The 72,089-nt window shown below is 43.1% G+C and overlaps 1 protein-coding gene across 1 annotated transcript; it reads right to left on the reverse strand.

Annotated features, from left to right (window-relative positions):
- Positions 1–5,982: 5,982 nt before the first annotated feature.
- On the reverse strand, positions 5,983–31,567 carry LOC141108745 (cyclic nucleotide-gated channel alpha-2-like). The gene is made up of 7 exons (XM_073600649.1): positions 28,400–31,567; positions 27,146–27,256; positions 19,707–19,886; positions 16,122–16,232; positions 12,585–12,691; positions 8,604–9,367; positions 5,983–6,680 (listed from the first exon to the last, which is right to left on the reverse strand). The coding sequence occupies exons 1-7, from the start codon at positions 28,510–28,512 to the stop codon at positions 6,069–6,071; spliced, it is 1,998 nt and encodes a 665-aa protein (XP_073456750.1). The 5' UTR covers positions 28,513–31,567; the 3' UTR covers positions 5,983–6,068.
- Positions 31,568–72,089: the final 40,522 nt, after the last annotated feature.

Raw genomic sequence — 72,089 nt, forward strand, 5'->3', positions numbered from 1 at the left:
CCGGCGGAGCCCCCCTCACATCAGGAGTCCCCGGCGGACCCCCCTTCACATCAGGTGTCCCCAGCGGAGCCCCCCCTCACATCAGGTGTCCCCGGCGGAGCCCCCCTCACATCAGGTGTCCCCGGCGGAGCCCCCCCTCACATCAGGTGTCCCCAGTGGAGCCCCCCCTCACATCAGGTGTCCCCGGCGGAGCCCCCCTCACATCAGGAGTCCCCGGCGGACCCCCCTTCACATCAGGTGTCCCCAGCGGAGCCCCCCTCACATCAGGTGTCCCCGGCGGAGCCCCCCTCACATCAGGTGTCCCCGGCGGAGCCCCCCTCACATCAGGTGTCCCCGGCGGAGCCCCCCTCACATCAGGTGTCCCCGGCGGAGCCCCCTCACATCAGGTGTCCCCAGTGGAGCCTCCCCTCGCATTAGTTGTCCCCAGTGGAGCCCCCCCTCACATCTGGTGTCCCCAGTGGAGCCCCTCTTACATCAGATTTCCACAGCGGTGCGCCCCCCCACCTCAGGTGTCCTAGTGTAGTAGACAGTGTATACTGTCTCCCTCCGCCGGCCGCATGGCTAGAACCCCCGCCCCTTTGCATAACAGACTGGCAGCGGGACGGGGATAGGCGAGGCGGGGCAGGGCGGAGGGTGGGTGGCGCAGGAGCTCCGTCTAGCCTCCCCCAGCAGTCTTCCTGATCTTCTTTAAAATGACGGCCGGCGGAGACAATGTTTCCGCCGGCCGCGGACCTCTAGCGGCGGCGAAAATCCGTGAAGAACCGGATTTCTCGGGACATTTACCGGGACACAACAAATTCGGGAATGGAGTCTAAATCCCGGGAAAGTTGGCAAATATGCGAATGAGGGTGTCATAAAATGTCGTCTGTCTTTTATGACTATCATTTTGCCGCTGAGCAGTACGGGGTGTACCAAGATGGCTGTTGCCACTTTCTGACTGCAGCCTTGCTGATGGTTGGTTTTCAAATGAAAACAGTATCTCAGATGTTAAATACTGTATTACACTATATAAGCTGACTTTACTGCTAAAACGAGTGTGAAATTCCAGACTTGCCTGGGTGTAACAAGATGTCCGCTGCCGCCTTCATGTTCTATCAGAAGAAGAAACCTATTGGAACGAATAGCGGCCATGCTGGAACGCATTGCACATGCACAGTAAGCAATTTTTGTTGGTAACGTCACTTCTGTTACCAAATCGGACGGGTCGCCTAATGTGATGTGACAGAACACCGGTCTTGGGAGGCAACAGGGGGGAGCCATTATACTTACTGCGCATGCGCTATGCGTTCCAACATGCATTCCACGGCGCTATGCATTCTGTTCTATGAGAACACTGCTACCCATCAGACAATGCAACGGAAGTGACTTTGCGAACAAAAATGCTTATTGCACATGCGCCATGCGTTCCAACACGGCCGCTATGTGTTCCAATAGGTTTCCTAATCTGACAGAACACGAAGGCAGCAGCGGACATCTTGTTACACCAAGGCAACTCTTGTATTTCACACTTATTTTTAGCAGTAACTCGCCTTATATACTGAAATTTACTATTATACCGCGACTAAGTGAGGGTGTGGAAAAATGTCCCTCGGCGCCTCATGACTATCAGTTTGGCGCTTAGCAGTGCGGGGTGTACCAAGATGGCTGTCGCCACCTTCTGACTGCAGGGCTGGTTGGTGCTTTTCAAATTCAACATCAAAACCGTGTCACAGATTTAAAAATACTGTATTTCAGTATATAAGGTGAGTTTACTGCCAAAATAAGTGTGAGATACAAGACTTGGCCTGGGTGTAACAAGATGTCCACTGCTGCCTTCGTGTTCTGTCAGCCGCCTAGGGTGGCCACTGATGTTTCTACTCTCTACTCTCTGCAGCAAGCAACTAAGTCTCAGCATCAGTAGGCAGCCACCGCTCCGTTCGCACATAGTGTCAGAGGCGCAGCGGCGGCGGAAGACTGTGTCTGTGTCCTGACTCCCGAATGAATGGAAGCAAGCAAACATGACTTGATGGGTGCTGGAGAGGCTACATTTGATGGGCGCTGGTGAGGCTGCATTGATGGGCGCTGGTGTGACTGCATTTTATGGGCGCTTCATTAAAAAGGTGGGGTTTAAATGGGCAGGGAAAAGGGGGTGAAGTCAGGGGTGAAGCCGGGGGGGGGGGGGGGGGGGGGTGCGGCAAAATGAGATTTCGTCTAGGGTGTCAAAAATACGTGCACCAGCCTTGCGCATAGCGGCCATGTTGGAATGCATGGCACATGCGCAGAAAGTATTTTTTGGTTGCAACGTCACTTCCGTTACATTTTCTGATGGGTAGCGGTATTCTGATAGAACATGTTCCAAACACTTCATGATCTGACGGGTAGCGGTAATCTGATAGAACACCCATGCAGACATCTTACTACACCCAGTATTCCTTTAGTATTTTTCTTAGCATTTATAGTAACAATTTGAGCTATATCCAAAGCAAAACCCAACGGGAACTTGTAGGGCCATAATATTGTCTCTGTATTGTGTTTCTTAAATCATTTCTATTACATACAGTGGTGGGCAAGGTATTTCTTCCATTGGTTCAAACCCCGATGCGGTCCAGGCTCCACATATTGCTGCTGTGATCAAGTCTTCTCCAGAAGAGCTTCAGAATGGAGATGGAAATCACAGAAGGAAGAAGAGGGAACTGAGGTGCAGTATTGTGTGCAAGAGGTGAGTGAGATCCTCCGCACTATAACTCCTAGCTAAAAGAAATAAGAGGTTAAAGGAAACCGTCACCTTGCCCATAGACCATCTCAGCGAGGTATACTCACCTATCCATGCTCCAATGCTCCCCACTTTCCCCTGTCACTCAGACAAAGCGGGGCTTCTGGTATAGGAGAGCATTTGACCTTCCTCCCGGGCCAGGCCCAATTGCAAGGCCCAAAAATTATCACTTTTGTAAGAAATCTAATCCTCCTTGGTTAGTTCCACCGCCATCCGAGCTTACACAGGGTGGACTCCTACAGCAGGGAATGTAGATGAGTGAGTGCACCTTGCTTGGGGAGGTTGTACTATCAGGAGGATCCGTCCATAGATGGTTCAAATCCCGGCCAGTTCAGCAGGGACCAGCCAAGATTTAAACCATGTATGGCCAAGCTCTGCAAGATATCTACATTTCGTTAACAGCAAGCTTGGCTTAATCATCTCTGTCTTCTAGTGTCGTTATTTGTGTTTCCTGTGCCAGTTTAACCGCTTCAGCCCCGGAAGATTTTACCCCCTTCCTGACCAGAGCACTTTTTTGCGATTCGGCACTGCGCCGCTTTAACTGACAATTGCGCGGGTCGTGCGACGTTGTACCCAAACAAAATTGACGTCCTTTTTTTCCCCCACAAATAGAGATTTCTTTTGGTGGTATTTGATCGCCTCTGCGGTTTTTATTTTTTGCGCTATAAACAAAAAAAAAAGCGACAATTTTGAAAAAAAAAATACGCAATATTTTTTACTTTTTTTGCTATAATAAATATCCCCCTAAAATATATATAAAAAAATATTTTTTTCCTCAGTTTAGGCCAAAATATTTTCTTCTACATATTTTTGGTAAAAAAAAAAATCGCAATAAGCATATATTGATTGGTTTGCGCCAAAGTTATAGCGTCTACAAAATATGGCATATTTTTTTGGCATTTTTATTACTATTTTTTTTTTATTTGTAATGGCGGCGATCTGCGATTTTTATTGGGACTGCGACATTATGGCGGACACGTCGGACAATTTTGACACATTTTTGGGACCATTGGCATTTTTTACAGCGATCAGTACTATGAAAATGCATTGAATACTGTAAAAATGTCACTGGCACGGAAGGGGTTAACCACTAGGGGGCGATCAAGGGGTTAATGTGTTCCCTAGTGTGTGTTCTAACTGAACGGGGGAGGGGACTGTGTAGGGGAAGAGAGAGAGATCGCTGTTCATAGCCCTCGGAGAACCGGTTTTCCACGTGCCCCGAGCGATCGTGGGAGCCCAGCGGTGATCGCGACCGTCGGGCACTCGCATCGGCTCCGTGGTCGCGCAGGGGGCGCGCGCCCCCTAGTGGCCACAGGGCGAAGCGACGTTACATAACGTCGTTTCGCCCAGCTGTGCCATTCTCGGATGGTCGGCAAGTGGTTAAAATGTATATTTGAATTGCTCTCTGTATGTGTTTAACAGCATATTAGGTGGACTTCAGCTGAGTGCACAAAGCAAGGTCCATAAAGACATGGATGAGCGAGTTTGAGGTGGAGGAACTTGACTGGCCTGCACAGAGTCCTGACCTCAACCCGATAGAACACCTTTGGGATGAATTAGTGCAGACTGCGAGCCAGGTCTTCTCGTCCAACATCAGTGCCTGACCTCACAAATGCACTTCTGGAAGAATGGTCAAACATTCCCATAGACACACTCCTAAACCTTGTGGACGGCCTTCCCAGAAGAGTTGAAGCTGTTATAGCTGCAAAGGGTGGACCAACTCAACATTGAACCCTACGGACGAAGACTGGGTTGCATTAAAGTTTGTGTGCCTGTTAATACTTCAGGTGTCCCAATACTTTTGGTGATATAGTGTAGTTGCTGATGGGTCCATGGGAGGAATAGTGTTCCATTGTTTATATCAGTGGAAGGAATTATGTCCCATTGTTGGTGTCAGTTGAAGCAATAATGCCCCATCATTGGTTACAGTGGGAGGAATAGTGCCTCATCATTGATATCAGTGGAAGGAATAGTGCCCCATGTTTGGTGTCAGTGGGAGTAATAGTGTTCCAATTTTTTTTTTTATCAGTGAAGGAAACATGACCCATTGTTGATGTCAGTGGAAAGAATAACGCACCCATTGTTGGTGTCAGTGGGAGGAATTATGCTCCAATGTTAGTGGAGGAAATGGTACCCCATTGTTGGTGCCATAGGAGGGAATAGTGCCCTGTTATTGGTGTCAATGGAGGAATAATGCCCCATCTTTGGTGTCAGTAGGATGAATGGTGTTCCAACGATGGAAAAATTATGCCCCATCCTTGGTGCTGGTGTAAAAAATAGTGCCCAGTCATTGTTGTCTGTGGAAGAATGATGCCCCATCTTTGGTGTCAGTTGACGGAATGGTTCTCCATCATTGGTGTCAGTGGAAGGAATGGTTCTCCATCATTGGTGTCAATGGAAGGAATAGTGCCCCAACTTTGGTGTCAGTGGGAGGAATAGTACCCCATTTTTGGTGTCAGTTGAAGTAATGGTTCTCCATCATTGGTGTCAGTGGAAGGAATAGTGCCCCATCGTTGGTGTCAGTGGGAGGAATAGTACCCCATCTTTGGTGTCAGTTGACGGAATGGTTCTCCATCATTGGTGTCAGTGGTTGGAATAGTGCCTCAGTATTGGTTTCAGGGGGTATAATTAAGCCTCAAGGGCCAGGAAAGGGCTGCGTCTGGATCGCAGGCCGTAGTTTGGGGACCACTACTTTAGCAGACTCTAAGCAAGGCAAACATGAATCTGACGCCCCTAACAGATCTTGTTCTCTCAGTATACATGTATATAATATCTTATACACACAGCTCATGAATCATTCCGCTTTCAGAGGAATTTAGCAAGGGACATTTTTAAAATTCACATGACTTAATAAGGCTCTCGGGGAGAATAAGGCACACAGATTGCATGGTGACGGTTATATTACATTGTACAGAGCTAAAAAATAAAGTGGGTGTCAACAAATTTTGATATTTTCATAACTCCTCCCACGGCTTGCATCGGGGTTTGTGGCTCTTGAGCGGAGCACTGAGGCAGGGTGCTGGGATGTTTTCATGACTTTATGTACAGCATCCTGATGGCCCCTCCCACCATCAATATCTGCCTGCTTTGCATACAGAAGCACATAGACCAGGAGATGATATCACTGGGTCTAAAAAAAAAAAAAGTTTGAATAAAAACAGGTCTTGTCATTAGCCTGTTGATGAAGGGGTGTAGAGATGAACCCGGGAAGGCAACGTATAAGCAGATGAAACTTTATTATAGATTCAAAATAATTTTTACATAACAAAAACCTTTATGTAGCAGGAATATCATTTTATTAGTGGAGACTTTCCCTTTACATCTCATCCGAGGACACTTCTCGCCCCTGAAAGTCCTTTAATCTCCCCTCTAGGAGGGTGACCGTCTGCTTGAGGCTTTGCTGATCAGAACTGTATTCTCGAAGCAAACGAGCAAAGCGAGTGTGTAACAGGTCCACATTGGACTCCAGAAGTTCCATTTTTTCTTCTGGAGATTTACCCGCCATCGCATTTTTCTCCCTCGTCTCATCAAGCAGGCCTTCCTTGGTCAGTATTTCTCTTCCTCTCTCTTCCAAGATCCTCTTGGCATCTGGATACTCTACCAAAGCTTCCATCAGGTCGCCCTTCGAAAGGCAGAAAAGGTCCGAGTACCCAAGGCTCCGAATACTGGCCGTCCTTCGATTTCCCATCTTACTCCCTTCGATGTTGAGGATACTAATCTCACCGAAACAATTCCCTGAAGTGAGAACAGCGTACTGAGTAATCCCATCCTCTGCGACAACAGCAAGCTTCCCCTCCTTGATGATGTACATCTCTCTACCGATGTCCCCTTTACGGCAGATGTAATCGCCGGGGCTGAAAACCTGAGGACGGAGCTTCAAGACCAACTCAACCAAAAGACCAGCTTCACAGTTCTGGAAGATCCGAACCTGGGACATAAGCATAAGGGTGTAAATCAGAGATGCTAAAGAGTCAGAAACTTAAAAGGTATGGATTTTATTGCATGGTTACATTGGTCCAGCTTGGACTATTGTGTGTATGCATATTACATACCTGTGGGATCCCTGTGGAAGCTGGAATTTTATTTGCAGCTACTAGAGTGATTGCTGATGTCTTCTGGGTCCCATGCCTAGCTAATACAAGACTATCTCCTGTGCTCGGGAGCTTTAGTCAATGTGTAAGTGGTGTAGCCAACCCTTCGGATAAAATATGTGGAATGTCAACGGTCTTGCTGCCCTCCTCAGAACAATGGGTATCCTTAGAGCTGGAACATTTAGAAAGAGAAGGAGGGCGCACCAACCTTGTACATTACCAAAGATAAAATTTATTTAAATAGTAAAAACAAGAGTGATACTCACAAATGTTTAAAAAAGGCTCCAACAATTCAGAACCGTGTCTCTAGACACCTGCAACCTGGACCAGATGTTAGGAGCAACCAGATGGCATCACAGACGGCTTACGTGTTACGAGGGAGTACCCTCTTCATCAGCGATGGCGTAAGCCTTCTGTGATGCCATCTGGTTCCTCCTAACATCCGATCCAGGTTGCAGGTGTCTAGAGACACGGTTTCTGAATTGTTGGAGCACTGTTAAGCCTTTTTTAAACATTTGTTTGTGAGTATCACTCTTGTTTTTACTATTTAAATACATTTTATCTTTGGTAATGCACAAGGTCAGTGCGCCCTCCTTCTCTTTCTATATGTCCCATGCCTAAATGCCTGGCACAAAAGCTTGTATCACTTAAAGGTCTTTTTGAAAAGTATATTGGTTACCCAACGAGTTTCAGGGCAAAAGCCAAACCACTTCTGGGTTTAAGCAGTAGATGTTATTAGAATCATAATGGAATGCACTAAAGCAGTGGTCTCTAAACTGTCGCCCGGGGGCCAGATGTGGTCCTTTGCTTGCCCTTAATAGGCTCTTGGGACACTATTCCTTCCACTGATACAAGGCACTATTCCTTCTACACCAACAATGGGATATAATTCCTGTCACCAATACCAACAGTAGGGTACTATTCCTACCACAGACCCCAACAATGGGGCACTATTCTTCCCACTGACACCAATAATGGGATACTATTCCTCCCACTGACACCAGCTGCAGGGCCCTATTCTTCCCACTGACACAAATGATGGGGCACTATAGCTTCCCCGGATACCATCAATGGGACACTATTCCTACCAAGGACTCCAATGATGGGGAACTATTTCTTTTCCTGATACCAACAATGAGGCACTATTCCTCCCACTGACACCAATGATGAGGCGCTATTTCTTCCCCTGATAACAACAGTGGGGCACTATTCCTCCCAATGACACCGATGATGAGGCACTTTCCTTTCACATTCCTTTCCTTTCACATTCCTTTCCTTTCACATTCCTTTCCTAAAATCCAACAATGGGGCACTATTCTTCCCACTGATAACAATGGTGATGAACTATTACTTGCTGTGATGCTAACAATGGGGCATTGTTTCTCTCAATGACACCAATGATGGGGCATTATTTCTTTCCCAATACCAACAAGGGGGCAATATTCCTTCCACCAATAACAATGATGGGACATTCTTTGGGACATACTCCCACTGACGCTAGGGCAATTTATTTTCCCACTGGCCACAGTCCAGCCCCCTCAAAGTCTGAGGGACATTAAACTGGCCCTTTGTTCAAAAAGTTTGGAGACCCCTGTACTAGAGGACCTGTGTTAAGGCTTGATAAGGACTAGCATTTTCTAACAGCACTAAGAATGGCTGGCTGAGTTTCTCCTGAAACAAGTTGCCCAATATAAGTATTAATATCAAATATTCTCCGAAAACATATAAAAGTATTTAAGGGATTCTGAAAATTGACCCACCTTTTTTAAAGTTTCCAGATGAACATTTATGGCAATTTCGGCTCTCAGTTTGTCAGGGAGACTTTTCAACACCTCCTTTTCATCCACTGTCTTCTCGACTGTCCATAGGTAGTCAAACCATCTAATGACCCTGACCTCCAAATCCTTGCTTACTTTTCTAAACTGCATGTAATGCTTGACGGCATCTATTTTAGCCTGGAACTCAGTCCTCGTCGCATTCATGTTTGAGATCATGGAGCCCACATTACCAACAATGGTGGCGAAGATCAAAACTCCAACCAAAAAGTCAAAAATTACAAAAACATACTCTATATCGGTTTCGGGGGGAGGGGTATCCCCGATGGTGGTAAGAGTCAAAGTGGACCAGTACAGACAGTAGGCATATTCACGAGTAAGGGAACCATATTCAGGATCAGTAATATTTGGGTAGACCCATGAATCTGTTCCAAGACCAATGCCCTTAGATATAGCATAATAAATGCAGCCATTCCAATGTATAATAAGTATGATGTATAAAACTAGGGTAAAGATTCTAAAGATATTGGGGTAACTAGTCCGAGTCTCCGTCTGGCTGAAGCATTCAAACATGCGTGGAATGTGCAGAAGTCTGTTGAAGCGCAGCTCTGGATGATGTACTCCAAGTGCCAAGTAGCCGAGATCGGTTGGAAGTATCGAAAAAGCATCCAGTTTAAACTGCAAGGTTTGGACATAGTTGTCATTCAGCATTTTTGTATCTTTAACCAACATTCCCTGCTCCAAAAATCCTTGAAAAAAGAAGATAGAAGAGTAAAAGTTAAATATGGTCAATCTGAATTTTGGATGTTTACAAGATTATAGTGTTAGCTTTAGGAAACAAAATCTGACATAGGTTTAATGAAAAAAGTATTAATGTAGAAAATGTATCATGCCATAATCAGTATATGAGACATCAACAACAGTTTCTAGAAGCCCCAACTCCAGCCAATACTTTTCATTCGAACTTGGATCAAGTGGTGAAGGGTTAACGCTCCCATGAAGTTTTTACTGCCATTGGTTTCCCCATTGGAGGGATTCTCATCACTTCCCGTGATGGAAATCTCTCCAAACTCTAGAGATCACTACACAACTCCTTAAAGCTCAAATCCACTTTCACAGCTTTCTCTGTGCTACTCACCCCCTATCCAGTGCAGATTCACCGCTCTGCGATTCTCCCCTGCCCCGCACCATTCAACCAACTTTCTCTGAGTCTAGGCCAACCTTTCTCAACCTTTTAACTCCAGAGCAACTCTTGAAATAACGATCAGGTTCTAGGGAATCCTGCTAAGATTAGGTCATTGGAAAATGTCCCCCGCATTAGTGATCAGTGGGAAGAATGCCCCCCCCCCCCCTCCCCACCTTACAGTGGTGGTCAGAACACCACCCTTACAGTCAGCTAAACACATAATTGGTGACATAGTTCTGGGTCTGACAAGTGGTGTTGGCCCTAGAACTATGCAGGGACCATCAGATGAGGGGGGCAATTAGCCACAGCTCAAGGAACCCCAAGCAAACTCTAGGGGAACTCTAGGGTTCCATGGAATCCTGGTTGAGAATGGCTGGTCTAGGTTGTTACAGACACTCCCCTCTGAGGGGGCGTATCATCATGTCAGCCTGGGCTTGCAGCACTCATGGGCAGAATAGCCCTCACACAATATTACATCCTGCTGTCTAGGAGTCAGGGTTGCCCACAACTGTCTCTGGAGGAAAAGAGGGAAAACTTGTGAAGTCACTGGACCAACCTAAAAACTGTAGGAAAAAAAAAGGTATGCCTAATAGATTATATTTACAAAATTATGGAGGGTTCTTCAGGGAGGAGAGAGGCTCAAGTTAGAAAAATCTTAGCGTTGGTCTTTAGAACTTGAGTACCAACCTGAAATGGTCTGGAAACCCACATATTTAGAGTTACACATACACCACATGAGGACCATTCAGGATGGGACGTATTAAAAAGCATGACAATGGCTGGATGAAATACTTCTAACTTGGCCCTCTATGGGGATGGGTTTATGTGGATGGGTTTATGTGTGGCTGGCTGGAGGAGAACAGACATATTGGATCCCAACGAGGGACTCCGAAAGATAATCCACCCATCCTGCTCATACAGTCTAGTGGAAGGACATAATAAACATTACAGATTTTAACAGTATATGGTTGTCTAGAGTAGTGGTTCTCAACCTTATTCCTCTTTTAACCTTAACCACTTAAGGACCAGCTGCAGCAGTTGTACTGTCGCAAGTTGGCTCCCCATGCGCGAAACGCCATACTTTTACGTCGGCTCGCGCAGTTGCGGGTGGGCATGTGCCGGCGCGCCCTTGCTCCCGCTGCAGGCTGCAGGAGAATCCTTGCTGGTCGGGTGGACTTAATGTCTGCCGGCGACCCGTGATCGCCTAGTACAGAGGCAGAATGGGGATCTGCCTTTGTAAAGAAGGCGGATCCCCATTCTGACAGATGACATGACAGGGATCTACTGTTCCGAATCATCTGTAACAGTGGTCTCTGTCATGTCCCACCCCCCCTAGAGTTAGAACACACCTAGGGAACACAGTTAACCCCTTGATCGCACCCTAGTGTTAAACCCTTCCCTGCCAGTGTAATTTTTACATTGATCAGTGCATTTTTATAGCACTGATCAATGTAATAATGTCACTGATCCCCAAAAAGTGTCATTTGGGGTCAGATTTGTCCGCCACAATGTCGCAGTCCCACTCAAATTTGCAGATTGCCGCCATTACCAGTAAAAACAATAAAAAATAAATAAAAGTCCCTAAATCTGTCCCATAGTTTGTAGATGTGATAACTTTTGCGCAAACCAATCAATTTACGCCTAAAAATAGTTATATACACAATGAAAGTAAGGGAATACAGAAAATGAATTTAGAGGCTTGAAGGCTCTGGGTGGGGCTGGGTGTCACTGTTGGGGGTTCTGAAGAGGTTTAGGGAACCCTGCAGTAGACTTGGTGGCTCATTAGCTGATGGGAGCTTGGGGCTTTTCCAGGAGGCTGGGGACTTTGCAGGGGCATGTGAGAGAATGGAGGTTGCCTCAGGGGTTGGGAAGGTACTGTGGGAAGTAGGAAGACTGTGGGGTAGGTTGGGGGGTGGTGTGGGACACTGTTAAAAGTTGGGGGCACTATGGGGGGCTCGAGGCTCTGCAGTAGGCACTGTACGAAGTTGGAGAGTACTGTGTGAGGTTTAAGGGCGCTGTGTGAGCTGGGAAGCACTGCGGGAGGTTAGGGGATCTGCAATCCCATTAGGAGGAAGGCCACAGCCCAGCAGCAGACCACTAGCCTACATAGCTTGAGTACATTGGTTTCTTCCCATGCCCAAACAGTAAAAAAAAAGTTATATACACAATAAAAGTAAGGGAATACAGAAAATTAATTTAGAGGCTTGAAGGCTCTGGGTGGGACTGGGTGTCACTGTTGGGGGTTGGGGGTTCTGAAGAGGCTTAGGGAACCCTGCAGTAGACTTGGTGGCTCATTAGGTGATGGGGGCTTGGGGCTTTTCCAGGAAGCTGGAGACTTTGCAGGGGCATGTGAGAGAATGGAGGGTGCCTCAGGGGCTGGCGGGGTACTGTGGGAAGTTGAGGGCTGTGTTGTAGGTTGGGGGGGTGGTGTGGAATACTGTTAGAGGTTGGGGGCACTATGGGGGGCTCGAGGCCCTGCAGTAGGCACTGTACGAAGTTGGAGAGTACTGTGCGAGATTTAAGGGCGCTGTGTGAGCTGGGAAGCACTGCGGGAGCCGGGTGGTTAGGAGATCTGCAATCCCATTAGGAGGAAGGCCACAGCCCAGGAGCAGACCACTAGCCTACATAGCTTGAGTACATTGGTTTTTTATATACAGAGTTACAGGGAGCATTAATTGATGGCTAACACAGTACAATACTTAGCTACTGCTAGATATACCAGAAAAGGTTCACATGATTTATTCTGATAAGCTTATTTATTGGTAGCTGTCTAAACCCACCTGTACGGAATCGGATTATGATGTCAACGATGTATATGATGTCACAAACATAGTCCAGGGTAAGCCACACTATAATATAACTGGTTTGAAGGTCATCAAAGCAGGCCCTGCCAAAGAGCAAGAAAGAAAAAATATTTGGAGAAAAGCTATGACAGAAAAAGGCTGTATGTAAAATTAGGTGCATTTAATAAAAAATAACGTGTAGGAGGGCTAAATAGCATCTTTAGAAATAACACAGGAAGTGTGTACAGGACAGCTCTGAATTTCTGGCCAAATGCTAGCCTGCTGGTTGCAGTGTGGTATTCCCATGGAAAAAAGCCCATTTGGCCGTCAAAAAAAAAAAAAAAAGGAGCCCCTGCCAAAAGCTGCCCCGCCTGTCTTATACTCACCAGTCTCTGATCCAATGAGATATAGCTTATGAGGCCTCACAGCCATGAACCAAAATCCTTTGATCTTGGTCAGCACGGGCACTTTGCACTGTCCTATAGAGAATTTGTACTCTGTTGTTAGTTGCTCACCAGTCTTTTTCCACATCAACTAATCTTTAATAGGGGATTGCACTTCAGGGCCTTGGTGCAAATCCTAAGCTCTACCAACCCTATCCGCTACCACAGCAAGAAAATGCTGAAAGAGATAGTGTAGTAACCAGGAGGGAAAAAAAAATTAAAAAAGGCATATTGTTGTTTTATTTTTCATAGTTTTATTTATTTTTGTATATTGTTTTATACTATATTTACCTTTTATATTGATTTATATATATATATATATATATATATATATATATATATTTTTTTTTTTTTTTATATATATATATTTTTTGTGTTATGTATACATATTTTTTTACACTGATTTATATTGTAATTTTGTATTTATATTTTATAATATATACATTGATATACAGCATATTATAACTATATTATTTATATTTCATTATTTATTTGGTTTATTTATTTTAGTAGTTGGCACTTTTGCAAATTGCATTACTCTAGTAGTCAGGAATTTAAAAAAAAATATATTAGCCACATTGTTATTTTATTTGACATGGTTTTATTTATTTTTTATTATCTTTTTATATTATACTTTTTTTATTGATTTATATTTTAATTATATATATATAGATATAGATATAGATATATATATATATCTATAGATATATATATATCTATATCTATATATATATATAGATATAGATATATATATATACACAGTATATATATATATATATATATATATATATCTATATAGATATATATGTGTGTAGAAAAAAATGACAGGACACGTTCGCCAATGCAAAAATATATTTATATCAAATGCTCTTCAAGGCATAAAATGGTTACATGGTACATGTAGCATTTGATATAAATATATTTTGGCATTGGAGAACGTGTCCTGTCGTTTTTTCTATTGGATATTGGTGGAATATTGTGAGTCCACCCTGAAACTGATCTCTACCTAAAGAACTAGAGGAACAGTAGAGGTAACCCATCCAAATTTTTGATATATATATATATATATATATATATATATATATATATATATAAAAATGTTATTTATTTATTATAGTTGTTGGTGCTTCTGCACATTGTATTACTCTAGTAGTCAGGAATGAAGAAAATAAAAAAATCGATTCTTTTGTTTCTATTTTACATAGTTTTTTATATTTTTTATACTGTATTTATTTTTTTTAGATTGATTTATATTTTTATTATATCATTCAATATATATATAGGTATCTATAGATACCTCTATAGATATCTATATATAGATATATCTATATAGATATATCTATATCTATATAGATATCTATAGATATATATCTATAGATATATATATATCGATATATATATATCTATAGATATATAGATATATATCTATATATCTATAGATATATATATATGTATAGATAGACAGATAGATATACATATATATATATATATATATATATATATATATATATATATAATCTATGTATATATATATATATATTTTACTTATTTATTATAGTTGTTGGCGCTTCTGCACATTGCATTACTCTATAGCACAAGGCCCTGTTCATTTTAGGTGATTTGGAATCACAAGCAGAATCGCCGCAGTTTTGCCCACGATTCCAAATCGCAACAAACCGTGCAACATTATTTTTAATGGCACCCCAATCGTGGTGTGACTCCGTTGCTCCACAATCGCACCAATACCCGAGTTTAAAAGTTGCGCAAAGCTCGATGCCCAAAAAGGAGCAGGAGCTGGGTGACAAACGTCATGCACAGGACATCCTGTGAATGGACTGCCCCTATGCACAACACATTGAAACGTGTGTAAATTGCTCTTTTAAATTCCCAAGCGGGAACGCTGGTTCCCACAACGTGAAATCTGAACAAATCCTTCTTTAAATTGAGGATTTTTTTTTTTTTTTCAAAGCAGCAACTGTCAGATGCATTGTCTCACTGGGAGGTTTTTTTTTTTTTTTTTTTACAGCCTTAAACAAACTGTGTTAGGCAAGAAGCGCTAATTTCAGAGTACTAATTGGGCTGCAGAAGCTCTGAGGTCGGTAAATCCGCTCCCAGATGAGAAAGAGATCTTATCTGTAATGCTAAGACACCCAGCAGCTAAACCAATGCTGCTTGCTGCACAGAGAAAGCCAGGCAGAGCTGAGACTAGACGCACAACTTTTCCAAAGACCCCCCATTGTGTGTCTGATGGCAAGCTCTTCTAACCTGGAGACTTCACAGGGGTCAGAGAGGCAAAGTCAACTGCAACTGCGAAAAATACCGCACTGGATCTGTGTTATCTACATATGCAACAGCTTCCCAATTGGGGCCCCCCTTCCCCCCCCCCCCCCCCAGGGCCCCATAGCAGCTGATAGGGCTTCTATGGATATTTTGACACCATTGGAATGAATTGATGGTTTCCCTTTGACACCAAAATTAGTATTTTGCAATTCAGGATTTGTGTGTCAGTGTTAAAGACAACGAGGTGTGTAGATGAACTTGACATCAGCAAGGTATTTATATTCCGCTGAGGTTAGCAAGTGACCCTGGTCTGAAAAAAAATCTGCTGTATTTCACCCTTAAGCCTCGTACACACGGTACGATTGTCGGCCAACCGAGCGTCTGATTTTTGTCAAAAGGGCGTGTGCCAGGATGTTGTCTTGCATACTAACGTTACACAATTGTCGTGCCACAAACACGAACGTAGTGACGTACTACAAGGAATTTCAGCTCTTGAGCGCCACCCTTTGGGCCCCTTCTGCTAATTTCGTGTTTGGTGAGCATCGATTCCGAGCATTAGTTTTTGTATTTTTTCGAATTTTGTGTGACGGATTTGTGTACTGACCATACGAAAATCAGACGTCAAATCCTTGTCCGCCGAAAATTTACTAGCCTGTCATCCAACATTTGTCGGCGGCGGAAAATTGGGCAACAGTTGTCAAAAGGAGCGTACTAACGCTCAGGTTTTAGGACAACAGTCTGTCAACAGACAATCCCCTGCCAACAACCGTACCGTGTGTGTACGAGGCTTTAGATTGCAACCAAGACTTACCTCACTACTAATAGGAACCAGTTATACAGCACAGGCACAGCTATGACGATAAGCCACCGATAATACCATTTTCCTGCAGGGTCAATCACAAATCGTTCAGATAACTTCACCCTGTGATGAAAAGAAAAACACACGTTTGACCCTTGACGACTCATCCAGGAGGTCATAAAAGAAAGAACCCAGAACAACATCTAAAGAACTGCAGGCCTCACTTGCTTCAGGTAAGGTCAGTGTTCACGACCGGGCAAAAACGCCATCCATGGGAGAGTTCCAAGGCCAAAGCCAATGCTGACCAAAAAAAACACAAAGGCTCATCTCACATTTGCCGAAAATCATCTTGATAATCCTCAAGACTTTTGGGCAAATATTCTGTGGACTGATGAGACAAAAGTCTTGGAAGGTGTGCGTCCCGTTACATCCGGCATAAATCTAACCCAGCATTTCATAAAGAGAACATCATACCAACAGTCAGACATGGTGGTGGTAGTGTGATGGCCTGGGGCTGCTTTGCAGTTTCAGGACCCTATGGATTTGCCATAATTGGTGGAAACATACCAGAAAATGCTGAAGGAGAATGCCTGGCCATCAGTTCATGACCTCAAGCTCAAGCACACTTGGATTTTCCAAGAGGACAATGAGAAGCACACCAGTAAGTCCACCTCTTAATGGCTCAAACAAACCAAAATGAAGGCTTTGGAGTGGCCTAGTCAAAGTCTGGACTTAAATCCGATTGAGATGCTGTACCTTAAGCAGAACGTTCATGCTAGAAAACCCTCTAACGTGGCTGAATTAAAACGATTCTGCAAATAAGAGTGGGCCACATGTCCCCCACAACGAAGTGAAATGCCCCGTACACACGATCGGAAATTCCGCCAGCAAAAGTCCGATGTGAGCTTTTGGTCGGAAATTCCGACCGTGTGTATGCTCCATCGGACTTTTGCTGGTGGAATTTCCTCCAGCAAAAGATTGTGAGCAGGTTCTCTATTTTTCCGACGGAAAAAGGCCCTATCGGAAATTCCAATCGTCTGTAGCAATTCCGACGCGCAAACTCCCTACGCATGCTCGGAAGCGTTGAACTTCATTTTCTCGGCTCGTCGTAGTGTTGTACGTCACCGCGTTCTTGACGGTCGAAAGTTCAGAGAACTTTTGCGTGACCGCGTGTATGCATGGCAAGCTTGAGCGGAATTTCCGTCGGAAAAACCATCCAAGGTTTTTCTGAGTGAAATTCCGATCGTGTGTACGCGGCAAAAGACTCGTTTCCAGTCATCGCAAACGCTTGTTTGCAGTTGTTGCCGCCAACCAGTTATTAGGTTTAGGGGCAATTACTTTTTCACATAGGGCCAGGTAGATTTGGACAGCTTTTTTCCCCTTAATAAATTAACCACTTAAAGTGGAGTTCCACCCTAAAGTGGAACTTCCGCTCATCGGATTTCCCCCCCCCCTCCGGTGCCTCAATTGGCACCTTTCAGGGGGGAGGGGGGGTGCAGATACCTGTATAATACAGCTAGCAGCAAATGCCCGCCCACCCCCGTTGTGTTCTGGGAAACACACAGTTCCCAGAACACAACGGGGACCAGTGTAGACGCGCAACGCGACTCGCGCATGCGCAGTAGGGAACCGGGCAGTGAAGCCGCAACGCTTCACTTCCTGATTCCCTGACCGAGGATGGAGGCAGGGGCAGCCGAGAGACGAGCGATCGATCGGCTTCGGCTGCCGGCATCGCAGGACCCTGGGACAGGTAAGTGTCCGTTTATTAAAAGTCAGCAGCTGCAGTATTTGTAGCTGCTGGCTTTTAATATCTTTGTTTAAGGTGGAGCTCCGCTTTAAGGACCGAGCCTCTTTTTGAGATTTGTTGTCTACAAGTTAAAAACAGGTTATTTTGCTAGAAAATTACTTAGAACCCCCAAACATTATACATTTTTTTTTCTAACACCCTAGGGAATAAAATGGCGGTCGTTGCAATACTTTCTGTCACACCGTAATTGCGCAGTGGTCTTACAGGCGCACTTTTTTTTTGGGAAAAAATACACATTTTGAATTAAAAAAGACAACAGCAAAGTTAGCCCAATTTTTTTTTTTATATTGTGAAAGATAATGTTACGCCAAGCAAATTGATACCCAACATGTCGCGCTTCAAAATTGCGCCCGCTCGTGGAATGGCGACAAACTTTTACCTTTAAAAATCTCCATAGGCGACGTTTAAAACATTCTACAGGTTGGATGTTTTGAGTTACAAAGGAGGACTAGGGCTAGAATTATTTCTCTCGCTCTACCGATCGCGGCGATACCTCACATGTGTGGTTTGAACACCTTTATCATATGCGGGCGCCACTCACGTATGCGTTCGCTTCTGCACGCGAGCTCGGCGGCACTGGGCGCGTTTAAAATTTTTTTTTTTTATTTTACCTTTCATTTATTTTATTTTTTCACAATAAAGTTTATTGGATATAAAAGGGGTAATAAGTACATAGAAAGTGGGTATTATAAATACCCAAAATGTAAGAGATTTTAACATGGAATAAGAATATTACATCATAGATGTCAAACTGTTAACAGAAATGCAGTATAAGGCACAAATATAAAGATAAAAGGTAAATATGACAATAAAATATTGTACAGAGAAGAGATTAATAATTTTTGGGATTCTGTTTGGGATTCTATTTTATTTTTTATTTTTACACTGTTCTTCTAAGAAAAAAAAAATGTGTCACTTTTATTCCTATTACAAGGAATAAAGGAAACATCCTTTGTAATAGAAAAAAAGAAAGACAGGTCCTCTTAAATATGAGATGTGGGGTCAAAAAGTCCTCAGATCTTATTTACACTAAAATGCAATAAAAAAATGTTGTCATTTAAAAAAATGCAAAAAAAAAAAAAAAAAAAAAAGCAATAATAAAAAAAAATGTCATTTAAAAAAATGCAAAAAAAAAAAAAATGCAATAAAAAAAAAAAAAATTATCATTTAAAAAAATGCACACAAAAAAAATGCAATAAAAAAAAAAAAAAAATTGTCATAAAAAAAAAAGAAAAAAAGAACCTTTAAGAGCTATGGGCAGAAGTGACGTTTTGACGTCGCTTCCGCCCTGCAATGGTATGGAGACGGGTGAGGGGCCATCTTCCCCTCGATCGTCTCCATGCCAGTGACGTGAGAGAATCCGATCGCCTTCCGCCGCTGCCAACGGCGCTGGTAAGCAGCGGAGAGCACCGGAGCACGGCGGAAAGGGGGGGGGGGCGCCCCTCTCCCGCCACCGATAAAAGTGATCTTGCGGCGAATCCGCCGCAGAGACCACTATTATCGGAAACCGGACCGCCGGCCGAAAGAGAGGATACCGGGGTTATGGCAGCTAGTTGCTGCCATAACAACGATATTCCTCTTAAAAGTTAGGACGTATATCGGCGTGCGGCGGTCCGGTTAAATTATCATTTAAAAACTGCATTTTGTATTTACTCGGGTTATCTGTGTCATATTAAAATTTGTTTGATGATCTGAATCATTTAAGTGTGACAAATATACAAAAAAAAAAAAAAAGGAGAATCAGGCAAATACTTTTTCACGGCGCTGTACATGCGGTATTTTTATCTTACTTAGGGGTTGTCTTGGTTTCTTCTTTTTTGTCCTGCGTTTGTTTCTCCTTTCCGGTATTTGCTTCTGCGGCTTGCCCTTCAGGTCCACGGAATCGGTCTAGAAAGGAATCGGGCCTTTGATCTTGATCGCGTAGGCTTCTGTGGGCCCACTCTCGCAAGACCACCACTAGACGCACTATCCTAAGAAGGTTACATTAAAAAAAAAAAAAAAAGTTGGATCAGACAATCGATTGTGTAAGCGAAACATGTAGACAGAGCGACAATTAGTTATTTTGTACTTTTTGCTATAATAAATATCCCCATTTTTTTTTTAAAAAAAAGCAAATATTTTCTCAGTTTAGGCCGATATGTATTCTTCTACATATTTTTGGTAAAAAAAAAAAAAAAAAAATCGCAATAAGCGTATATTGATTGGTTTGCGCAAAAGTTATAGCGTCTACAAAATAGGCGATAGATTTATAGCATTTTTATTATTATTTTTTTTTTTTCTACTAGTAATGGCGGCGATCTGCGATTTTTTTTTCTTTTTTTTTTATCGTGACCGCGACATTATGGCGGACACATCGGACAATTTTGACACATTTTTTGGAACCATTGGCATTAATACAGCGATCGTTGCGATGATAAAAAAATGCATTGATTCCTGTAAAAATGTCACTGGCTGTGAAGGGGTTAACCACTAGGGGGCGGTGAAGGGTGGGAGGTGATTCTAACTGAAGGGGGAGGGGACTAATGCCCTCGTACGCACGAGCGGAAATTCCGCCAGCAAAAAGTCCGATGAGAGCTTTCGGGTCCGATAATGCGACCGTGTGTATGCTCCATCGGACTTTCGCTGACGGAATTCCAGCCAGCAAAAGATTGAGAGCAGGTTCTCAATTTTTCGGTCGGAAAAAGTTCCGATCGGAAATTCCGATCGTCTGTACCAGTTCCTATGCATGCTCGGAAACAGTTGGACGCATGCTCGGAAGCATCGAACTTCATTTTCTCGGCTCGTCGTAGTTCAGTGAACGTTTGTGTGACCGTCGTGTATGCAAGCCAAGCTTGAGCGGAATCCCGTCGGAAAAATCTTGGATGGTTTTTCCGACGGAATTCCGCTCAAGCTTGGCTTGCATACACGACGGTCACACAAAAGTTCGCTGAACTCTTGCGCTCGTGTGCACGCAGGATAACTAGAGGAAGTGACGGATCGTGGTCCCTGGCTAATAGGAACACACGATCTGTCACTCCTGTCAGAACAGAACAGGGAAGTGTGTGTTTACTACTAGACATGTGCGATTAGTTTCGTACAAATCGAAAATTTGTACGAATTTCCGTAAATTCGTACATTCGGGAGGATCCGAAATACGAATTGCTATGCTTACGAATTTCGTACAAAATACGAAATTTCGTTTACGAATTTCGGATCCAAATTCCTAACGAACATTCGTAATTGTTACGAAAAGTTAACGAACCTAAAATTTAAAAACCCCAGGAAGTCAGCACAGCACAGGGATGGGAGGAGCCCCTCATAATGAGCACAGCACAGGGATGGGAGGAGCCCCTCATAATGAGCACAGGGATGGGAGGAGCCCCTCATAATGAGCACAGGGATGGGAGGAGCCCCTCATAATGAGCACAGCACAGGGATGGTGGGAGCCCCTCATAATGAGCACAGCACAGGGATGGGAGGAGCTCCTCATAATGAGCACAGCACAGGGATGGTGGGAGCCCCTCATAATGAGCACAGGGATGGGAGGAGCCCCTCATAATGAGCACAGCACAGGGATGGTGGGAGCGCCCATATTGAGCACAGCACAGGGATGGGGGGAGCCCCTCATAATGAGCACAGGGATGGGAGGAGCCCCTCATAATGAGCACAGGGATGGGAGGAGCCCCTCATAATGAGCACAGCACAGGGATGGGGGGAGCCCCTCATAATGAGCACAGCACAGGGATGGGGGGAGCCCCTCATAATGAGCACAGCACAGGGATGGGAGGAGCCCCTCATAATGAGCACAGCACAGGGATGGGAGGAGCCCCTCATAATGAGCACAGCACAGGGATGGGAGGAGCCCCTCATAATGAGCACAGGGATGGGAGGAGCCCCTCATAATGAGCACAGGGATGGGAGGAGCCCCTCATAATGAGCACAGCACAGGGATGGGGGGAGCCCCTCATAATGAGCACAGGGATGGGAGGAGCCCCTCATAATGAGCACAGCACAGGGATGGGAGGAGCCCCTCATAATGAGCACAGCACAGGATGGTGGGAGCCCCTCATAATGAGCATAATGAGCACAGCACAGGGATGGGGGGAGCCCCTCATAATGAGCACAGTACAGGGATGGGAGGAGCCCCTCATAATGAGCTCAGCACAGGGATGGGGGGAGCCCCTCATAATGAGCACAGTACAGGGATGGGAGGAGCCCCTCATAATGAGCTCAGCACAGGGATGGTGGGAGCCCCACATAATGATAAATTCATCATAACGAACATTTGTAATTGTTACGAGAAGTTAACGAACCTAGCGAAAATTCGTATTTCGGACGAAATTTCGGACACAAATTACGAAATACGAATTAATTCTAATATGAAACGTAAAGAAACAAATTTATTGACCGCGCACATGTCTAATCAGCGTGCCTGTCTGTATTTCCCCAGCAGTGTACACAAGGGTTATAATTCTAATGCCCCGTACACACGGTCGGACATTGATCGGACATTCCGACAACAAAATCCTAGGATTTTTTCCGACGGATGTTGGCTCAAACTTGTCTTGCATACACGCGGTCACACAAAGTTGTCGGAAAATCCAATCGTTCTGAACGCGGTGACGTAAAACACGTACGTCAGGACTATAAACGGGACAGTGGCCAATAGCTTTCATCTCTTTATTTATTCTGATCATGCGTGGCACTTTGTGCGTCGGATTTGTGTACACACGATCGGAATTTCCGACAACGGATTTTGTCATCGGAAAATTTTATAGCAAGCTCTCAAACTTTGTGTGTCGGAAAATCCGAATGGAAAATGTGTGATGGAGCCCACACACGGTCGGAATTTCCGACAACAAGGTCCTATCACACATTTTCCGTCGGAAAATCCGATCGTGTGTACGGGGCATAACTCTGCAGGAAGTGACAAGGACGCAGCTTTTCTGGCAGGATCGTCGGGTAATATTCCATGGCTTTGGGATGGGGTCAGGGTACCATATTGGGGGACTGGCAGAGGATAACTGTTACTGATGACTCCAAGTATATCTCGTGTTGCCCAGTTTCCACAATATAAGAGGAGGGTCTATCATCTTTGGAGTGTATGGGCGTTATCATCCACCAAATCACTGACATCTGCCACCTAGAAAAGGGGCTATATTCAGGAACTGGCTGACATGAGATCAGGCGGGACTTTTAAGGTACCAATACAACAACCTGTAGAACACAAAAACAGGTCAACAATGTCAATATCCCCGAAATGGAGCTTAACCTGCTTTGCCACAACTCCTAAGGACTATGTATATATAAATACATATTGTTGCACAGTATTGGGCCAAGGTGCAGGAAAGTAAGTTTTATACGCGTTTTGCTGTTTATTGGCTTCATCAGGAGACCAAATGCATAAATAGGGCTTTGTTTATGTAGCGCTGTATCCAAACAGGGAATAAGCCAAGTCGCCTTAGATGGGTGGAGACACAATTTTCTAGTAAAAGAAGAAGAAAGGGCTGGCGGGTACCAAGAATTAAAGTAAACAATCAATTTAGAAAAAAATATAAATTTTATTTAAACAATTCTTTAAAATCGCAATAAACATTTGCAAGGATCTCGTATCATTTCTTTTTAACATGCACAACCACTGCTTACTCTACATGTTTCGCTCGGACGAGCTTCCTCAGGAGTTTTTTGGAAGTAAAAATATACTATAAGAGAAACAACAATTGTAAATGATTATGCTTGAAAATCGCCACAAATAAAATCGCAAGGCATGTCGATAAAACAGGCCTGTAGACATACAGAGCTCTCTCTTTGATTACAAAAGATCTTCTTACTTTAAACCGTGGCTTCCTAGTGTGAATTACAATCAATACTCCTTGAATACAAGCATCTAGTAGGCACCTATTCTCAGTTCATCATTATGAAAAGTGTAATTTTGTATAATATTTGACTATTATATTACAACAATCTATACAGGCATGTTTTATCGACATGCCTTGCGATTTTATTCGTGACGATTTTCAAACATAATCATTTACAATTGTTGTTTCTCTTATAGTATATTTTAATTTCATGCGACACTTCCAAAAAAACTCCTGAGGAAGCTCGTCCGAGCAAAACACGTAAGAAGTGGCTGTGCATGTTAAAAGAAATGATACGAGATCCTCGCAAATATTTATTGCGAGTTTAAAGAATTGTTTAAATAAAATGTATATTTTTTCTAAATTGATTGTTTACTTTAATTCTTGGTACCTTAAATGTCCCCGTTTCTTCTTCTTTTGCTAGAAAAGGGGCTCTTTTTTGCCGTTTAGACCCAGTTGTGTCTCTTCCCATCTAAGACGACTTGGCTTATTCCCTGTTTGAATACAGCGCTACATAAACAAATCCATGGATATGCATTTGGTCACCTGATGAAGCCAATAAACAGCGAAACACATATAAAACTACTTTCCTGTACCTTGGCCCAATACTGTGCAACAATATGTATTTATATATACATAGTCCTTAGGAGTTGTGGCAAAGCAGGTTAAGCTCTATTTCAGGGATATTAACATTGTTGACCTGTTTTTGTGTTTTTTTGTGTTGGTAATAAAATATGTTTTGGATTTTAATGCTTTAAGAATTCACTCTTTTCTGGAGTTATGTGTGGTACCTTAAAGTCCTCTCTTTCTTTTTTTGTTCTTCACATATACATTTGAATGTGTGGTGCCATATCAACAAATTCTGCTCCACATTTTCTTATTGTTCTGTGCTTGCTGAAAATGTTTTGAGATTGAAAAAAGTAAAGGAATACAGCCACCACATTTAAGAACTGGTAAGCTGCAATATATTATACTCTTGTTCTTGAGTTTAGATGGACTTTAAGTGGGTTGAATATTGAGTTGGCCAACCCTTTGTAGCTATAACAGCTTCAACTCTTCTGGGAAGGCCGTCCACAAGGTTTAGGAGTGTGTCTATGGGAATGTTTGACCATTCTTCCAGAAGTCCATTTGTGACGTCAGGTACTGATGTTGGACAAGAAGGCCTGACTCGCAGTCTGCGTTCAAATTCATCCCAAAGGTGTTCTATCAGGTTGATGTCAGGACTCTGTGTAGATCAGTCAAGTTCCTCCAACCCAAAATCGCTCATCCATGTCTTTATGGACTTTGCTTTGTGCACTGGTGCGCAGTCATGTTGGAACAGGAAGGGGCCATCTCCAAACTGTTCCCACGAAGTTGGGAGCATGAAATTGTTCTATCGGGTTGAGGTCAGGACTCTGCAGGCCGGTCAAGTTCTTCCACCCCAAACTCGCTCATCCATGGTCTTTATGGACCTTTCTTTGTGCACTGGCCCAAATTATTTGGTGGGGGTTATGGTGTGGGTTTTTTATTTTTCAGGGGTTGGGCTTGGCCCCTTAGTTCCAGTGAAGGGAACTCTTAAGGCGTCACCATACCAAGACGTTGGTATGGACTTTATGGGCAAAGAAAGGTCCATAAAGACCATGGATGAGCGAGTTTGGGGTGGAGGAACTTGACCGGCCTGCAGAGTCCTGACCTCAACCCGATAGAACTCCTTTGGGATGAATTAGAGTGGAGACTGCGAGCCAGGCCTTCTTGTTCAATATCAGTGCCTGACCTCACAAATGCACTTCTGGAAGAATGGTCAAACATTCCCATAGACACACTCCTAAACCTTGTGGACGGCCTTCCCAGAAGAGTTGAAGCTGTTATAGCTGCAAAGGGTGGGCCAACTCAATATTGAACCCTATGGAGTAAGACTGGGATGCCATTAACCTCCCTGATGGTATTCCCGAGTCTGGCTCTGGGTGGATTTTCAGCACCAAAAGCGGTAACCCCGAGCCACACTCGGGATCGCATCGCAGGATCCAGGTACAGCTTACTTACCTTGTCCCCAGGATCCTGCGATGTCCTCCCCGCTCTGTGTGCGAGCCATTCTCTGCTCGATCTATCACGGAGCCGAGCTCCGTTCCCTGCGAGCGTTGCGACGCATGGGGACGGAGAAAGGCGCCGAATTCAAAAAGTAAAACACACAATACATATACAGTACGCTGTAATCTTACAGATTACATTACTGTATCAATTTATTTCACATCCCTTTTGTCCCTAGTGGTCTGTCCAGTGTCCTGCATGCAGTTTTATATTATAAATACTGTTCTTTCTGCCTGGAAACTGGAGATTGTCCATAGCAACCAAAACCGTCCCTTTACATCAAAAGTGGTTTTAGACCAGCTAGAAAACAGCGATAATAAATTAGAATCACTCGCAGAACTGAGCGATAGTGATTTGTGGGGAAATCCGTCATCAAACACTGAAAAGTAACGACAGCGACAATTCTGCAACTGAGCAAATTTCAGTGTTTTTTGATTTGATTACATTATTGAATAATTTTTTATTATTATTATATTATTATTATTTGTTATAATTATTTATTATATTATAATTTATGATTTCATTTTTCAAACTTTATCATACCCCGGGATGTCTACTAGACTCTTGTTTGGACAGATTTAAGTGAGTTATTCCTAAGAATTACAGGCCTACAATATAAAACGCCAAATTTCCATGCAAAGCAATTGTATCGCTTTCAGCATCAAAAATCTGAAATAACCATCCCGCCATGGAGGTTAAAGTTCATTTACAGTACGTGTAAAGGCAGGCGTTCCAATACTTTCGGTAACATAGTATATATATACATATATATATATATTTATTTTTTTTTGGTCACCCCACCATAACATGTCTAGTTGTCCCATTACTACTGCATTAACAACCCCCCCCCCAATAAACAGAGCTTATATGTATGCAGTGGCGTCGCTAGGGGGTGGCTTTTGGGGCTATAGCCCCGAGTCTCTGCAGGGGTCCCCAAGGGGAGGGGAGGCTCTCTGGGGACCCTGATGCAAGGGGGAGGCTCTCTGATGACCCTGATTTTAAGGGGGAGGCTCTCTGGGGGCCCTAATGTAAGGGGGGCTCTCTGGGAACCCTGATGTAAGTGGGGGGCTCTCTGGGGACCCTGGTGCAAAGGGGAGGCTCTCTGGGGACCCTGATGTAAATGGGGGCTCTCTGGGGACCCTGATGTAAGTGGGGGACTCTCTGGGGATACACACACACATGTATATTACTGTATATACATGTGTATGCCCGCCCGAGCGTATGACTTTCTTTACTACGCTGCTATGGGCTCTAGCCCCAGATCTTTTGTAGACCTAGCAACGCCACTGTATGTATGTATGTATATTATCATTTGTGTTTCTTACCTGGACAGAGCACCCCTCCCTCTAAAAGATGCCTGTGACACCAAATCACCATTGTCTTGGGAAATAACTCTTTGCAGCTCAGAAGATGTGTCATCGCATACTGATAAAGTCCTAAAGGCCATAAAACATAAGACAGCAGATGTAGCGATATTGTTATCAGTTGATAAATACTTTGTGCACTAAATTGAGTTAATAAATAACTAGTTAGGGAAAAGTGTAATTTTTATAAAATGATATGACACCATATTAAAGGATTAGTGTGCTTTCATATAGCTGTGGATGCTCCAGAGACGTTCCGAGAAAAGTCGATGAGCATCTGCTGCCTAGGTGTGGTCGGGGACATCAAACATTGCGACAGGAATTGGCCATCAGGTTCAGATAATTGAGCTTCCCCTGGGGAAATTTTCATCTATGGAGCTAGGCAGGCAGGATATTTTTTAACCACGTTTTTTTTTTTTTTACATTTCTGCTATGGGCCGGTTCTTTTTGCAATAACTTGGATATCAATGGCGATAACAAAGTGATATATATTATATATTTTTTTTTTAGGACATACAATGCTTTCTTTTGGGTTTATTATGCAATTAGTAGAACAAAAAAGATGAATAACACTAAAAAATAAATACTTTTTTCTACTTTATAAAATAACACTAAAAAAAATAAATACTTTTTTCTACTTTATAAAATGTGACACTAAAAACATAAAAAAATTATAATAAAGTTTAAGTATTAACTGTAAGAAAAATAGAGCTAAACGAATAATAGGTAAGGAGAGAAGGGGAAGAAGGGGTTAGGTCCCTTACACACAGATGGACTGATCGGGTCTGCCTGCCAGTTTTTTTGACCCTTCATTGTCCTCTATGGAGCTGCAGGCAACAGCGGACATTGGATCCTGTCCGCTAAAAACCCGTCTAGTGGATTGGATTGAATGGCTGCCAGGTCTAAATGGACAAGTAGTCTGTTCAGATTTGAATGCCCATAGAGAACAGTGGGCTGTGTCTGTGTCACAGACAAGCCATCCGCCCGCTCAGAGGGGATCAGCAGACAGATTCCCCCCCTGAGCAGGTGGACTCCACCATGTAAAAGGACCCTTATTGTGGCTGAATAGAGTCTAAAACTAAGCTCATCCCTTCGATCTGCAGATGAATGAAGCTGAGTAAATACAAAAGTAACAATGTTACATTGTATCTTTGTGTGCTATGTCTGTACAATATTAAGGAATGAGGTGTCAGAAAATCTAGATGGTCTTCTCACCTACTGCCACAGTTGTCTGTGGATTCCTGTTCATTTTCACTTGGTGTCTTATTGGCTGACCGCGGGTGTAAGCTGGGGGACGAGTTCTTTTGAAGATTTGTCTGGCCAGTCATCCTCCATGGGAGCGTTCAGAGAACATCAGTACAGGGGAAGAACATCAGTACAGGGGACCGCCTCCTGCTGGGAGGTGAATAATGTTCGTTTTAATAGCAAAATGTGTTTTTTTTTAACCATTTATAAAACATGATAATGTTATTTTGGTTATTGATACATGCTATTGGGTTTAATCACAGGAGTTCCTATTCTTGTTTTCCTTGCTACGGAATGCAGTCCCCTTGATATCTTATATTTTTTCTGAATCCTTTCCTTTTCCTTTTCATTTTCCCTGCTCCCTTCTCATTTCTCTTTCCTTTCTTTCTCCATTTCCTTTCCTTTCTTCTCCCATCTCTTCCTTTCCTTCCCTTCTCCCTTCTCTTTCTTTTCTTTTCCTTTCCGTTCCGTTCCTTTCCTTTTCCCTTCTCTTTCATTTCCTTCTTCTTATATTTTCTTCCACCTTCCTTCCCTTCCATTCTATTTATTTTCCCTTCCATTTTCCCTCTCCCTCCCATTCTCTTCCCTCTCTCCTCAAATCCCTTCCTTTTTATCTCCCTTGCATTCATTATCTTCCCTCTCACTTCCTCTCTCCCTTTCTTTTCTTTTCTTTCCTTTCCTTTCCCCTTTCTACCCTCTCTTTCCTTTCCTTTCTCCCTTCTCTTTTCTTTCCATTCCTTCTCCTTGCTCCCTTCTCTTCTCTTGCCTTTTACCTTCTCTTTCCTTCTCCCTTCTCTTTCCTTTACTCTCCTTTTCCCTTCTCTCTTCTTTTTATTTTTCTTCTTCCTTTCCTTTCCTTTCCCGCTTCTCCCTTCTCTTTCCTTTCCTTTCTCCCTTCTCTTTTCTTTACATTCCTTCTCCTTGCTCCATTCTCTTCTCTTTTCTTTTACCTTCTCATTCCTTCTCCCTTCTCTTTCATTTCCTTTCCTTTTACCTTCTCTCTTCTTTTTATTTCCCTTCTCCCTTCTCTCTCTCTCATTTTCCCTTCTCTTTCCTTTCCTTCTCCCATCTCTTCCTTGCCTTCCCTTCCCTTCTCCCTTCTCTTACTTTTCCTTTCCGTTCCTTTCCTTTTCCCTTCTCTTTCATTTCCTTTCCTTCTTCTTCTTATATTTTCTTCCACCTTCCTTCCCTTACATTCTATTTTTTTCCCTTCCATTTCCCCCTCCCTCCCCTTCTCTTACCTCTTTTCTCAAATCCCTTCCTTTTTATCTCCCTTGCATTCATTATCTTCCCTCTCCCTTCCTCTCTCCCTTTCTTTTCTTTTCTTTTCTTTTCTTTTCTTTTCTTTTCTTTCCTTTCCTTTCCTTCTTTTTCCTTTCCCACTTCTCCCTTCTCTTTCCTTTCCCCCCTTCTACTTTCTCTTTCCTTTCCTTTCTCCCTTCTCTTTTTTTCCCATTCCTTCTCCTTGCTCCCCTCTCTTCTCTTTCCTTTTACCTTCCCTTTCCTTCTCCCCTCTCTTTCATTTCCTTTCCGTTCCTTTCCTTTTCCCTTCTCTTTCATTTCCTTCTTCTTATATTTTCTTCCACCTTCCTTCCCTTCCATTCTATTTATTTTCCCTTCCATTTCCCCCTCTCTCCCATTCTCATCCTTCTCTCCTCAAATCCCTTCCTTTTTATCCCCCTTGCATTCATTATCATCCCTTTCCCTTCCTCTCTCCCTTTCTTTTCTTTCCTTTTCTTTTTCTTTTCTTTTCTTTTCCTCTTCTCCCTTCTCTTTCCTTTTCTTTCTCCCTTCTCTTTTCTTTCCATTCCTTCTCCTTGCTCCCTTCTCTTCTCTTTCCTTTTACTTCCTCTTTCCTTCTCTTTCATGTCCTTTCCCTTTCCCTTCTCTCTTCTTTTTATTTTCCTTCTCCCTTCTCTCTCTTCCATTTTCCCTTCTCTTTCCTTTCCTTCTCCCTTCTCTTTCCTTTCCTCTCCTTTTCCCTTCTCTCTTCTTTTTATTTTCTTTCTCCCTTCTCTTTCCTTTCCTTTCCTTTCCTTTCATTTTCCCTTCTCTCTTCTTTTTATTTTTCTTCTTCCTTTCCTTTCCTTTCCTTTCCTTTCCTTCTCCCTTCTCCCTTCTCCCTTCTCTTTCCTTCTCCCTTCTCTTTCCTTCTCCCTTCTCCTTCCTTCTCCCTTCTCCTTCTCCTTCCTTCTCCCTTCTTTCCCTTCCTTCTCCCTTCTTTCCCTTCCTTCTCCCTTCTTTCCCTTCCTTTCCTTTTTCTTTTCCTTTTTCCTTCTACCTCCTCTTTCCTTTCCTTCTCCTTATATTTTTTTCCACCCTCATTTCCTTCCATTGCATTTATTCTATTTTTTTTCCCCTTCCATCCCCCCCTTCCTCACATTCTTTTTCCTCTCTCCTTAAATCCCTTCCCTCGTATTCCCCTTGCGTTCATTATCTTCTTCTCTCCCTTTCTTTTCTTTTCCTTTGTTTTCTTCTATTTCCTCCCTCCCTCTCTCATCCATTTCCTCTTATACATCTTCTCTTTCCTTTCCCTTTCCCTTGCCTTCTTCCTAAAATAACTTAAAAAAAAATATTGTTTCATCTTTTTGTAGTCAGATGAATAGAAAGTATCCCATATGAATAATATTCTAGCACTAGGTAACTGTCTTACAGGGGACACATATTTCTTAGATCCCACCCACTACATAAAAACCTCTAATTTAAAAAAAAAAAAATAAAACACTTGGAGAAAAAAATACTTATATCTATCTACCTCTAATTTAAGCCTAAAAATGATAAAATATTGAGAGATGAAAGGAAATAATAGGCACCTTACACCTTGACTTTGAGCGCACTTGCTTAGGCGAGGGAGGTGTCAGGTGACCTTCTCCTGGGATCTCAGCGAAGCTGAGGAGCACTCTCTTCTGGGATTTGGAGTTGTTAGCTTTCCCAGGATCCCATGAGAAGGCCTTTTCCTAAGCTAATGTGCTGGAAGCTGGGGTGTAGGATGAGGATCTTTAAATTAGTGGTAGATAGACAGACAGTACAAAGATATACGACATAAACCATCATAGCTCCCCTGTAAGTCTACATCCTTAATATCCTAACTTGAGTCCCCGTAGAGTTTGGTTTCATTATTCATATTGATGGATCAATAACCAGATAGACAGAGAAGATACAATAAGGTGATTTATAACAATATATATACAGTATTTATAAAATATATAACATACAGTCAGGTCCATAAATATTGAGACATTGACACGATTCTAATCTTTTTGGCTCTATACACCACCACAATGGATTTGAAATGAAACGAACAAGATGTGCTTTAACTGCAGACTTCCAGCTTTAATTTGAGGGTATTTACATCCAAATCAGGTGAACGGTGTAGGAATTACAACACTTTGTATATTTGCCTCCCACTTTTTAAGGGACCAAAAGTAATGGGACAGATTAACAATCATCCATCAAACTTTCACTTTTTAATACTTGGTTGCAAATCCTTTGCAGTCAATTACAGCCTGAAGTCTGGAACACATAGACATCACCAGACGCTGGGTTTCATCCCTGGTGATGCTCTGCCAGGCCTCTACTGCAACTGTCTTCAGTTCCTGCTTGTTCTTGGGGCATTTTCCCTTCAGTTTTGTCTTCAGAAAGTGAAATGCATGCTCAATCGGATTCAGGTCAGGTGATTGACTTGGCCATTGCATAACATTCCACTTCTTTCCCTTAAAAAACTCTTTGGTTGCTTTCGCAGTATGCTTCAGGTCATTGTCCATCTGCACTGCGAAGCTCCGTCCAATGAGTTCTGAAGCATTTTGCTGAATATGAGCAGATAATATTCTCCGAAACACTTCAGAATTCATCCTGCTGCTTTTGTCAGCAGTCACATCATCAATAAATACAAGAGAACCAGTTCCATTGGCAGCCATACATGCCCACGCCATGACACTACCACCACCATGCTTCACTGATGAGGTGATATGCTTTGGATCATGAGCAGTTCCTTTCCTTCTCCATACTCTTCTCTTCCCATCACTCTGGTACAAGTTGATCTTGGTCTCATCTGTCCATAGGATATTGTTCCAGAACTGTGAAGGCTTTTTTAGATGTTGTTTGGCAAACTCTAATCTGGCCTTCCTGTTTCTGAGGCTCACTAATGGTTTACATCTTGCGGTGAACCCTCTGTATTCACTCTGGTGAAGTCTTCTCTTGATTGTTGACTTTGACACACATACACCTACCTCCTGGAGAGTGTTCTTGATCTGGCCAACTGTTGTGAAGGGTGTTTTCTTCACCAGGGAAAGAATTCTTCGGTCATCCACCACAGTTGTTTTCCATGGTCTTCCGGGTCTTTTGGTGTTGCTGAGCTCACCGGTGCATTCTTTTTTTTAAGGATGTTCCAAACAGTTGATTTGGCCACACCTAATGTTTTTGCTATCTCCCTGATGGGTTTGTTTTGTTTTTTCAGCCTAATGATGGCTTGCTTCACTGATAGTGACAGCTCTTTGGATCTCATATTGAGAGTTGACAGCAACAGATTCCAAAAGAAAATAGCACGCTTGAAATGAACTCTGGACCTTTTATCTGCTCCTTGTAAATGGGATAATGAGGGAATAACACACACACCTGGCCATGGAACAGCTGAGCAGCCAATTGTCCCATTACTTTTGGCCCCTTAAAAAGTGGGAGGCACATCTACAAACTGTTGTAATTCCTACACCGTTCACCTGATTTGGATGTAAATACCCTCAAATTAAAGCTGAAAGTCTGCAGTTAAAGCACATCTTGTTTGTTTCATTTCAAATCCATTGTGGTGGTGTATAGAGCCAAAAGGATTAGAATTGTGCCGATGTGCCAATATTTATGGACCTTACTGTGTGTGTGTGTGTGTGTATATATATATATATATATATATATATATATATATATATATATATAAATGAACATCAGGTGGGTTACCCTCTTATCTTGAAGTCCTTGTTCAATCAAAGCACCGTCAGGGTGGACTCCCAAAACTCCACCATAAATGATAGAAAAAACACATGGAACGATGCTTGATGCCAAAAAGTGTCCTTTTACTGAAAAATTAATCCATTAATTGTTTCAAAATACAAGCAAGCCACTGTACAGTTCCGAGCACAACTCGCTCTTCGTCAGGCTTTTCAGGCTGTGTGTGAGCAGCCTGAAAAGCCTGACGAAGAGCGAGTTGTGCTCGGAACTGTACAGTGGCTTGCTTGTATTTTGAAACAATTAATGGATTAATTTTTCAGTAAAAGGACACTTTTTGGCATCAAGCATCGTTCCATGTGTTTTTTCTATATATATATATATATATATATATATATATATATATATATATATAAATACACACAGAAACTATAAAGTCAAAAGTATTGGGACACCTACCTGTATACACACTTAAACTTTAATGGCATCCGGTGGTGGCTGGTGCTCCATATCATATTTTTTGGGGGGGGGGGGTGGCAACAAACCAAGCACCACCCCTCATCCATTCACTCAATAAGTCAACCCCCCCCGTCAGGCCACCAGCCCCGCACTTACCCCATCTAGGTCTGGGGGCAGCACTTCCTCCTCGGCGGCATCATCCTGCGTCCCCTCCTCCTCGGCTTCACAGCGGCTTTACACTGCATCTCCTCCTCCTCGGCGGTCAATACGATCACTTCTCCTTTCGGCCAATTGGGTCTTAAGACCCGCTTCCTGATTGGCCGGGAGGAGAATCAGGAGGACAGTAGTGAATATTAACTCGCTATTGTTACACAACTGGGTAGGCTGAGGGCGCAGTGATCTGTGGCCCCGAGCCCACCCTTTTTTGAAGCCAATTAGAGCCTCAGGCTCTAATCATGTGCTTAAAAAAAAAAAACATTGAAGTCCATGCGTCCAGCGCCCTGCATGTAAATTAGGGGCCGGGCGCATGGATTAAGGGGACAGTGCCCCTGCACCCCTTATGGGTGGGCCGCCACTAATAACATCCCAGTCTTAGTCCGCAGGGTTCAATATTGAGTTGGCCCCCCACCCTTTGCAGCCATAACAGCTTCAACTCTTCTGGGAAGGCCGTCCACAAGGTTTAGGAGTGTGTCTATGGGAATGTTTGACCATTCTTCCAGAAGAGCATTTGTGAGGTCAGGCACTGATGTTGGATGAGAAGGCCTCCACTCTAATTCATCCCAAGAGTGTTCTATCAGGGTGAGGTCAGGACTCTGTACAGGCCAGTCAAGTTCCTCCACCCCAAACTCGCTCATTCATGTCTTTATGGACCTTGCTTTGTGCACTGGTGCGCAGTCATGTTGGAACAGGAAGGGGCCATCCCCAAACTGTTCCCACAAAGTTGGGAGAATTAAATTGTCCAAAATGTTTTGGTATGCCAATGCCTTAAGAGCTCCCTTCACTGGAACTAAGGGGCCAAGCTCAACCCCTGAAAAACAACCCCCACACCATAATCCCCCCTCCCCCACACCATAATCCCCCCTCCACCAAATGATTTGGACCAGTGCACAAAGCAAGGTCCATAAAGACATGGATGAGCGAGTTTGGGGTGGAGGAACTTGACTGGCCTGCACAGAGTCCTGACCTCAACCCGATAGAACACCTTTGGGATGAATTAGAGCAGAGACTGAGAGCCAGGCCTTCTCATCCCACATCAGCTCCTGACCCCACAAATGTGCTTCTGGAAGAATGGTCAAACATTCCCATAGACACTCTCCTAAACCTTGTGGACGGCCTTCCCAGAAGGGCTGAAGCTGTTATAGCTGCAAAGGGTGGGCCAAACCAATATTGAACCCTATGGACCAAGACTGGGATGCCAAGTTCATGTGCGTGTAAACGTGTATATATATATATATATAATCACCCTCCAGCAGATGGCAGTGCGGCAGTTTGTATGTTGAAGAATTCTGAGGATGATTACATTGCTGCCTTATGGTGGTCGTGCACACGTCAGTAGATGATGTATTATTTTCCAGTTGATCTCTTCTATAGTCGACAACCCATTTGATCGATATGCTACACACAGTGAAATGGCTTTCGATCAATAGTTAAGATACAATCTTACAATCACAAATGATTGATTGCATCCTGTTTCCACCAAGTATTCTTCTAATCTGATTGATTGAAATACAATCGTGTTGATGAACAAAATATCTCTGTGCTTCCAATCGATGCTAAGCAAATCATTATTTTCCTTACTGGTTGAACGACTCTGATATAAATCGATCGGAAGAGAAGTTATGGCTATTCGATTGTTTGCAGATCTGATTGTTTTGAAAGCATTACACATTGACTGGATAATAAAATGGAAACGTGTATGGCCACGATTTGTAGGAATGGGCCGAACAGCCCCCCCCCCCCCAGTTCGGTTTGAGCCAGAACTCTTGAACATCACATAAGTCCAACCTATGTTTATATGTCAGTATTACTTTGTATATCCCTGTATGTTGTGCCCCCCGATTCCCTCGTGAAGACTAAGGAGAAGAATAAATTCAATACCTTCGCCATCTCCCCATCCTTTGTAACCAGATGTCCTTCCTCATTCTTTATGGGGCCAATATGGTCCGTCCTCCCTTTTTTACTGTTTACATACTTAAAGAATTTCTTGGGATTTTTTTTGCTCTCCTCCGCTATGTGTTTTTTTCATGTTCTATCTTAGCCGTCCTTATTGCACCCTTACATTTCTTGTTGCATTCTTTATAAAGTCTGAATGCTGATGATGATCCCTCAACCTTGTATTTTTTTGAAGGCCTTTGCTTTTATTCGGACTTTTGTTCACTCTTTTAAATGCATTACTCAATGCATTTTTAATATGTTCTTAAAGCAAACCCATCTCTCCTCCGTGTTCTTTGTTCCTAATATTTTATCCCAATTTATGCCTTCTAGCAAGGTTCGTAGTTTAGGGAAGTTGGCTCTTTTGAAATTCAGTGTCTTTGTATTCCCCTTATTTTTCCTATTTGTGTGATTTATACTGAAGCCAATTGACCTGTGATCGCTTTTACCTAAATTGCCCCGTATTTCCACATCCGTGATCAGGTCTGTATTGTCGGTAATCAGTAGATCTAGTAATGTTTTATTTCTAGTTGGTGCGTCTACCATCTGACCCATAAAATTGTCCTGCAAGACATTTAGGAACTGGCGAGGCTTAGATGAATGCGCGGTTCCCTCCGCCCAGTCTATGTCTGGATAATTAAAATCCCCCATTACGATAACACTTCCCATCCTTGCTGCTGTTGTGCATCTGTACCATGTATAGAATCTGCTGCAGCAAAACTGACATTTATAAAGAAAAAAAAAATTACATTTAAATTGCCAATACAAAAATGTAAAAAAACCAAAAAAAAACAGAGTGGGGGCCCCCCCAAACCATACCAGGCTTTTTGGGGCTGTAACATGTGTTTGTGATGTGTTCAGTGAGCAGTTGGCAAACATTTCTGGCCCTGGAGTGGCTGTACTATTGGAAATGTAAACCCAATCACTAAAATCTCATAGAAGCTTTCAAAAGTCATTTTTTTTTTTTATTTTTGCAGCTTTCACTAAAGTAATCCCTGGTGATCCTGCCTTAACCCCCTCCCGCCGACCGTACGCAGATATGCGTACTCGGCTTTCCGGGGTTATACCGGGATGATGCCCGCAGCTGCAGGCATCATCCCGGTACCGTTGTTTACAGCGGGCGATCGGCTACCCATGTATAACAACCGATGCGGCTAAAAGCCGCTCGGTTGTTATACCGGAGGAGCGGGAGGGGGGGGGTTACCTGTTACCGGGCCTCCCGTGCGATCGGGAGGCCCGGTGTCCAATCGGGAATCTTCGGCGGCTGGGGGCGGGCTGGAACGAAGCTGTGAGCGGCTTCGTTCCAGCCTTCTTGTTGTAAACGCGGAAGCGACGCCATGACGTCACTTCCCGTTTACTCGGCTGCCAATGGCGCCGAATTTAAAAAAGTACACAGTATTCAGAATCGCCGTTTTCGACGATCTGAATACTTTGAAGTGCAAAGGAGGGATGGGGGGTCTTTTAGACCCCCCATCCCTCCATAAAGAGTACCTGTCACCACCTATTACTGTCACAAGGGATGTTTACATTCCTTGTGACAGCAATAAAAGTAAAAAAAAAAAAAAAAAAATTTTAAACACAATTTATAAAGTAAAAAAATAAATAAAATAAATAAATAATAAAAATTTTTTTTAAAGTGCCCCTGTCCCCGCGAGCTCGCGCAGCGAAGAAAACGCATACAGAAGTCGCGCCCGCATATGTAATGTGTTCAAACCACACATGTGAGGTATCGCCGCGATCGTCAGAGCGAGAGCAATAATTCTAGCCCTAGACCTCCTCTGTAGCTCAAACCTGGTAACCGTAAAAAATTTTTAAAGCGTCGCCTATGGAAATTCATAGGTACCGTAGTTTGTCGCCATTCCACGAGTGCGTGCAATTATAAAGGGTGACATGTTTGGTATCTATTTACTCGGCGTAACATCATCTTTCACATTATACAAAAAAATTGGGGTAACTTTACTGTTTGGATTTTTTAAAATTCATGAAAGTGTCCCTTTTCCAAAAATTTGCGTTTAAAACACCGCTGCACAAATACCGTGTGATAAAAAATATTGCAACAATCGCCATTTTATTCTCTAGATTCTCTGCTAAAAAAATATATATAATGTTTGGGAACTCTAAGTAATTTTCTAGCAAAAAATATGGATTTTAACTTGTAAACACCAAATTTCAAAAATAGGCTTAGTCATGAAAGGGATAAAGGTTATGTTCAGGCACTTCCTGTTATAGGGTGACAACGCTCTGGTCCCTGTCTCCAAATTGCGCTCTTACCTTGTCACCCTGGTGATCCTGCCATGAAGATCCTTGTTTAGGCACTTCCTGTTATACGGTGACAACACTCTGGTCCCTGCCTCCAAATTGTGCTCCTGCCTTGTCACCCTGGTGATCCTGCCATGAAGATCCTTGTTTAGGTTCTTCCTGTTATAGGGTGACAACGCTCTGGTCCCTGCCTCCAAATTGTGCTCCTGCCTTGCCATGAAAGTCTTTTTTCAGGCACTTCCTGTTATAGGGTGACAACGCTCTATCCCTTTCTCTAAATTGTGCTCTTGCCTTGTCACCCTGGTGATCCTGCCATGAAAGTCTTTTTTCAGGCACTTCCTGTTATAGGGTGACAACGCTCTGTCCCTTTCTTTAAATTGTGCTCTTACATTGTCACCCTGGTGGCCCTGCCATGAAGGTTCTTGCTCAGGCACCTCCTGTTATAGGGTGACAACGCTCTGGTCACTGAAATTGTGCACCTGCCTTTTCACCCTGGTGATCCTGCCATGAAGGTCTTTTTTCAGGCACTTCTTGTTATAGGGTGACAACGCTCTGATCACTGTCTCCAAATTGTGCTCCTGCCTTGTCCCCCTTGGCATTCAGACTCCTGATGGAGACTTCATGTGGCTATTTCAAAACATATTACAAAGGCATGGTCCATCAGGAAACCAGCCAGTCAAGTTCTACCCAATCAGACAGGCCTTTTAGGTACCATTTAGATTTAAAGGAGAGTGCGCAGTCACATTTGTAACAGGCGTTTGTTTAAAATGTATTAAAATGTATAAAAAATAAATAAAAATAAAATAATAAAATATATACAGTACATATATGTGTGTGTATATATATATATATATATATATAAAAAATGATTAAAATGTATCAAAAATTATATATATATATATATATATATATATATATATATATATATATATATATATATATATATATATATATATATATTCTTGATACACGTTTTTGCTCAGGAGGAATATCCACCATCATCACTGCACCGACCCGCACTTATGGACTCACCTTCATGCCGTCTCACTACTTGCCATCGCCTGGTCCTCGGTGATGCCGGTTATTGGCTTATCCATAAAATTTCCAAAAATATTCATAATACAAAAAAAGTGTCGGGGTCTAAGCTGTATCCATCTCTGTTTCCAGGATGTGATCTTTCCATGTACTCTGTTCATTGATGAATTGTATTCTACATCACAGCTCTTCTAAGAGAACTTCTTCTACTTGATGTTGTTGACATTATTTGGCCATCCCACCATTGGTTTTGTTCGGCATTTCAGATCGTCCTTTTCATCTTTCAACCTTTGTGATCATGCCGACTGTTCATTATTCGTGACTCTTCTGTTTTTTTCCTCACTCTCTCCTTCCCTCCACCTTTCTCCTGTTTGTTTTCATGCTAATGAAGGAGACTAATTACTCTCTAGAGTCCGAAAATCCACACCTTGAGGCTCAGCTTCACAGCGTAATGGCACAGTGTAACCATGATTAGATCTACCTCTTCTACAGAGATTCTAGGTAGGGTGGCCATACACAAGCAGAATTCTGTTTGCGAAAAGACTAATTCATTCAATTTTCTAATGCAGGGTTCTCCAAACTTTCAAAACAAAGGGCCAGTTTACTGTCCTTCAAACTTTAGGGGGGGGCCAGACTGTGGCATAGAAGTAGGAGTAGAAACTGTCCTGGCTACTGTGGGAGTAAACAATACCATAAGCTTGGTGATCAGTGGGAGTAAAAAAATTACATCATTGGTATCAGAGGGAGGAATAGTGCCCCATCATTGGTATCAGTCGGAGAAATAGTGTCCCATCATTGGTATCAGTGGGAGGAATAGTGTCCCATCATTGGTATCAGTGGGAGGAATAATGTCCCATCATTGGTATCAGTGGAAGAATAGTGTCCCATCATTGGTATCAGTGGGAGAAATAGTGCCCCACCATTGGTGTCAGTGGGAGGAATAGTGCCCCATCATTGGTATCAGTGGGAGAAATAGTGCCCCACCATTGGTGTCAGTGGGAGGAATAGTGCCCCCTCATTGGTATCAGTGGGAGGAATAGTGCCCCCTCATTGGTATCAGTGGAAGGAATAGTGTCCCATCATTGGTATCAGTGGGGGGAATAGTGCCCCATCATTGGTGTCAGTGGGAGGAATAGTGTCCCATCATTGGTATCTATGGGAGAATTAGTTCCCAATCTCTGGTACCAGTAAGGGGTATAGTGCCCCATATCAGTGGGAGGAATAGTGCCCCTAGGGATGGGTAAAGGCAAGCAAAGGTCCACATATGGCCCAAGGGCCGCAGTTTGGAGACCCCTGTTCTAATAGTTAATGGGGTCAAATTGATAATTGTTTTAGTTTATAATGATGAGGAAACTTGAAGGAGAAGGAGCCAAATTCTAACTGTAATTCAGAAATATAGTATTTTTGTAATACACATGTGCATCCTGAAATAGAGCTTTGAATTTGAAACATTGGCATGACAATCAAACAATTTTTCATGGGTTTTTCCCAAAATTTGTCGAGTCCAGAATGGTAAAATGCTTTGATTATTTTTTTTTTAATTCCCTATCAGTGTTCAAATGAAATTCTACTTGTGCAAAGCCAGCTTTACACTTGCCATGTTTCATGGCTGCACTCGGCATCTTCCGTTCTCGATCATTATTCCTCTTCTGGAGTGTGCAAGGCATTCCTCATTCCACTTCCTATGAGCCCAGGGTAGCAAGGGTATGCCCAATGGGGGTTGAACATCAAGCTGTCCTGCTCTCACAAAACCACCCACCACTGATGCAGGAAGAAGAAGACCCCAGAAAGTGATGGGACCAGACCAAAGACAACTCCAAAAAAATGTAGTATACCATTAAGAAAAATAAGTAAAGAATTTGGATGCCCACGGAGCTGAGGTTGCTCTGGTAAGGGGTATGCCCAACCTGGAATTAGCCTTTTATTAAACGGGCCCACCACCTCAGACAAAAAACAAGGTAGAGTAACCTGTAGCCCAAGCCTTATCAGTCAAGAGAAAATCATTCATCCTGATCAGAAAATGAAAAACCAAAAAAGGCCACCTTCTGGATTGTGCCATGCATTCCTCATTCCACTTCCTATGAGCCCAGGGTATCAAGGATATGCCCAATGGGGGTGGAACATAAGTCTGTCCTGGTTTCACAATTCCACCCACCACTTTTGCAGGAAGAAGAAGACCCCGGAAAGTGATCTGACGAGACCAAAAACAACTCCAAAAAAGGTACGTATATACCATTAAGAAAAAAAAAAGTTAAGAATTTGGGTGATCCAAGGAGCTGAGGTTGCTTTGGAAGGGGATCTGCCCAAATCACCAGGGTACTAGGTATAATCCTAGACTCTGACTTGTCATTTCAGCCTCAAGTCCAATCGTTGTCAAAAGTTTGTAGAATTCATCTCCGTAACATCTCTAAAATTTGCACCTTTTTAACAAATGAAACCACCAAGCTCCTCATTCACTCCCTTGTTATCTCTCGCCTTGAGTATTACAACTCCCTTCTCATTGGCCTGCCTCTCCATAGGCTCCTCCCCTCTTCAGTCTATCATGAATGCTGCTGCCAGACTTATCCACCTTACCAACCCCTCAGTGTCTGCCAACCCTCTCCTCCAATCCCTACACTGGCTCCCAATCACCCAGCAAATTAAATTCAAAATACTAAGCACAACATACAAAGCCATTCACAACTCTGCCCCGAGCTACATCACCAAACTTGTCTCCAAATATCACCCAAATCGTCCTCTCCGCCCTTCTCAAGACCTCCTTATCTCAAGCTCTCTCGTCTCCTCCTCCCATGCTTGTCTCCAGGATTTCTCCAGAGCCTCTCCCATCCTCTGGAACTCGCTACCTCCACCTGTCCAGCTATCCCCTACTCTTGCTACCTTCAGGCGATCCCTGAAAACTCATCTCTTCAGGAAAGCCTATCACGTCTCCAACTAATCTTTTACCACTTCCATCAGCCCATTCCCCACAGTTACAACTTTTTCTACAACCTTCCCCACCCTATTAAAATTGTAAGCTCTTCTGAGCAGGGCCCTCTTAATCCTCTTGTATTTTATTGTATTATAACTGTATTGTCTCCCTTTTATATTGTAAAGCGCTGCGTAAACTGTTGGCGCTATATAGATCCTGTATACTAATAATAATAATAACCTAGAGTTAGCCCTTTTATTAGACGGGCCCACCATATCAGTTGAAAAACAAAGAAAGGCAAATACTTACCTTTGGGTAGCCTATTGAGAACGTCTTCTAGGCTGAAACATGTCGGGGTGGAGCATGTACTGACGTCATTATGCTGCTAGACTGAGCAGTGGCTGGGTTCTTTGTTTTGCTCATATACTCTGCTGCTTAGTGAGTACCTCTCTTTGTTGCTAATAAAATGTTAAAACGGTTTTACTCTATGGAGCTTGTTTGCTTTCTTTGGTGTAATCCTAACACATGCTAAGTGAAGGTACTGGCTGAAGCTGAATTCCCTTGATCTCTGCTGGAATGTGATGTGGTTCCCAATCATCCCAAGGCATTTACATTGTGTGTGAATTGACCTCTGTTTGAGGTCTGTTCATCTGGTAAGAGGCTTTCATGTTATATGTTGGTGATGGAGTCACAAGGGACTTTGAGGAAGCTTTCATATCACTGGATCACAATTATATTGGATAGGTTGGACTTTACATTTTTTTTGCACTTAAGGACCCATTCCTTATCGGCCAAGAGCAAGTCACTCATCCTGACCAGAAACCCAAAAAGACCACCTTTTCTATTAAACCCATTTAAGAAAGCACACAGGACTCCAGTTTCATTGCTTTGAAGTGCAAAGCAGTGAGCGTCACTGTCCCTCGTTGACCTGCCTATATAGATCTCTTGGTGCTTTTGGTGGGTGGGCAAGTTTAGTAACGTCATAATTGCTACAAGGTTACGTTGTGCAGCACAAAGAACAACAAAAACCACAGCTCTGGTAGGGTCAAGGGAGGAAAGACACCAGAAGTGCCACATCAAAATACAGGAACGAAACCTCTCTATGACTGTTCAAGCCCTAACTTATTGTAGCGCTCCTCTGCTGACTTAGCTGGATTCCTCAGGGAGGTCATCAAATATGGTTGAGTCCCAGATCTTGCATCTCATGCCAAATAAGAACAAAACAAATTGTGGAGGAACTGCAGCCAAAATCCCCTGGTGACGGCTTTGGCATTGTTGTAAGCTGAAAGGATACATTCACATCTCTGGAGGATGTTCCAGTGGTATTGCTATGGAGAGTATTAGGAAGACAATGACTCAGACCTAAACACATACTGTATAGTGAAAAATTTGCAGGGCTGCCAAACAGAGGGTCAGAAAGAGGAGTTTCAGCTGAGAGCAATTTAGACGGGAAGGGTGGGTATACCTGAGGTCCAGGATGGAAGACCTGTAACAGGAGATGACATTTACAGATTTCCATCTATTGAAAGGTCCAGGTTGGGCAGACCCTTCCGGAGCAACCTTAGCTGCTTGAGGCAGCTGCTCTTCATTAGTTTTTGTTTTTTAAATATTTATGTGCTTTTTTGGAAATTATCCTCGGTCAAGTCCCACCACTTCCCGGGGTCCTCTTCTTCCTGCAGCGGTGGTCTTCAATAAAGAGAATGGCACTTATGTAGTAATGTGGGTGCTACTCCCTGCACCTGAAGTGTGAAAAATGGACAGGGGTCTCCAAAGTTTCTAAAAAAAGGGCCAGTTTGGTGTCCTTCAGACATTTGTTTTTGAGGGGGGGGGGTGGACTGTGGCCAGTGGAAGTAGAAAATGCACTGGCGTCATTGGGAGTAGACAATGCTTCAAGCTTGGTGGTCAGTGGGAGAAAAAAAATATACATAGCGTGTATGGTCAGTAGGAGGAGGAATAGTGTACCTTCATTGGTGTCAGTGGGAAGAATAGTTCCCCATAATTGGTGTCAGTGGGGGAAATAGTGCCACATCATTGGTATCAGTGGGAGGAAGAGTGCCCCATCATTGGCATTAGAGGGAGGAATAGTGCCCCATCATTGGTATCAGTGGGAGGAATAGTGCCCCATCATTGGTGTCAGTGGTAGGAATAGTGTCCCATCATTGGTGTCAGTGGGAGGAATAGTGCTCCATCATTGGTGTCAGTGGGAGGAATAGTGCCCCATCATTGGTGTCAGTGGGAGGCATAGTGCTCCATCATTGGTATCAGTGGGAGGAATAGTGCCCCATCATTGGTGTCAGTGGGAGGAATAGTGCCCCATCATTGGTGTCAGTGGGAGGAATAGTGCTCCATCATTGGTATAAGTGGGAGGAATAGTGCCCCATAATCGGTATCAGTGGGAGGTATAGTGCCCCATCATTGGTATCAGTGGGAGGAATAGTGCCCCAATCTTTACTATCAGTGGGAGGTATAGTGCCCCATCATTGGTATCAGTGGGAGGAATAGTGCCCCATCATTGGTATCAGTGGGAGGTATAGTGCCCCATCATTGGTATCAGTGGGAGGTATAGTGCCCCATCATTGGTATCAGTGGGAGGTATAGTGCCCCAAGGGTTGGATAAAGACAAGCAAAGGGCTGCAGTTTGGGGACCACGGCTTTAGCAGAATCTAAGGAAGGCAATTATAAATGTGACACCCCTAACAGATCTTGTTCTCTCGGTGATCAGTATATCATATCTTATACACACAGCTCATGAATCATTCCGCTCTCATAGGAATGTAGCAAAGAACACTTTTAAAACTCCCATTACTTAATAAGGCTCTCGGGGAGAATCGGGCATAACAACTCGCATGGTGAATATTCGCCAGTTTAAATATGAAAACAAGCTTATATTACATACAGGGATGAAAAATGAAAGTCAATGTAAACCCTTATCTGGATTACAAGCGCTATGTACCCTGAAGAATGGCCATTATTTTTAATATTTGTTTTTCATCACATCTCAGTGCTGCTGATCTCTCGCAGTCTCTTTGCAGCAATCCATTTTTTTATTTGCATCTATTTTTATGATGCTTTTATTTTTTTACTATTATTGTTTCTCCTTTTAGGTATTACTTGTTTTGGAGTTGCCAGTGAACACTGCTACAAAGTTACCTTTATCAATCGTTTTCTTTCATGCTAAATGGTCTAACTTTTTTTTTTTTAGAATTAAAAAATTGATGAATTGATTCAGATAATACTTATTTCTGGTTTGCGGTGTACAGAATATTATAGATTTGATTTCCTTCGGTATTTCTCAGGCTTAATGTACTTGAGGAAGGGTCCTCAGTGATCCAAAACTGGCAGGTTTTGTTGGGATATTTAATAAAGTCACAAGCTGCCGCAGGGTCAGGGCTCATTACACTTGCAGCTGGGGGGCGCTCAAATAATGGGGTTAAGCTGCATTTTTACTGCACCCCCAAATGCCCCCTCCATTAAGCTGCAGAGGCGGCAGACAGTAGTGTACACACGCTGCAGCAAAAATGATCAAACATGACACAATGGTAAGATCGAGTGTATGTGGTTGCACAGCGCTGATGTGGCATTTCTGGGGTTCAGATATGACGGTGATATGGCATTTCTGGGGTTCAGATATGGCGTTTCTGGGGTTCATATTTAGTGGTGCTATGGCCTTTCTGGGGTTCAGATATGGCGATGATATGGTGTTTCTGGGGTTCAGATATGGCGGTGATATGTCATTTCTGGGGTTCAGCTATAGCAGTAATATGGCATTTCTGCGGTTCAGATATGATGGTGATGTGGCGTTTCTGGTGTTCAAATATGGCCATGATATGGCATTTCTGGGGTTCAAATACGGCAGCGATATGGCATTTTTGGGGTTCAGATATGGCATTTCTGTGGTTCAGATATGGCAATGATATGGCGTTTCTGGGGTTCAGATATGGCGATGATGTGACGTTTCTGGTGTTCAAATATTGCAGTGATATGGCATTTCTGCGGTTCAGATATGGCGATGATATGGTATTTGTGGGGTTCATATATGGCAGTGATATGGCGTTTCTGGGGTTCAGATATGGCAATGATATGGCATTTCTGGGGTTTAGATATGGCGGTGATATGGAATTAATGGGATTCTGATATGGCGGTAATATAGCGTTTCTGGGGTTCAGATATGGTGGTGATATGGAATTTATGGGATTCTGATATGGCAGCGATATGGCGTTTCTGGGGTTCTGATATGGCGGTGATCTGGCATTTCTGGGGTTCTGATATGGCAGTGATATGGAATTCTGGGGTTCAGATATGGTGGTGATATGGCATTTCTGGGGTTCAGATATGATGGTGATATGGCATTTCTGGGGTTCAGGTATGGCAATGATATGGCATTTCTGGGGTTCAGATATGGTGGTGATATAATGTTTCTGGGGTTCAGATATGGCGTTGATATGGCATTTCTAGGGTTCAGATATGGTGGTGATATGGCATTTCTGGGGTTCAGATATGGTGGTGATACGAAGTTTCTGGGGTACAGAACTGAAGTTTCACAATCTTATATTCAAGTCCAGGTACAATTTTATTCCAAGGACAAACTGCTTACAAAGGCAACGCGTTTCATAGGCTGTAACTTTGCCCCTGTCACCAGGGATAAAAAAATTTAAAAAAATAAAGAAATCACAACAAAAAAAAAATTTCTTTAACAAGAATTGGTATCAGTGGGAGGAATAGTGATATAATATATAATTGATATATATATTTTTTATTATTGTTTTTTTATTTTGTTTTTTGTTTTTTTATATTTAATAGATAAAAAAAAAATATATTTTTTAATGGATACAAATGTATTTCATTTTAAAAGATTTATTTTTAATCCATTCATTATTTCTTGTCTTGCATCTTAGCTCTGATGCAGGGAGTAGATTTACACTCCCCCAAATCACATTGAATTTGTAAACTGTTTTTCAATAGATTAAACTTGTATCTGGATTTGAATATTATGGTGTGATGCTTCAATTCTAGATCCATTCAGCAATAAAAACCTGACAGTGGTTCTAACACTTCCCTACTGTACCAAATTAGCTTTAAAATGATAAGGCTAAAAAAAAAACAGAGTATTGCTGTATGTCCTACTAAAACAAATGACTGCATGTTTGGAGGGGGATAAGTACACATTGGGGTCTCTTTATAAAAATATTGGCTTAGGCATTTGCACAGCCACTGCAAATAATCCTTGTAATGTGTCTTTATTTAATGTGGTTGTCAGCTCCATCTAGTGGCTATAATGTGGTATTTTTGCGAAATACCTCAGTCAGAAAAAATTCTGCATTATGACCACTAGATGGTGCTGACGATCATAGCAAATAAACATATTAGACGCATTACAGAGATTATTTGCAATGGTTGTGTGAATGCTGGGGCATCTTTTTTCTTTAAATAAACCCCATTGTATTTATTTTTGTCTTTCAGCTTACCTCCCTGTTCCAACATTGCAAAATTGCTGCAGCAAACGTTGCCAAGTTCTACATGGAACTTTACTTTTCCATTCCAAACAATTTGGGTTAGCTTAAAGCATCATGTTAATTTGCATTGTAATTACTCAAGCGAAGCAATTGCTGGCTGTCAATCTGTCTTGTGTTTCATCTATTCTGTAATGGAAAATTTGGAAAATGGAAAGCGTATCGGCATCGTGATGTACCATCAAGGAAACGGAATTAAATAAAAGTGATGGGTACTTTACAAGGGATCTTCATAACAATGATCCAGACCGACTCAATGTGTGATTTATGATAGGGTCACACCACACTAGGGTCTCCATACTGGGGTCACACCATCACAAGAGTGTTCAATATAGAGTCAAAGTACGCTTGGGTCACACCAGAGCCTTCATGATAGGTCACACCACACTGGGGTCTCTATGATGTGGTCACACCTACACCGGAGTCTTTATGATAGAGTTACACCATACTGGGCTCATACCTACACCAGAATTTCCACGAGAGGTCACACCAAACTGGGGTCACACCTACACCAGAGTCTTCATGATAGGGTCATACCACACTAGGGTCTCTATGATGTGGGTCACACATATGCTGACTTCTCTCTTACTGGTGAATTGGTCCTGGATGGGTCTGTTCCTCCTGGGGAAAGAAATACCAGAAGGAGCTTCTACGGAGTTTCTTCAGACAGGCTGCACACAGCCTACATGTGTAGAGGGGGGCAGGAGCAACTTTTTGAACAGTGGAGAAGTGGTATGTAACATGCTGGCGATGATGCAATGCATGGGAGATGTAAGGATAGGGTCACACCTACACCAGAGTCTTCATGATAGGGTCATACCGCACTGGGGTCTCCATCCTGGGGTCACATCTACATCAGGACATTCATGATAGGGTCACAGCACGCCGGAGTTACACCTACACCAGAGTTTCATGATAGGGTCACTCCATGTTAAGATCTCCATGCTGGGGTTTCCCCTAAACCAAGGTCTTCATGATAGGGTTACACCACAATGGGACCATGCCTAAACTGGAGTTTAATGATAGGATCACACTACACTGGGGTCTCCATGATGGGGTCACACCTACACCAGAGTCTCCAATATAGAGTCAAAGTACACTTGGGTCCGGTTCTCCTCTGTTCAAATAGTTGCTCCTGTCCCTCTCCACACATGTAGGCTGTGTGCAGCCTGTCTGAAAAAAAAGAAGTCAGGATAGGTGTGACCCCAGTATAGAGACCTTAGTGTGGGGTAAACCTTTCACAAAGATTCTGGTGTAGGTGTGACCCCAGTTTGGTGTGACTCTGTCATGAAGACTCTGATGTAGGTGAAACCCCAGTGTGGCTATCCCAGTGTGGTGTTATGCTATCATAAAAACTATGGTGTAGGCATGCCCCAAGTGAGCTGTGACTCTAGAATGAAGACGGTGGTGTAGGTGTGAAGATCCCTGTGGTGTGACCTATCATGAAAATTCTGGTGTAAGTGTGAGCCCACTATGGTGTAACTCTATCATGAAGGCTCTGGTGTAGGTGTGACCACATCATAGAGACCTCAGTGTGGTGTGACCTATCATGAAGGCGCTGGTGTGACCCAAGTGTACTTTGACTCTATATTGAACACGCTGGTGAAGGTGTGACCCAAGTATGTTGTGATTGTATTGTAAAAACCCTGGTGTAGGTGTGACCCCAGCATGGTGATCCCAGTGTGGAGTGACCCTATCATTAAACTCCGGTTTAGACGTGATCTGATTGTGATGTGACCCTATCAAGAAGACCTTGGTTTAGGGGAAACCCCAGCATGGAGATCCCAACATGGAGTGACCCTATCATGAAACTCTGGTGTAGGTGTGACCCCAGCATGGTGTGACCCTATCATGAATGCCCTGGTGTAGAAGATGTGACCCCAGCATGGGAGACCCCATTGTGGTGTGACCCTATCATGAAGACTCTGGTGTAGGTGTGACCCTATCATTACATCTCCCATGCATTGCAGCATCCCCAGCATATTACATACCACTTCTCCACTGTTCAAATAGTTGCTCCTGTCCCTCTCCACACATGTAGGCTGTGTGCAGCTTGTCTGAAAAAAGAGAAGTCAGGATAGGTGTGACCGCAGTATAGAGACCTTAGTGTGGTGTAAACCTATCACAAATACCCTGGTGTAGGTGTGACCCTGGTTTAGAGTGACTCTGTCATGAAGACTCTGATGTAGGTGGAACCCCAGTGTGGCGATCCCAGTGTGGTGTTATGCTATCATAAAAACTATGGTGTAGGCATGCCCCAAGTGAGCTGTGACTCTATAATGAAGACAGTGGTGTAGGTGTAGAGATCCCTGTGGTGTGACCTAGCATAAAAATTCTGGTGTAAGTGTGAGCCCACTATGGTGTAACTCTATCATGAAGACTCTGGTGTAGGGGTGACCCCAGTGTGGAGATCCCATTGTGGTGTTATCCTATCATGAAAACTATGGGTAGGTGTGACCCAAGTGAGCTGTGACTCTATAATGAAGACTCTGGTGTAGGTGTGTCCCCAGCATGGAGATCCTGGTGTGGTGTGACCTATCATGGAAATTCTGGTGTAAGTATGAGCCCAGTATAGTGTAACTTTTATCATGAAGACTCTGGTGTAGGTGTGACCACATCATAGAGAGCCCAGTGTGGTGTGACCTATCATGAAGGCTCTGGTGTTGGTGTGACCCAAGTGTATTTGATCTAAATAAAATATTGCACATAACACAAAAATGTATTGCTGTTAATCAGGTGAAACTGTTCCGGGAACTTATTGTGTTTCATTGGACTTCTTCAGGAGGACCTGGAAGATCAAAACTCTATAAAATATAAATATAAAATCAATATAATATCACATAAAGACAACAACCAACGCCTGCTCCACATACCCGCCTAGACAATTGCATGTACTGGTGATGGCATAATCAAACTACCTAAAGCCACCTAAAAACATAATTTATGCTCTCCTTGTGTGTAAGCACGCACAGTGGCGTATCTAAGGTATGGCAGCCATGGCAAGTGCCATGGGCGCCATGGGGGGAAGGGGCGGCAAAAAGCCGCCCTCTGCATGAAAAAAAAAACCCCACCTGTCCTCCCAGACTAATATAGCCACCGGCGCCGTGGTCAGCCTGCAGGATTGCGGCGCTGGTGTTCTATCAGATGGCTGTCGGGCTCGGTTTAGGCTGAGGGAGGCTCTGTCAGCAGGGAGGGGTGGGGCAGGGAGCTCCACTGACGCTCTGACCCTGCCCTGCCCCGCCCCATGTACTCTGTATGTGCTCAGAGCACTGGCATTGCCTCTCCTGGACCACGAATATTCTCGCCCCCTACCGCCGCAAGCCCCACCCCTACCGCCGCAAGCCCCGCCCCTACCGCAGAAAGCTCCGCCTCCGGACCTCTGAGAGGTGAGCCCGGCTGGTCAGGTAGGTCTTTCTACCTATAGACTCAGTGTTACTAAACCCTCCCTGACAATGTTCTTTATCCCCTGTATAGCTGTGCATTGCTGAAAGCTTAGATTTTTAAACTGGCTACTTGGTCATCTGCTGTAGTATGTCACATTCGCAGTCTGGTCATCTCCTGTAGTATGTCGCATTCGCAGTCTGGTCATCTGCTGTAGTCGCATTCGCAGTCTGGTCATCTGCTGTAGTCGCATTCGCAGTCTGGTCATCTGCTGTAGTCGCATTCGCAGTCATCTCCTGTAGTCACATTCGCAGTCTGGTCATTTGCTGTAGTAAGTCACATTCGCAATCTGGTCATCTGCTGTAGTCGCATTCGCAGTCTGGTCATCTGCTGTAGTCGCATTCGCAGTCTGATCATCTGCTGTAGTCACATTCGCAGTCTGGTCATCTCTTGTAGTATGTCGCATTCGCAGTCTGGTCATCTGCTGTAGTCGCATTCGCAGTCTGGTCATCTGCTGTAGTCACATTCGCAATCTGGTCATCTGCTGTAGTCGCATTCGCAGTCTGGTCATCTGCTGTAGTCGCATTCGCAGTCTGGTCATCTGCTGTAGTCGCATTCGCAGTCTGGTCATCTGCTGTAGTCGCATTCGCAGTCTGGTCATCTGCTGTAGTCACATTCGCAGTATGGTCATCTCTTGTAGTATGTCGCATTCGCAGTCTGGTCATCTGCTGTAGTCACATTCGCAGTCTGGTCATCTGCTGTAGTATGTCGCATTCGCAGTCTGGTCATCTCTTGTAGTCGCATTCGCAGTCTGGTCATCTCCAGTAGTATGTTGCATTCGCAGTCTGGTCATCTGCTGTAGTATGTCACATTCGCAATCTGGTCATCTGCTGTAGTCGCATTCGCAGTCTGGTCATCTGCTGTAGTCACATTCGCAGTATGGTCATCTCTTGTAGTATGTCGCATTCGCAGTCTGGTCATCTGCTGTAGTCACATTCGCAGTCTGGTCATCTGCTGTAGTATGTCGCATTCGCAGTCTGGTCATCTCTTGTAGTCGCATTCGCAGTCTGGTCATCTCCAGTAGTATGTTGCATTCGCAGTCTGGTCATCTCCTGTAGTATGTCGCATTCGCAGTCTGGTCATCTGCTGTAGTCGCATTCACAGTCTCTGGTCATCTCCTGTAGTATGTCGTATTCGCAGTCTGGTCATCTCCTGTAGTACTTCGCATTCGCAGTCTGGTGATCTGCTGTAGTCGCATTCGCAGTCTGGTCATCTTCTGTAGTCGCATTCGCAGTCTGGTCATCTGCTGTAGTATGTCACATTCGCAATCTGGTCATCTGCTGTAGTCACATTCGCAGTCTGGTCATCTCCTGTAGTATGTCGCATTCGCAGTCTGGTCATCTGCTGTAGTATGTCACATTCGCAATCTGGTCATCTGCTGTAGTCACATTCGCAGTCTGGTCATCTCTTGTAGTATGTCGCATTCGCAGTCTGGTCATCAGCTGTAGTCACATTCGCAGTCTCGTCATCTGCTGTAGTCACATTCGCAGTCTCGTCATCTGCTGTAGTCACATTCGCAGTCTATTTAAAAGTAGTACCTGCTGTTGCACAAATCACTTTATTACACTTTTATTTCTGATATTTATGGCTATGCATATTAATGTAATCCATATTGAGCACCATATTTGATTGGCTGCTTGTGCTTGGCATATACACACAATCAAATAGTGCTCAATATGGATTAAATAAATAGATATCATAAAGTTTAATAAAGTGATTTGTGCAACAAGCTCCTTAAACATTCTACATTCAGTGAAAGTTCATGCAGAGCAAACTTTGCAGTACACTAACTTTCACTGAATGTAGAATGTTTAATGACCAGGGGCGAACTGATCCATTGGGCAGTTTATGTAGTACTAATTTGTTAATAGAAGGATTAAAGAGCTTGACTTGTAGTTTTGTTAGCTGTTTTTTTTTGTTTTGTTGTTTTTTTTTTGACAGGGGCGCAGTTTCAGTGCTTGCCATAGGCGCCATTTTCACTAGATACGCCTCTGAGCACGCATACATCCTGGACCAGGAAGAGAGACCATAAAGAGACATAGCTCACCCTGGTGTATACTATAAGTATCAAAAATATAATGAAGACCCTGGTGTTTTTGTGACCCCCAGCACGAAGACCTTGGTATGAGCATGACCCCATCATAAAGACACAATTTAGCTATGACCCCATCAGGCAGACCATGGTGTAGGAATGACCCAATCATAGAGAGACCTATTGTAGTTTTGACCCCAATTATATAGATTCCAGTGTAGGTGTGAGCTCCTCATGAAGACCCCAGTGTAGCTGTGACCCCATTATGGAGACCCTGGTGTAGGTATGACCCCATCATAGAGATACACAGTGTAGGTGTGACCATAAGCATAGAGATCCCAGTGTAAAGCGTGACCCCCATAATGGAGACCATAGCGTAGCTTTGACCCCATCATGGAGACCTTGATGTGCGTATATTCCCCATCATAAGGAGACCCAGTGTAGGCGTGACACCAATCATAAATTTCCTAGTGTAGCTGTTAACCCACCATGGAGACCATGGTGTAAGTATGACCCCATCATTAGGAGACCCAGTGTAGGTATGGTAGGTATTCCAATTATAGAAATCCCAGTCTAGCTGTGAATCCATCATTGAGTCTTTGCTGTAGGTATGACACAATCATAGAGAGACACAGTGTGGGTGTGACCCTAAGTATAAAGATCCCAGTGTAGGCGGGACCCCATCATAGAGACCTCAGTGTAGCTTTGACACCTTCATAGAAACCTTGGTATAGGTATGCCCCCATTGTAGAGAAAAACTGAATAAGTGTAACCCCAATTATGGAGATTCTAGTGTAGCTGTAAACCTATCATAGAGATCTTGGTGTAGGCGTGACCCCATCATAAGGAGAACCAGTGTAGATGTGACCCCAATTATAGATATTCCAGTGTAGGTGTGAACCCATCATGGAGATCCCAATGTACTTGGGACCCCATCATGTAGACCTTGGTGTAGGTATGCCCCCATTGTAGCGGGACCTAGTGTGGGTGTGACCCCAGTTATAGGGATTCCAGTGTGGCTGTGAAACCATAAATTGAGACCTTTGTGCAGGTATGTCACCCAATCATCAGAAGACCCTGTGTAGGTGTGACACCAATTCTAGAGATCTTAGTGAAGCTGTTACCCCATCATGGAGACCTTGGTGTAGGTATGACCCCAGTCATAGAGAGACACAGTGTAGGTGTGAACCTAAGTATAGCGATCCCAGTGTAGGTGTGATCCCCATCATGGACGCCGCAGTTTAGCTTTGACCCCATTATGGAAACCCTGGTGTAGGTATGACCCCATCCTAGAGAGACCCAGAATAGGTGTGACCCCAATTACAGAGATCCCAGTGTAGGTGTGACCCCACCTGCCACATTTTCTGTGAACTTGCCTCTGGGTGTTGGCATATGATACTCCTAGGTTCATTAAAGTAGATAGAAGTGAAAATATATACTGTATCTGTGCTATGAACTAAACATACAGCAGCTGTACACTATAATGCCCCATACACACGGTGGGATTTTCCAACGGAAAATGTTTGATGGGAGCTTGTTGTCGGAAATTCCGACTGTGTGTAGGCTCCATCGGACATTTTCAATCGGAATCTGGATCTCAAATCTGAATCTGGATCTCAAATTTTCCGACAACAAAATTAGTTGTCGTAAATTTCGATCGTGTGTACACAATTCTGACGCACAAAGTTCCACGCATGCTCGGAATCAAGCAGAAGAGCTTCACTGGCTATTGAACTCGTCGTACGTGTTGTATGTCACCGTGTTCTGGAATTTCCGACAAGATTTGTGTATGCAAGACAAGTTTGAGCCAACATCCATGGATTTAGTTGTCGGAATGTCCAATCGTGTGTACGGGGCATAACAAATCATTAAAGTAGATGTAAACTCTCACTGGATGATATACAGGTTTTAGAGTGTGTCTGTTTGAATCTGCTGAATAGCAAAAATAGTATTTGAGAGGTCAGGTACTGATACTGATGTTGAGTGAGAAGACCTGGCTTTGAATCAGCTTTCCGTTTTATCCCAAAGGTGTTCAGTAGAGTTGAGGTCTGGACTCTGTGGAGAACACTTGAATTCTTTAATACAAAACTGGTTAAACCATGTCAAAGGTGTTCAGGAGAGTTGATATCAGGGCTTTGAGTAGACCAAAAATTTGGAGGAGGGTCCTCATAGTTGTGGCCATATAGTGTATCTCTATTCTTTGACATACATCTGTAGGTTGAAATGTAAGAGATTTAATAATTAACATAATAATTCCACCTACGTTTTTGGACCAGGATGTATAGTCAAAGTTCTACCCGAGAGGTACCCGAGCCTTTAGTCTGTAAAGTATCTAAGTGAGTCTGTTGTAGTAAAGCAATACTGGTCTTTGATGACTTAATACGGGATAAAACATGTTCCCCTCTTAATAGGATTATTGAAGCCATTAACATTCCGAAGAAGGAAAATTTAATTTTATTTGTCATCGTCGATTACAAATGAAGCTTGGCCAAACTAATACTTGACAAGCCATAACTAAAGAAAAAAACACAAACGGAAGAAAAATGAAGATTATAGTTCTGCATTTCCTAAGAAGTAAAGCTGAGCTCCATGCAAACAGCTCAAAATACTGTACATTAATTGGAGATCTCCATGGGGTTTGTATTCCTGTCCATCCATTTCTGAATTTGGCATAGCTCTACCACACAGCATGGTCATGGTAACCTGACTTTTTCTCTGCTGAGATTAAACAACATAGCAAAATTATGAGGTCATCTCCCTTAACTCTCCTTTTCTCACCATGTATGAATGCTGGACATCTGATTGGTCCCAAATACTGCCCTCCGTCTCCCAGTACAGGGTATTACAAGAGGCTCCCCAAGGGGAAAAAAAGTAGTGTGGGCATCATTTGAGCTCTGCTTTTGAGAAAGCTAGTTCCCTGGCTGTTTATCTGGTCCTATAGCTTCATTACTTCATTGATTCAGAAGATGTTAACAATATGGTGGTAATGGCGAGGTTGAACTTAGGACTCTTATGGGCGGTCCTTAAAGGGGAACTTAACTACCCCCCCCCCCTGCTCTTTTTTAAAATCCTGCCTTACCTGTTGTGCAGGGTTGTCAGCAATTCACATACTCACCTGACTGGCAAAACCAGCGTTGTCCTGCTAAGATCCTCTTTTCAAATGCCACGGTCCAGTTCTCATTCCACCACCTTCTTCTTAGCATTCAGGTAGACATGTACTAGCTCTGCCCACTGGGCGGGGGGGGTCTAAAACAATGTCAAAAAATGATTAGCCAAAAAAGAACTGAAGATTTAATTAACATTTAAGGGCTACTCCCCCCAAACTACCTAGATTAGCCAAGAAACTGACTGGTCATATCTTAACGGAAGCCAGGTGTTTGATAGCTCTCCAATGGAAGAGACAAACACCGCCGACATCAACCAAGCTCTATGCTAGGATCAAGGATGTAGAAATCATGGAATCCCTAACAGCACGCCTGGCTGATCAGGTAGATTGTCACCGTATGGTTTGGGAATTTCGTCATTTCAAAGAAATGATCCTCCATGAGCCTCTATAGACCCTCATCCAATTGCGGTCTTGACTCTTTCTATACCCGGGAGTGATGAGCTTTGTCTTTCAATTTTTTCTATCTCTCCTTCCTTCCTTTGTTTCCTCTTTCTTCTTTTCCTTGCTGTTTTCTGGATGTCTTGTATATGAAACCAGTAGGCATCTGATCTACTTCATTGGGCTTGAAGGGAACGCCTCTCCAGGAAACCAGTACAATGTTATTGCACAACTAGTTTTCTTGAGCTTACTGTAGTTTACGCACTATATGGTAGCTGACTTTGGCTGCAGATTTGTAGGCTTCAATCGGTACCTAAGTGTATTAATGTATGTACTCAATGACGGATTACCGTTGGATTCTTGCAAGATTTCCAGTGTTTGTTATTCTTTTTTGTATTGAAAAAATACAAAAATTCGATAAGAATTGTCATTTACAAGAAAAAAAAAGGAATAAAAAAAAAACGTTTTTTTTTTTCTGTTTTTTTTTTGTTTTTTTTGTTTGCTGTTTTGGAGTGTGGAGTGGAGGAGAAATCCATTGATGCCTAGTGAAGATCCCCTTTAAGGAGAAATGAAGAAACGGTAGAAAATAAAAGCACCACTTCACTTGTAAAATCAGCAGGAAAAGCCAACTCGTTTCAAGGGTTGCAAGGATTCTTCCTTCTTCTCCTTATTTAGTGCCGGGCTTGGGTATTTTAAGTTGAGCTTGAGTATTTTTTTTTTTTTTGTGCTGGGGTTGCATATTTTTTACTGGGCACTTTTATTGCTTGTTTTAGCTTGAGTGTTAGGTTCTGAATTTGAGTGTCTGGTGCTGGGCTTGAGTATTTGGTTCTGGGTCCTCTTAATGTTTGCTTTAGCTTGAGTATTTGGTTCTGGGCTTGTATATTTGGTACTGGGCCCTTTTATTGCCTGTTTTAGCTTGAGTATTTGGTTCTGGATTTGAGTGTCTGGTGCTGGGCTTTCATATTTGGTTCTGGGCCCTCTTAATGCTTGTTTTAGCTTGAGTATTTTCGTGCTGGGCTTGAGTGTTTGGTGCCGGGCTTGAGTGTTTGGTACTGAGTCATTTTAATGCTTGTTTTAGCTTGAGTGCTGGACTTGCATATTTGGTACTGGGCCATTTTAGTGCTTGTTTGAGGTTGAGTATTTGGTGCTGGGCTTGGGTATTTGGAACTGGGCCCTTTTTATGCTTGTTTTAACTTGAGTATTTGGTTCTGGATTTTAGTATCTGGTGCTGGGCTTTCGTATTTGGTTCTGGGCCCTCTTAATGCTTGTTTTAGCTTGAGTATTTGGTGCTGGGCTTGAGTGTTTGGTGCCGGGCTTGTGTATTAGGTACTGAGTCATTTTTATGCTTGTTTTAACTTGAGTATTTGGTTCTGGATTTGAGTGTCTGGTGCTGGGATTCCGTATTTGGTTCTTGGCCCTTTTAATGTTCGTTTTAGCTTGAGTATTTGGTGCTGGACTTTGCATATTTGATACTGGGACCTTTTAGTGCTTGTTTGAGCTTGAGTATTTAGTGCTGGGCCCTTTTACTGCTTGTTTTAACTTAAGTATTTGGTTTTGGATTTGAATATCCCGTGCTGGGCTTGAGTATTTGGTTCTGGGCCTTCTTAATGTTTGTTTTAGCTTGAGTATTTGGTGCTGGGTTTGAATATTTTGTACTGGGCCCTTGAATTACTTGCTTTAGCTTGAGTATTTGGTTCTGGACTTGAGTGTCTGGTGCTGGGCTTGCGTTTTTGGTACTAGGACCTTTTAATGTTTGTTTTAGATTGAGTATTTGGAGTTGAATTTGAGTGTCTGGAGCTGTCCTTGTGTATTTGGTGCTGGGCTTATTTAATTCTTTTTTTCAGCGTAACTATTTGGTGGTGGACCTGAGCGTCTGGTGCTGGGCTTGCATTTTTGCTGCTGGGCCCATAAATGTTTTTTTTTTAGCTTCAGTATTTGGTGCTGGACTTGAGTGTCTGGTGCTGGGCTTGCGTTTTTGGTGCTGGGCTCTTTTAACCACTTGCCTACTGGGGATTTTTATCCCCTTCCTGCCCAGGTGCCAATTTTTAGCTTTCAGCGCTTTCACACTTTGAATGACAATTGCGTGGTAATGCAACACTGTACCCAAACGAGATTTTTATCATTTTTATGAGATAGATAGAGCTTTCTTTTGGTGGTATTTATATTGTTTGGTTCTGGGCTTGTGTATTTGGTACTGGGCTGCCCATTTAATGCCTGTTTGAGTATTTGAGCCCTGAACCTGAGTGCCTGTTGCTGGGCTTGTGTATTTGCCACTGGGCTGTCCATATAATGCCTTTTTTAGCTTGAGTGTTTGGTGCTGGACTTGCGTATTTGGCACTGGGTTGCCCATTTAATGCTTGCTTAGTTTGAGTATTTGGTGCTGGACTTGAGTGCCTGTTGCTGGGCTTGCATATTTGCCACTGGGCTTCCCATTTAATGTTTGTTTCAGTTTAAGTTCAGCAGTCTAACTCCGTACAAAATAAACAGACTAATAAGTGTGAAGACTTTGCATTCTCCCCAGTATTTTCTTTCCAGATCTATACATAGACATCTATACACAGATCCATATCGGAAATGTGCCTAATTGCTTAATTACTTCCATTTGGCGATAGCAAAAGTATCGCATTTTATTACAGCACAGTCATAAGTTAAAAACACAATAAAACTGCCAATATTCTGGGCAACAGAGGTAACAGAGATGTCTGATCTTATAAATTGTTCTTAGGAATAATAAGCATCATATAATATAAGAGATATCCAGCTTTACTTTAAATCAATGAGGTTAATCGATTAAAAACTTTGACGTATTAAAGGGGACCTTGCAGTAAAATGTTTTTTTTTTTTTTTTTTTTTTATTAAAACCTCATAAAAAACGTTTTTACATGATAAAATGTCCCCGATCTCCTTTCAGTAACTTTGCCTAGGCTGAGGTGATGCAATCAGTGTGCTGCGAACAGGGGCAAACATTTCTTCAGTCTCCTCTCCCTCACTGCCTAAGGTGAGAGGCTGCAGCAACAGCTGCCTCAATGTAAAAGAAAACGAACAGCAGGGTGCTGAAGGTCTTTATAAAATAAAAATGACTTTTTTTAAAAAATAAGCTGCACACTTACATAGAAGTTAGCATGAAACAGCATGGATAGGGAACACCTGAAACCAAGCAGCTGTGATCAGTGTGAGGCTGTGGGCATCACTGAGCAAACAGAGACAGAGGATGACAGGGAAGCAGCCAGCTCAAAGTATGGATTTAAGCGGCAGCATTCTAAGCTGCTTTTGAAGAGCTTTTCAGGTGCTTTTAAAGAGCTTTTCAGGCGCTTTTTTTTATCCCAAAAGCGCCCTGGTGTAAAAGGGGTCTAAGTGTGCTGCTTATTTTAAGGGACTTTGCCCTCTTTTTCAAATGCATTTGAAAAAGAGGGCAAAGTCCCTGGAAACGCATCATGCACACCACCTCTCCCGACATCCACCGGGCATTTTGACAGCTGTCATCCTCCTGTGCAGCTTAGAATCCTGCTGCTAAAATCCATACTTTGGGCTGGCTGGCTGGCTCCCTGTCATCCTCGGTCTCTGTTTGCTCAGTGATGCCTACAGCCTCACACTGATCACAGCTGCTTGGTCTCAGGGGCTCCCTATCCATGCTGTTTCATTCTAACTTCTATGTAAGTGTGCTGCTTATTTTAAGGGACTTTGCCCTCTTTTTCAAATGCATTTGAAAAAAGAGGGCAAAGTCCTTGGAAATGCACCATGCACACCACCTCTCCAGACATTCACTGGGCATTTTGACAGCTGTCATCCTTGTGTGCAGCCGCTAAAATCCATACTTTTGGTTGGCTGGCTGGCTCCCTGTCATCCTCGGTCTCTGTTTGCTCAGTGACGCCTACAGAATCACACTGATCACAGCTGCTTGGTTTCAGGGGCTCCCTATCCATGCTGTTTCATGCTAACTTCATGCTAAGTGTGCTGCTTATTTTAAAAAAGTGTTTTTTATTTGATTCTGACCTCAGCACCCTGCTGTGCTGTTCATTTTCTTCTACATTGAGGTGATCCTACCCAGATGGTCTGCCGGAACCGCAGAGGTTCAGAGCAAATTCTAAATTCTGAGCAAAGGGTCTGAATACTTAGGACCATGTGATATTTCAGTTTTTCTTTTTTAATAAATCTGCAAAAATGTCAACAATTCTGTGTTTTTCTGTCAATATGGGGTGCTGTGTGTACATTAATGAGGAAAAAAATTAACTTTTAGCAAATGGCTGCAATATAACAAAGAGTGAAAAATTTAAGGGGGTCTGAATACTTTCCTTTCCCACTATATATATGCTAATGGGCTCATAAGTTTACATACCCTGGCAGAATTTATGATTTCTTGGCCATTTTGGCTGAAGCCATTTATTATCAATCAACTGTGTTTACTCTTTTTAAATCATAATGATGAAAACAGAATCTACCCAAATGAGCCTGATCAAACGTTTACATACCCCAGTTCTTAATACCGTGTATTGCCCCCTTTAACATCAATGATAGCTTGAAGTCTTTTGTGGTATTTGTGGATGAGGCTCTTTATCTTCTCAGATGGTAAAGCTGCCCATTCCTCTTGGCAAAAAGCCTCCAGTTCCTGTAAATCCTTGGGCTGTCTTGCATGAACGGCACATTTGAGATCTCCCCAGAGTGGCTCAATGATATTGAGGTCAGGAGACTCAGATAGGCCACTCCAGAACCTTCACTTTATTCTGCTGTAGCCAATGACAGGTGGACTTGGCCTTGTGTTTTGGATCATTGTCATGTTGGAATGTCCAAGTACGTACCATGCGCACATCTTCCTGGCTGATGAATGCAAATATTCCTCCAGTAATTTTTGATAACATACTGCATTCATCTTGCCATTAATTTTGACCAAATTTCCTTTGCCTTTGTAGCTCACACATCCCCAAAACATCAACGATCCACCTCCGTGTTTCACAGTAGGAATGGTGGACCTTTCATCATAGGCCTTGTTGACACCTCTCCAAATGAAGCGTTTATGGTTGTGGCCAAAAAGCTCAATTTTGGTCTCATCACTCCAAATGACTTTGTGGCAGAAGGTTTGAGGCTTGTCTCTATACTGTTTTGTGTATTGTAAGTGGGATATTTTGAGGCATTTGCATAGTAATGGCTTTCTTCTGGCGACTCGACCATGCACCCCATCTTTCTTCAAGTGCCTCTTGAAACAGCCACACCACATGTTTTCAGAGATTCCTGTATTTCACCTGAAGTTATTTGTAGGGTTTCTTTGCATCCCGAACAATTTTCCTGACAGTTGTGGCTGAAATTTTAGTTGGTCTACCTGACTGTGGTTTGGTTTCAACAGAACCCCTCATTTTCCACTTCTTGATTAGAGTTTGAACATTGCTGATTGGCATTCTCAATTCCTTGGATATCTTTTTATATCCCTTTCCTGTTTTATACAGTTCAACCACCTTTTCCCTCAGATCCTTTGACAATTCTTTTGCTATCCCCATGACTCAGAATCCAGAAATGTCAGTGCAGCACTGGATGAAGGATGCAAGGGTCTGTCAGGAGTCCAGAAACTCGTTGACCTTTTATACAAACACACACACTAATTACAAGCAAACAGATCACAGGTGAGGATGGATACCTTTAATAGCTATTCAAACCCCTTTGTGTCAACTTGTGTGCATGTTATCAGGCCAAAATCATCAGGGTATGTAAACTTTTGATCAGGGTCATTTGGGTAGTTTGTTGCCATTATGAATTAAAAAGAGTAAACACAGTTGATTGATAATAAATGACTTCAGCCAAACACTAACCATGAGTGAAAGAAAAGTTTTTGTGTTATCATTCTCTATATATATATACTCTGCATTCAGCGTAGTCTATATATACAGTACATTCGGTGGTGTATAGTTTCTACTACACTTCTGGTGGTGTACACAGTATGCAATACAAGTGAAGCCGTTGTACAGTTTCTAATACAATGCAGGCAGTGTACACTATCTAATACAGTGTGTACAGTTTCTAATACACGTCAGGCGGTGTATTAAAATATATATATATATATATATATATATATATATATATATATATATATACAGTCTAGTGTGTATATACAGTATATATATATATATATATATGTAGCGCCCTGCTCCTGAAGAGCAGACGCTATCCTTTTGAAATTTAAGTTTAGTTGAAGCTACAGTTTGGCTCAGCTTATTATTACCTAAATTTAATGGTTTCTGTACCAGTTTAGCTGGACTGTGCAGATTTCCATCTGACCATGGGTGGTGCTGTCGCCATTGGTGAATGTTGCAAATACAGTCTGGTTGGGCATATTGAATACTCTTTGCTCAGAAATAATTCGGTGGGAGTGGTTCATCCACCGGGCATTCTGGGCAGGGCTATTTAAGGGACAGACACCGTGTATAAGTGGTTGGCGCTTCCAGACCTCACGGCCCTCCTGGCCTAGGGAACTGCTGTTGCTTAAAGTTCTACCTTGAGGTTGGCGGACCCAAGGCCTAGCTACTAAAAGAAGGACCAGAGTTTAGTGGTCTACTGGTCCGCAGGATGGTCTCTTTGCTGTCTGGCCTGCGGGAAGAAGCAAGGGATTGCAGTGACCAGGGGAGGACTCTTCAGGAGAGGACCGAGCATAAGGCTGGTATCTTGAGAAGAGCCTGGGAACTCAGTCGGAGACGCATCTAGGATCAAACACAGCAACCAGTTCATTCAAGATTGCAAGGTCTGTGGCAGAGACCGTGTTTGAACATCACATCGGCTGCTAGGTTGGTGAGAAAGACCTATCCGATGGTTGTTGAATCCAGCTGTGGAAGTGCTATTCACTTGAAATAGAAATTACATCAAACCGCAAGATCCAAGGTAACTCTACCTTCCTATTGCATATTTTTGTTTCTTTAATAAAACTTGGAAAAAGGACTGAGTGTTGGAGCAGTGTTTCAAGTGAGCGATGTATACGTACCCCTATGATGAACACTGTGAAGAAGGTAACGGTAAGCCCGAAGAAAATTATTAGCAGCTCCTATATACAGTGCATTCAGTGGTGTATACTTTCTAATACACTTCAGGCGGTGTACATAGTGTATTATACAGTGTAGTGTGGTGTTGCAAAAACAAAAAATACATCATGTCGGGAAGGCCACCAAGGAGAGGCAGACACTCACAGGCCACTAAAAGAGGGCAAGCAGCCTCTGTGTCTACAGTCAACAGTGCTGGTTGTGGACATGGTGCATCCTCTGCAGGCGGCCGTGGGGCACGCTTGTCCTTTTTTTCTGCTGCTGGCCATGTTATTGAGCCACAACATGCAGAAGAATTGGTGGAGTGGATAACGAAGCTGTCCTCATCCTCCTCATCCTTTGTCACCCAGGCTCAGAGTAGTTTGCCTACCAACACAGCTGCCAAAGCGGCCTATTCCACCGGCTCCTTGTCCACAATCAAGCCCCACCATCATGCACGGAGGAGTCCCCAGAATTATTCGACCACAGTGTCGGTTACATGCTGCTGGAGGATGCGCAGCGATTTGAAGTCTCCGATGTTGGTTCACAGGTTGAGGAAGGGAGTAACGTGAGTCTAGAGAGAGGGGATGCCAAAGAAGGACAAGAAACTGGCAGTCATGTTCCCCCAGCTGCAGCATACTGCCAAGTTTGCTCCAGTGATGAGGAGGGAGGGGATGATGAGGTCACTGACTGCACTTGGGTGCCGGAGAGAAGAGAGGAGGAAAGTGAGGAGGAGGAGGAGGCACAACTCCAACAAGGCAGGATGTCCTCTAGGGGGCAGCTTAAGGGCAGCCACCCTATTGCATCACAACACAGAGCTCAGCAGGTGCAGGGAGCTGCCGACTCCCCGCTGACGTTTAAAAGTTCCTTGGTGTTGGCCTTTTTCGAACACATGTCTAGCAGATCACACCGTTGCTGTTTGCAACCTATGTCTGAAGCAGACCAAGTGTGGCCAGAACAGCAGCCGCTTGGGCACCACATGCTTGACCAGACATATGACGACCTGCCATGCAGTCCGTTGGCAACAGCACTTGAAAGACCCACATCATAGAAAAAGGCAGACTTCTCCTTGCTCCTCATCTGGGATCTCCAACCCTACTATACCTCCAATCCTTTCAAAAACCTGCACTGAGAGGAATGAAGGTATAGCAATAGGTGTCCCAAGTACTTGCAGCCAATCTGCTAGTACTACACTACCAATTGATTTTAGCAGGCAAATTTCCCTACCCCAGTTGCTGAACCGTAAAAAGAAATTTGGCCAAGCTCAGCGTCTAAATGCTAGGTTGGCCAAATTGCTATATCTTTGATATAATATTTTTGATTGAAGTAAAGAATGAAGGTGAATGGCGCTCCCTTAAGGGGGGGGGGTTTAGTGCGCTTGTAAGGTGAATAATCTACATCCACCCCCTACATACATAAACCTGTGTGAAAGCTAATTACCACTAATAATGGCGTGCACAAATCCCATTAAACCACACAGTAAATGTTAACATCAAAAAGTGAAAGATAATAAAAAATTAGATTGTGATAAAAAACATCCCATCCACATATATAGTGGGTTAATATACAGTGCTGGCCAATTAAGTGCCAACAATATATGTATAATATAATACAGTCTATGTGTCAAGAGTCCACGTGCTCCAACAATTGGTATCAGATGCAAAACAGTATCAAAAATAAATAATTCAAAGAAAAAATGATATTCAAAAAATATTTCCAAAAAAATTGTAAGTGTTAGAAAAAAGTTCCAAATATATTGGTGACTGTGGTGCCCAAAAAAAGGAAAATCCGTGACTTCTGTGCTCCCCCTTTTGGCTCCCCACTCACCGACTCCTAATACCCCTACAGGGGTGGCAGGCGATTTATAATTCCAAGGCAGTCTTCATAGATGGTGCCCCATGGTCGCTATAGTATGGCTCTCGTTGCCCATAATCTCCACTATCCCAGGTCTTCCGGATCAGTCATCCATAGCAGCTTCCACCACCACATCCAAAAAAAGGAATCGCCAGAGAACAATCCTCATAAGAAGAAATAGCACTTCATAGTGTAGTATATGATAAAAGGCTTTATCAAAACAAAATAATCCCCATAAGGGAACAAATAAAACCAGCACTACACCATGAATATAAAAACGATACCAGGAAGAGCCTTCCCGCAGCGTGCGGTCCAGCTGCGTTCCAGGCTCGCTAGCTCCGTACCCGGAAGTGACGTAAGTGCGTAGCCCCGCCTATTTTTTTTTATATTCATGGTGTAGTGCTGGTTTTATTTGTTCCCTTATGGGGATTATTTTGTTTTGATAAAGCCTTTTATCATATACTACACTATGAAGTGCTATTTTTTCTTATGAGGATTGTTCTCTGGCGATTCCTTTTTTTGGATGTGGTGGTGGAAGCTGCTATGGATGACTGATCCGGAAGCCCTGGGATAGTGGAGATTATGGGCAACGAGAGCCATACTATACCGACCATGGGGCACCATCTATGAAGACTGCCTTGGAATCTTAAATCGCCTGCCACCCCTGTAGGGGTATTAGGAGTCGGTGAGTGGGGAGCCAAAAGGGGGAGCACAGAAGTCACAGATTTTCCTTTTTTTGGGCACCACAGTCACCAATATATTTGGAACTTTTTTCTGACACTTACAATTTTTTTGGAAATATTTTTTGAATATCATTTTTCTTTGAATTATTTATTTTTGATACTGTTTTGCATCTGATACCAATTGTTGGAGCACGTTGGACTCTTGACACATACAAACTGTATTATATTATACATATATTGTTGGCACTTAATTGGCCAGCACTGTATATTAACCCACTATATATGTGGATGGGATGTTTTTTTATCACAATCTAATTTTTTATTATCTTTCACTTTTTGATGTTACCATTTACTGTGTGGTTTAATGGGATTTGTGCACGCCATTATTAGTGGTAATTAGCTTTCACACAGGTTTATGTATGTAGGGGGTGGATGTAGATTATTCACCTTACAAGCTCACTAAACTCCCCCCCTTAAGGGAGCGCCATTCACCTTCATTGTTTACTTCAATACATTTTAGCCCCTTGTGGGTCTAAATAGGGGAGGCTGCATACCTTTTTCTTTTTCTTTTTCTCCCCTTTCCTCTCTCCCTTTTCTTTTTTCTTCTTCTTAGATTTTTTCCTACCTTTCTTCTTTTCCGTCTGTCAGTCCTAAGCCTGGAGCCTTTGTGTCTTTTGATAATATTTTTGATATCATTTTTCACAGCAGGGCCTGTTCCTGTGCCCAACAATAGTAACTGTGAGGGGTTACAGCGTTCTGGCACAACCAACACCTAAGGTCCAATTTTTCTGCAGAGTATATAGGGCAGGCGGTATAGTATATATACTGCTGTTCAGAGTATATAGTGCCTGGGGGACCCCCACGCCATTTTTTTTATTTTGGTGCAGGGTTCACCTTAATATCCATACCAGACCTGAAGGGCCTGGTATGGATTTTGGGGGGGGGACATCCACGTCATTTTTTTTGGTATTTTTGGCGCGGGGTTCCCCATTAATATTCATACCAGACCCAAAGGGCCTGGTAATGGACTGGGGGAGGGACCCACGCTGTTTTTTTCAATGATTTTTATAGATAGTGCCGGGATCCGACAATACATTACAGCCGCGAGCAGTTTTAAATTACATTTTTTTCTTTTAGAAACGCCATTTTGCTGTGGCACTGTTATAAACATGGGAAAGATGCTCTACTTTACAGACAGACTAAGGAGACACCCCCAGGTATGATATTTCACTTTAAGCATTATTAAAATCACTGCTCCAGAAAAAACTGCCGTTTTTAAAACGTTTTTTTTGCATTGATCCATGTCCCCTGGGGCAGGACCCGGGTCCCCAAACACTTTTTATGGCAATAGCTTGCATATAAGCCTTTAAAATGAGCACTTTTGATTTTTCACGTTCGCATAGACTTTAACGGTGTTCGCACAAATTTTTTGCCTGTTTGCATGTTCTGCTGTGAACCAAACCAGGGGGTGTTCAGCTCATCCCTACTGCTGACAATGTCCATCCCTTTATGACTACAGTGTACCCATCTTCTGATGGCTCCTTCCAGCAGGATAATGCACCATGTCACAAAACTCAAATCATCTCACCACTGGACAATGAGGTCACTGTACTCCAATGGCCTCCACAGTCACCAGATCTCATCCAATAGAGCACCTTTAGAATGTGATGGAACAGGAGATTGGCATCATGGACGGCATCATCAGCCGACAAATCTGCAGCAACTGTGTGATGTTATCGTGTCACTATGGACCAAAATCTCTGAGTAATGTTTCCAAAACCTTTTTGAATCTATACCATCAAGAATGAAGGCAGTTCTGAAGGCAAAAGGGGGTCCAACCCAGTACTAGCAAGGTGTACTCAATACAGTGACCAGTGAGCGTATATGTGACACTAGGTCCACCAAGTGCCCAAGCTATGACAGCCTGTTAGTAGGGATGGGCTATCTGTTCGAGTCGAACATGAGTTCGACTCGAACATTGGCTGTTCACCTGTTCGCCGAACAGCGAACAATTTGGGGTGTTCGTGGCAAATTTGAAAAGCCGCGGAACACCCTTTAAAGTCTATGGGAGAAATCTAAAGTGCTAATTTTAAAGGTTAATATGCAAGTTATTGTCATAAAAAGTGTTTGGGGTCCTGCTCCAGGGGACATGTATCAATGCAAAAAAAAAGTTTTAAAAACGGCTGTTTTTTCAGGAGCAGTGATTTTAATAATGCTTAAAGTGAAACAATAAAAGTGAAATATTCCTTTAAATTTCATACCTGGGGGGTATCTATAGTATGCCTGTAAAGTAGTGCATGTTTCCCGTGTTTAGAACAGTCCGAGAGCAAAATGACATTTCTAAAGGAAAAGAAAGTCATTTAAAAGTGCTAGCGTTAGCGCTGGCTATTAATGAATTGTCGGTCCTGACAATACACATAAAAGTCATTGGAAATCATTGAAAAAAAAAAATGTGTGGGGGTCCCCCAAAATTCCATTACCAGGCCCTTGAGGTCTGGTATGGATATTAAGGGGAACTCCGTGCCAAAATTTTTTTAAAAAATGGAGTGGGGTCCCCCCAAAAATTCACTCCAGACCCTTATCCAAGCACGCAACCTGGCAGGCCGCCGGAAAAGAAGAGAGCGCCCCCCATCCTGAACCGTACCAGGCCACATGCCCTCAACATGGGGAGGATGTCCCCATGTTAATGGGGATAAGGGCCTCATCCCCACAATCCTTGCCCAGTGGTTGTAGGGGTCTGCGGGTGGGGGGCTTATTGGAATCTGGAAGCCCCCGTTAACAAAGGGGACACCCAGATCCCGCCCCCCCATGTGAATTGGTAAGAGGTACATTGTACCCCTACCATTTCACAAAAAGAAAGTGTCAAAATGTTAACAAACCACAGGAGACGGCTTGGGACAAGTCCTTTATTAAAAATAAAAAAATAAAAAATAAAAGAGAGATTCCCAATGACAAAAAGACATTCAACAATGTACCCCTTACCAATTCACATGGGGGGGGCGGGATCTGGGTGTCCCCTTTGCTAAAGGGGGTTTCCAGATTCCCATAAGCCCCCCACCCGCAGACCCCCACAACCACCGGGCAAGGGTTGTGGGGATGAGGCCCTTGTCCCCATCAACATGGGGACATCCTCCCCATGTTGAGGGCATGTGGCCTGGTACGGTTCAGGGGGGGGCGCTCTCTCGCCCCCCCTCTTTTCCTGCGGCCTGCCAAGTTATGTGCTCGGATAAGGGTCTGGTATGGATTTTTGGTGGGAACCCCACGCCATTTTTAAAGAAAATTTTGGCGTGGAGTTCCCCTTAATATCCATACCAGACCTGAAGGGCCTGATAATGGAATTTTGGGGGACCCCCACGCATTTTTAAAAAATTTTTCAATGACTTTCAATGACTTTTATGTGTATTGTCGGGACCGACAATTCATTAATAGCCGACACCAGCGCTAGCACTTTTAAATGACTTTTTTTTTCCTTGAGAAATGTCATTTTGCTCTCGGACTGTTCTAAACACGGTGAACATGCGCCACTTTACAGGCATACTATAGACACCCCCCAGGTAAGAAATTTAAAGGAATATTTCACTTTTATTGTTTCACTTTAAGCATTATTAAAATCACTGCTCCCAAAAAAACGGCCGTTTTTAAACCTTTTTTTTTGCATTGATATGTGTCCCCTGGGGCAGGACCCGGGTCCCCAATAATTTGCATATTAACCTTTAAAATTAGCACTTTTGATTTTTCATGTTCGTGTTCCATAGGCTTTAACGGTGTTCGAACAAATTTTTTTTTGCCTGTTCCCATGTTCTGGATGCGAACCGAACAGGGGGTGTTCGGCCCATCCCTACCTGTTAGCACTGAATGCAAGGAATATATGAACAATTGTGGAATGAAAGGGTGCAACAAGGTCGTGCCATGGGGGTGAGAAAAATATTTGGTTAAAGCTATACTTTTATTTCTAAGGTTTGTCTCACCTTGAATAAAGCTGGCATACTTGAGTTCTGTGCCAGAGGAATGTCTTAATCCTTAATCTTGAATAAAAAACACTTATTTGAGATCCATGCCAGAGGAATGTTTAATCCCTTTTACTCTCTAATATGGAAGCTTCCTTCAAAATGTCACATTATTATATTTATATTGATTATTATTTCTCACTCTAAACCCACATTCTATTCTACGGATGAAGCTTCCTTCAAATGCATTTATGTTACCGATGTGCAAGACATCAAAAAGTTGGGTAGTTTACAAATCAACCTCATTTTTGTGATGATCTCCTTGACCAATCAAGCAACAGCCTAAAACGTACCTTCTTAAGAATGTTTCCAATGATAAAGCTTATATCTGTGGACATACATTAGAACTCAGATTTAGTGAAATACATTTTTTTTTTATTTCCCCTAAATTTCAGCAAATAGTGGGAGATTTCGTTGAAATTTTGCAATTTTGACTAAGGGCCGCAACACACTATTCAATGGTGTTGCGTTGTGATAGCATTCCGATAACATGTGCATTGCTGCAAAGCGTGATGAATGCTGTCGTTCTTTCTCTCCAGCACTGGCCTGTGGATGGACTTCAAGGCTGTGTTTCTACTGCTTCTATATTTTATGGCTTCCCACTGTCACTGGTTCCTGAGGAAGCCGCAGGTTCTAGCACCCACAGCGACTCTAGTTATCAGTGATGTCATGGGGAATCCCTACCTCTTTGCTTCAAAAGCATAAACCGCGCTGTGTAGTGTGAAAAAAATTATTAAGCAGCCAGCACAGCTGAAGACAAGCAGCACAAATACCAAAAAAGAAAAAATGCAGCGCTTAAATGTACTATTAAACAGTGACAAATAGTATATTGTGTAACCAACAATACTAAAAAAACATATGTGATAAAGTCCACCAGGTGAGGAAATGATGATAGCAGGAACAAAGATAAAAACCAAAAAGGCCTGGTATCAATCAACAATATCAGTGGGTTAGCATTTAGAGCAGAAGACATCAGTGAAGACATGTTGATAAGGAAATCTTGTGAAGAGACCGCCACCAATTGTCTGAAGGCTTACCGGAAATGTTGAACTTAAAGGGGCATATATAGTCAGGTCCATAAATATTGGGACATCAACACAATTCTAATCTTTTTGGCTCTATACACCACCACAATGGATTTGAAATGAAACGAACAAGATGTGCTTTAACTGCAGACTTTCAGCTTTAATTTGAGGGTATTTACATCCAAATCAGGTGAACGGTGTCGGAATTACAACAGTTTGTATATGTGCCTCCTACTTTTTAAGGGACCAAAAGTAATGGGACAATTGGCTGCTCAGCTGTTCCATGGCCAGGTGTGTGTTATTCCCTCATTATCCCATTTACAAGGTGCAGATAAAAGGTCCAGAGTTCATTTCAAGTGTGCTATTTGCATTTGGAATCTGTTGCTGTCAACTCTCAATATGAGATCCAAAGAGCTGTCACCGTCAGTGAAGCAAGCCATCATTAGGCTGAAAAAACAAAACAAACCCATCAGAGAGATAGCAAAAACATTAGGTGTGGCCAAATCAACATCCTTAAAAAGAAAGAATGCACCGGTGAGCTCAGCAGCACCAAAAGACCCGGAAGACCACGGAAAACAACTGTGGTGGATGACCGAAGAATTCTTTCCCTGGTTCCCTGGTGAAGAAAACAACCTTCACAACAGTTGGCCAGATCAAGAACACTCTCCAGGAGGTAGGTGTATGTGTGTCAAAGTCAACAATCAAGAGAAGACTTCACCAGAGTGAATACAGAGGGTTCACCACAAGATGTAAACCATTGGCGAGCCTCAAAAACAGGAAGGCCAGATTAGAGTTTGCCAAACAACATCTAAAAAAGTCTTC

This window comes from Aquarana catesbeiana, linkage group LG09 (assembly GCF_042186555.1).
Source record: "Aquarana catesbeiana isolate 2022-GZ linkage group LG09, ASM4218655v1, whole genome shotgun sequence".
Taxonomy (NCBI): Eukaryota; Metazoa; Chordata; class Amphibia; order Anura; family Ranidae; genus Aquarana; species Aquarana catesbeiana.

Excerpts from the sequence above, each read along its gene's own strand:
- LOC141108745 (XM_073600649.1), bottom strand. The coding sequence starts at position 28,512 with ATGACTGGCCAGACAAATCTTCAAAAGAACTCGTCCCCCAGCTTACAC. Across the intron at positions 19,887-27,145 it reads GGGAGGGGTGCTCTGTCCAG|GATAGTGCGTCTAGTGGTGG; the intron begins GTAAGAAACACA and ends TAACCTTCTTAG. Across the intron at positions 12,692-16,121 it reads TGGTTCCTATTAGTAGTGAG|GGCCTGCTTTGATGACCTTC; the intron begins GTAAGTCTTGGT and ends GCTCTTTGGCAG.